Below are 72,089 nucleotides of genomic sequence, written 5' to 3'. Positions count from 1 at the left end.
TTGAGTCGGACCGATCGGTCCTTGAGGACTTGTTGTCGCTTCCATAAACTACAATTACAGAAATTACTGTGTTACTCAATAAACATATGTGGGAATGTAGAACACAAACAATTAGAACCGATCTTACCGACGGGTCATTTCCACTGTGCATTTGAGGAGGATAGGTGGGTGGTTCTAGAGTTACTGGCACATGGTCCAACTGTAAACACATAAATGTTATTCGATAATCACATATGGAATTGGAGAACACAAAACTATTACAATTGCCCTTACCGGCTATTCATTGCCTTGACCATGGTCGTCCCCTTCGTCCATTAACTCAAGGCCCAACAGCTCATCAACTAAACCAGAGCGGTGCGCATCCACTTCGTGCCACCAAAGGCTCTTTTATCCTTCAATGTTCTCCCTTTTTGCCTCGCATCTATGCCCCAATCCGACCGATCCTCCATATGCCCTATTAGCACGTACTCGTGGTCCTCCGATAACGGGACATCAAGGTTGATAAAATACTCTCAGAGGGCCTCATCCGCAGTGGGTTCCAACATCTCTAGTGCCCACAACTACAAATAAACAAATAAAATGTTGTCATTATCGAATAGGAAAAATTATTATACAAATATAATGCAAAAATTAGCAATTGTTCACTCACATCGTCAGATGCTTTAACTTCTGAATTGCCTTGTAGAAGTCTTTAGGCTTCTGATTGCAATCCCATTTGCACATTCATGGGTACACGTTGTCCTTTGGACCAGAAGGGGCAACTATTTTTCAGAAGGTAGGAATTGCCTCCATTGCCCAAAACTTCATGTCAAATGTAACCATTATCAGACCGTAAATCATAAACGAGTATACCCATTAATTTTTTTGCCAAACGGAAACTGAAAAATGCTACTTGATGGTACCTGTATCACCCATGTGAATCCGTATATGTTGTAGCGTTACCAAGTTTCCTTTGTCACGCTTGACTTAAGCACTTCGAACCCCTTCAAAAAGTAGTGCAAGGTCAACTTCCAAACATAGTGGCCCCATGGGAAGACATTCCAAGCGTCGATGTCCTCCACTAATGACAGCAACCAAGGCGTCACCCATAGATGATAGTCTTGACCAAATAAAATGTTGTTCGCGATCAAGACGAGTGCCATCTTCGTGGCGTCTCCTGGTTGCTGGAAGTTGCCCCCGCAGAACGTATCAAGCAAAGCTTGCAACTTGACGTTGTCCTGCTCGTTCCAGTATCTATCATGAATTCCCCTTGCAGCAACCTCGTACGGTCGTCTGAAGACATCAAGCATTGGACCAAACTTTAGCCCAATGATGAGGCAGAACTCATGCTTTAATAGCTGCGCCTTGCTCTTACCAATGGCAGACCATAGCTCGTGGTCTATTGATTGGCTCTCACTGATCCACCGAATCATGATGCTATGCAAGAGACTGACGTAAAAGTACCCCTATGGATAGACGTCCAGGATCATTCCGAAGCAGGAATACTTAACTGCATCATACTCCCCCTTTTGTAGAAGAGTCTTTGTTATGTAATGCAGCTGCGACCACTTATAATGGGTGTTAATTGCGACGTTCAATGCCCACTTCTCCCTTGGCACGATCAGCAAACTGTCAAGATCCTCATACTGTCTACGCTGGATCTGCAAAACATGGCACACATGCACTAGTGAGTTAAGCCGTCATGTGCAACAAGGTATACCAAAGACATAAATAAGGAATAAATGTTGTAATGCGCCATTCATAGCAAGCAAAATGTTGTGACACGCCATGCATAATAAGTTAAATGTTGTGACACGCCATGTATAACAACTTAAATGTTGTGACACACCATGCATAACAAGTTAAACGTTGTGACATGCCATGCATAACAAGTCAAATGTTGTGACACGCCATGCATATCAAGTGAAATGCTATCACACGCCATGCATAGCAAGTAAATTGTTGTGACACGTCATGCATATCAAGTAAAATGCTATCACACGCCATGCATAACAAGTAAAATGTTGTGACACGCCATGCATATCAAGTAAAATGCTGTCACACGCCATGCAAAACAAGTAAAATGTTGTGACACGCCATGCATATCAAGTAAAATGCTGTCACACACGATGCATATCAAGTCAACTGTTCTCACACGCCATGCATATCAAATCAAACCATATAAAGCTGACACGCCAATAACTAACTATAATAACAAGAATAACAATGGTGTCACCCTGTAAACACCCAAAACCCCTAAAACCACTATGACTTAACCCTAATAACCATCCAACCAAACCCTAAACACAGTCTAAATATTTGTAAAACAAAACAAAAAACCCGAACATATCAAACAAACCCAGGAAAAAACCTAAAAAATTAACAAACACAAGAATGTTTTAATTTGAGACTCACTGTCCTCTTCATTCAAGGCCGACTTGTTGCTGGTGCTCTAGTGTCCTTATGCTTGCAAAGAGCCTTCTCAAACACTTCAGTACCAGCGGGAATGAGAAATGAATCACACAGACGTTACGAATTCTGAATAATAACTGTTTAAAATGAAATGAAAAATGGCCTTATAATATTCTTATTTATTCTGAACAAGAGGAAGGGGAATTAATTGAGTGGAAGTCCAAACGGTTACCACGTTAACTGCCCACTTTGTTTTTCCTCTCTTTATTTCAAACCATGACGTGTCAGCTGCTCAAGCATTGGTGTGTCACACACTATAAGCCATGACCATGGCATGTTAGCTTTTTAGGCAATGCCGTGTCACACATATTAAACCATGACCATGTCGTGTCACCAACTCTGAACTCTAGCGTGTAACAGCTTCATTCCATGGCATGTCACCAATTCTTAACTCTAGTGTCTCACAAATTCCCTCCATGGCGTCTTACCAACTCTGAACACTGATGTGTCACAGATTCCCTGCATGCCGTATCACCAACTACTAACTCTAACGTGTCACAGATTCCTTCCATGGCATCTCACCAACTCTGAACACTAGCGTGTCACAAGATTCCCTCCATGGCGTGTCGCCAACTCTGAACTCTGGCGTGTCACAGCTTTCTTCCATGGCATGTCACCAACTCTTAACTCTTAGCGTGTCACATATTCCCTCCATGTTGTCTCACCAACTTTGAATGCTGGCATGCCACAGATTCCCTCCATGCCGTGTCACCAACTCTTAACTCAGGTGTCTCACAGATTCCCTCCATGGCGTCTCACCAACTTTGAACATTAGCGTGTCACAGATTCCCTCAATGCTGTATCACCAACTCCTAACTCTAGCGTGTCACAAATTCCCTCCATGGTGTCTCACTAACTCTGAATGCTAGCATGTCACAGATTCCCTCCATCGCGTGTCACCAACTCTTAACTCTAGCGTCTCACAGATTCCCTCCATGGCGTCTCACCAACTCTGAACACTAGCGTGTCACAGATTCCCTCAATGCTGTATCACCAACTCCTAACTCTAGCGTGTCACAAATTCCCTCCATGGTGTCTCACTAACTCTGAATGCTAGCATGTCACAGATTCCCTCCATCGCGTGTCACCAACTCTTAACTCTAGCGTCTCACAGATTCCCTCCATGGCGTCTCACCAACTCTGACCGGTGCGGTGTCACAACCGTCTCACACATTCCCAACATGGCATATCACAAACTCTAAACCCTACCCTGCGATAGCCGTCTCACATATGGCCTGCTATAGCAAGACCATTTCCTACTTTGGATTCACATCTTTCTCCTTTCAATTTACCACCGTATCAAGGATTTCTGGTTTCACATCATTAGCCAAGCTTTTGATTCATGACGACCGGTTCCTCGTTCGATTTAATATTTTTCTTCTCCTATTATCTGAATGTTGTGTCCTAAATCTCTGAGAACCCATCTCATGCAACATTATTTTGTTTTGCACAACCTTCGTAAAAAAAAAAAATTATGGGTATTTTGCACAAACAATCTTCGCATATTTTTTTTCTCCCATTTTTTGCCTTTTTGAGAGTGCACGCTAATAAAGATGGCTCATTAAGGGCATTTTTATCCCAAAATCATTCTGATGGCAAAAAACAGTTAAAATTATCTTGAGGGTTATTTACAAAAACACGTTATTTTTAAGGGTTAAAAAAAAATTTCCCTTTTTGTTATTCCTGGAAACTGCCCACTGTGCGTGGCGTTCGCTGTGTCCCTCACATTCAGAATATTAAATCGATCTCTATCCAGCAGGTTCGATTAAACCCAAACCCCCTACTAGTGCCGTCACTCCATATCTCTTGTTCCTCTCACTGTCCAATTAGGACTCCCGCTCTTTCCTCTTTCCCGCTTCAACCTATATCGTCACTTTCTCACCAATCTTTCTCATCAGCCGGCACCCTCAAGGAAAATTGATTTCCAGCTTGTGCATTGTTCCCGCACTCTATTGTACCCTGTTTTCCATGTTCATTTTCCTGCAGCTCTTTCATTGTGCCAAAATGGTTTAAAACCTGTACCAACACCTCATCCCCGACCTACGACATGATTTTCACCCCCTAGCAGCCTTTACTCCACCCTTGGCAATTTTCGTTACTTCTCTCTATTCCATACTTTGTTTTTTATCCCTTAAACCGATCAAGTCCTTCTCATTCTCATTCTCGGTAGGCCATTCTCGTCCCTCATCTCTTTCTCTCCTTGTATTTGTCATGTTTCCTTCTTTGGCTATCAGATTCGCTTCTGATTGTGTGACTTTCCCACTCTCCTAAAAAATCATCTTATTCTTTTCTGCCAGATGCTTAGATCTTTTCGGTCCTTACTGTCCCTACTTGTTACCCATCACAATGCATGTCAAAACACTATGCCCCACATGACAACAGTGTACACAGTATTCTAGCAGTCTCTCAAACCTACCTTCTACATGAAACCTTCAATAATCTCTCCTATTCTCATGTCCCTCATCACAATCCACACTTGGTCAAGAGGGGGGCTTTAGGCTGTCATATTCAATGCATACCCTCGCAACGCTCGGCCGTGTACCATCTGTTGTGGCTTCATCTACGAATAGTGGTCGCCTTACGGTCTTGGCAATAAGGAGTAATGTCGACTTCTCATACAGATGCATTCTAAGGTTTGGAAATGAGATCCAGATCGGCACGAGTGAGGACTCCTTCTTTGGTTGGAAATTCAAGGTCCATTTAAACACCTTCATTTTTTGGTTGGAGATGAACCATACTTGTTTTAACCAAATTCTGTTCAAATCGTGTTCATTGGAGAGCCGAATGAGAATATGTTTATAGTCTAGCCATCGAATATCATAAGCACTGGCTAAGCCGATACCTTTGAATGCATTTTGAATCTCCTGTAGCCTCAACATTCTTGACAACTTCCCCACCATGGAGTATTGGAATGGCTGCGCAAGGGTAAGTATTTCATCTTCATAAAAGCAAACTGTAGGCCGATCTTTGTACAAAAAGGGTTCAAGGGTTAGAGGGATTATGGCTGACTTTCCTCCGACTGCTACACTTAGGAAAGATTTCTTTTGTGTGCGGGGGGAGATAGAGGGTTGCGTTTGCGTATTCAAGTCTTTTTGCACGCCATGAACAGACTGTAAAGAGGGTTTTTTATGGCTGGTGGGTTATGGAAGGCCACCGGTGGCTAGGGCTGAGATGAAGCAGGTGGAGGCAAAGGAGGGGGAAGGTCTGGCGATCGGCCAGCCGCCAAGCCATGAGTGTTTGGGAAGGGGGGAAGGCAAGGGAGTTCAGAGCATTTTCCATTGTGTCAAATTTAGTTTTAATTAATTGCCTACAAAATCAGTTACTTGAATAAGATTAATTTGTCATAATTTTAGTACTTAGTGAAGAATTGGAGCAAATCCTTGTGGGATACGATTTTGGACTTACTGCCTATATTACTTGTTCAATACGTATACTTGCGTGTGCAAAATTGACGACAAGTTTTTGGCACCATTTTGGGGATTTGTTTTTCCTATTTAATTTACTAATATTAAAATTCAACAGATTAGCCATAATTTGAGTTTTTCTTTCTTTTTTTCAAGTTTCATCTATCATTGTATGAGAAAAGTACTGAATCTTATGATCTAGAGATCAAGAGAACATTTCGAAGACTTATCAATAAGGTGAGTAGCAAATCCAAGAACATTTCGAAGAGAATCATTACTTAAGAGATTATGTTGTTCTTTAGTACAAGGGATTCCCTCAAGCCTTAGAAGGCCAACTATTCAAGCCAACAATTTTGAGTTTAAGCCGACCATCATCACCATGATCCAAACTTTAATCCAATTTAGGGGTATTCCAAATGATGATTCAAATGGCCACATTTCAAACTTCTTAGAGATATGTAACACCTTTAAACACAATGAAGTCATAGATGATGCAATCTGTTTAGGGCTTTTCCCTTTTTCATTGAGGGACGAAGCTAAAATGTGGCTAAATGCACTCTTTACTAGATCTATCACAACATGAGATGACCTTTGCTCAAAAGTTTCTTACTAAGTTTTTTCCTTCAGCTAAGACAATGAAAATTTGGAATGATATCACATCATTCATGTAGTTAGATTCTGAATTGTTGTACAATGCTTAGGAAAGATAGAAGGACCTGCTTAGGCACTATTTTCATCATGGTATTCCAAAGTAGCTTCAAGTGCAAACGTTCTACAATGGATTGAGTGGTCATGCTTAAACCACCATTGTCGCTACTGTAAAAGAAGCTCTAATGGCAAAGTCAATTGATGAGGCATATGACCTATTGGAGGAGATGGCATCAAACAACTATTAGTGGTTGGAGTTCATGAAATGGATGCCATTACGACATTATTAGCACATGTAGTAGTTTTAATTAAGAAACTTGATTCTTTTGGTGATAACTCAAGTCAAAGTCCTTTTCTAGTTTGTGAATATTATGGAGATAGGTATGCTAGTAATTAGTGTCTAAGCAATACAGAGATAGTTCAATTTATGGGGAACAGACAATAGAATAACCCTTATTCCAACACCTATAACCCAAAGTGGAGGAACCATCCAAACTTCTCTTTGGGTAACAATCAAGGATCATCTTCACCTTCAAGGTCTAACATGCCTTTTAGATTCTAATAGTAGGCAAGATCTCGAATTCCAAAAATGAAACCATTTATGGAGGAATTGTTGATGGAATACATGGCCAAGATTGATTCCCTCATACATAGTTAAATGCTTTGATAAAGAAATTTAAGACCCAAGTTAGTCAACTAGACAACTCATTAAACAACAAACCTCAAGGGACCCTACCTAGTGGTACTGAGGCAAATCTGAGAAGGAAGGGTAAGGAACATGTCAAAGCTATTACCTTGAAAAGTGGTAAAAAGGTTGACAGTAACCCAAAACAAATTGAGAGTGAGACATAGATTGTAATTTCTAATGAGCAATGTCAAGAGAAGGAAACTAAGGCAACTTTACCACCACCACCTTTTCCTCAGAGTTTCAAGAAACATCAAGAAAATAGCCAATTATGAAAATTTATGATGGTGTTTAAAAAGCCTCACATCAACATTTCCTTTGCTGAGGCTTTATAGCAAATGCCTTTATATGTGAACTTTCTGAAGATTATCTTGTCCAAGTAGAGGTGGTTGGGTGAATTTGAGACAATGGGACTCACTGAGGAATTTAGTGCAATCATATAGAATTGCTTTTTCAAAAGCTTGAAGACCTTGGCAACTTTACTATTCCTTGCACAATTGGTGCATTATTTTTTGCCAAGGCTTTGATTGATTTGAGGGCAAGTATTGATTTGATACCTTTGTCTATCCATAACAAGTTAGGTTTGGGGGAAATTAAGCCCACTATTGTGACTCTATAACTGGTAGATAAAACCCTCACATATCCATGAGGTATAGTGGAAGATGTGCTAGTAAAAGTGGATAAATTCATCTTCCCAGCAGATTTCATAGTATTCAATATGGAGGACAATAAAAAGGCTTCTATTATCCTTAGGAGACCTTTCTTGCACACTACTAGAGCACTCATTGATGTGGAGCAGAAGAAGCTTACCTTGAGAGTGCAAGATCAAAAGATAACCTTGAACATTTTTAAACCTTTAAACTTTACTAACAATCATGATGAGTGTTTTACAATCAGTTTAGTGGACAGAGTCATAAATGAAGTTTTCAAAGAAAGTCATTCTACTAACCCACTTGAAGCATCATTGTTTGTTGAGTTTGAGACAAGTAATGAAGTTGTCATAGAATGTGTGAATGTGTTGAATGCTCTATCCTCAAGTCTTGGGGATAGAATTTAAGACATTAGACCTTTCATCTTTTTCATCCTCATCAGTGAAGCCTTTTATTAAAGAACCTCTTAAGTTAAATCTTGAACCATTGCTAAATCATCTTAGGTATGCATATCTTGGTGACTTGTCTACTTTTCTTTTTATTATTACGTCTGATTTTACAAACAAACAAGAAGATAAGCTGTCAAAAGTTCTTAAAGAGTACAAGAAGGCATTAGGGTGGACAATTGTAGACATAAAAGGGATAAGTCCTTTGATATACATGCATAAAATTTTGTTGGAAGATAATCATAAAGCCACTATAAAGTATCAAAGAAGATTGAATCCAATCATGAAGGAGTTGGTGAAAAAGGAGATCCTTAAGTGGCTAGATGCTAGCATTATCTATCATATTTTGGATAGTGTGTGGGTAAGTTTGATGCAATGCGCACTAAAAAAAAGTGGGATAACAGTATTTGTAAATGAAAACAATGAGCTCATTCCCACAAGGATAGTAATTGGATGGAAAGTTTGCTTAGACTATCAGAAGCTCAACAAGGCCACAAGAAAAGATCACTTTCCTGTACCATTTATTGACCAAATGTTTGATACGCTAGCTAGAAAAGAGTACTATTGTTTCTTGGATGGGTATTTAGGATATAATCAGATAGCAATAACTCTAGAGGATCAAGATAAGACAACATTCACCAGTCCGTATGGCACTTTCACCTTTAGGAGGATGCCATTTGGACTTTGTAATACTCCAGCCACATTCCTATGATGCATGATGGCTATTTTTTCAAATATAGTGGAGAAAATACTAAAGGTATTTATGGATGACTTCTCTATTTTTGGAAGTAATTTTGATGAATGTTTGTTGAATCTTGATAAGGTTTTAAAAAGATGTGAAGAAACAAACCTGGTGCTAAATTGGTAGAAGTGCCATTTTATTCTACAAAAAGGCATCATTCCTAGTCACAAGGTTTTAAGCAAAAGATTGGAAGTGGACAAAGCAAAGATAGAGGCAATCGAGAAGCTTCCACCACTAACCTCTGTAATAGGTATTAAGAGTTTCCTTGGACATAATGATTTTTATCGGTGATTCTTCAACGATTTTTCTAAAATTGCTAAACCTTTGTATAATCTCTTAGAAAAAGATGTCCCATTTAAATTTGATGATGCATGTCATGCTGCATTTATAGAATTGAAAAAGAAATTGACATCTAAACCTCTTATTGTAGTTCTTGATTGGTCACTCCCATTTAAGCTTAAGAATGATGCTAGTGACTATGTTGTAGGTGCAGTGTTAGGACAAAGAAAAGATAAAGGTTTTCATTTTATATATTATGTTAGCAAAACCTTGATTGAAACTTAGATCCATTATACTACTACTGGAAAAGAATTATTAGTTGTTGTATATGCATTTGACAAGTTTCATTCAGACTTGATTTGCACAAAAGTTACTGTTTATACTGACCACTCTATAATTAAGTATTTGATTGCTAAGAAAGATGCGAAGCCAAGATTGATAAGGTGGATTTTGTTGCTACAAGAATTTGATTTGGAAATTAGAGACAGAAAAGGCTCGGAGAATCAAGTAGTAGACCATTGTCGAGGTTAGAGAATGACAATCATGGTAAAGACTTAACTTTGATCAACGAGACCTTCCCCAATGAGCAATTATTATATGTTGGTCAAAAGAATTTACCATGGCATGCTAACCATGTCAATGATATTGTAAGTAAGCTTCTTCCTCCAAATTTAAGTTTTCATCAAAGAAAGAAATTTCTTCATGATATTAAATTTTCTATGTGGGATGAACCATTTTTGTTTAAGCAATGCACTGATAGAATGTTAAAAATGTGCATTCTGAAGGAGGAAGTTGAAAGCATATTAAGGCATTGTCATTCTTCAGAGAATAGCGGTCACTTTGGAAGAGATAAAACGACAACCAAAGTTCTTTAATCAAGTTTGTATTGGCCAACTCTTTTTAAGGATGCTCACAATTTTGTTGTGCATTCTGATAGGTGTCAAAGAGTGGGGAACATTTCAAGAAGACATGAGATGTCGCTTAGTGGCATTCTTGAAGTGGAGATTTTCGATGTATGGAGAATTGATTCGTGGGACCATTCATTTCTTCTTTCAACAATCGCTACATCTTGGTGGTCGTTGATTATGCGTCGAGGTAGGTGGAAGACTCATTTTGTCTACAAATGATGCTAAAGTTGTGTTGAAATTTTTGAAGAACATTTTCACGAAATTTGGAACACTAAGAGCTATAATGAGTGATGAAGGTAGCCACTTTTGTAATAAATATTTTACTGCTTTGCTTGCAAGTATATAGTAACACACAAGGTGTCATAACCCTAACCCAAGGGTCCGTGACTGTTGCACGAGCCCAATAAGCAAGCACACTAGATCTAAGCAAGCCTTAAAGTTCAAATCACATAACACATAGCTGAGGGAATTAATAGTCAAATAATTGTAATAAAATTCAAATACATTACATCATCCCTAGCTTATAATCCATACAAATATTCATAAGGCCATACATTGGCCATCAAATCGGGTTCGTACATAACAACCCTTATACAATTGAAATGGCACATTGTGCCTAACATATTTTTACAACTAACCAAATTGGAAGGTTGAAGGCCCACATAGACTCAATAGAGTGACACATTGGGAGGGAGACCTACTAGATGCCAATTATGTGTCCATCTAATCGACGACACTTGCCACATAACCCTATAGCTTCTTTATCTACAGATGGTACAACAGAGGGGTAAGCCATATAATACTCAATAAGGGGACACTATCACAGCATAATATTTTACATATAAAATATATTGAGGCCCATCTAGCCATAAGACTTTCATATTCAATCATCTCCAATTCAAAGATGCAATGATGATCCAAATATCTTACACGCACAACTCATCATATAAGCCTTGCCAGATCACATCTCCTTGGAGTATCATATTCACAATTCCCAAGTTCTATGCCCTCACATCAAACCATATTGTAACACCCCATATCCTCGTATAGTAGTCAAGGTAAACATCTCGATAGGACGAAGGGTCAATGATGTAAATTTAAGTGTCGAAGGGCGGTTACGGGAGAAGAAAATATCTTAGAATTAAATAAAATTTTATGAATAAAATAATATTAAAATATTGATATTTAATTGGATGTTGGAATTAGTCCGGAAGAAGGATTATATGGTTAATCCAAGTGGGGGAGAAAAAGTACGAATGAATTTCGGAGATAAATAACGTAAGTAAGACTCGCTCGTTTTTATTAAATCGAGATAGCACGGGAAAGTAAATATTTAAATATTATGGTGATACCGTGTCGAATTACAACTTCGATATTTTGGTGGTACACCTGTGAAGGAAGAAAGATAGAAGGAAATTGAAATTTAATAAATGTTGAAAGGACTAAAATTATAAGGATGAAAGTTATGGTAAATAAAGAATAAAAATTAAAACTAGTTGTATGAACTTTGATTGGTGTAATGGTGATTGAATGTGGAAATAATAAAGTGGAGTGGATGTGATTTGGATGGGACCATGAAATAATAAGTAAAACATAATGTAGAAATGGTGTAAGGGATAGTAGAATAAAAGAATAAATAAATGAGAAAGATAAAGAAGAAGAAATGAACGGCAAAATGAGGAAAAAGGCAATTTAAGACTTGTTTTGAAGAGTTAGGGGTTCGGCCAAGTAAGGAGAGAGCAAGAGAAAATGGAAAACTAAGAAGTAAAATAAAAAAAATGGATGGATAGAGGATTAAGCCGGCCAAAGTGGACAAAGAGAAGAAAAATAAATGATGGTGGGGCCGGTTGAATACAATCAATTAAGGTAGAAAAGAAACCAAAATAGTTGACAAGTAGATTGACTTGTCAAGATGGGGATAAGGTCGATTGAATAAGGACCAAGAACAATAGAGAAAGGAAGAAAGAAAGATAAGAAAAACTTGATAGCAAGGAAGAAAAGGGAGAAAGAGTGTTTGTGAGAGAGTCGAAAAATGGCAGCAAAAAATTGAGAAAGAGAGGTTGTGTTACTGCCTGTTTGTACAGGAAAAATGGAGGCTGTTTGCTACCGAATTGTGAAAGACAAGGGGGCTTTGTGCTGCTAGTTTGTACAGGAAAAATGGAGGCTGTGTGTTGCCACTTAGAAGAGTAAAAAAAGGAGAGTTTTGTTACAAATTTTAAGGGGAAAATTAAGCTGAGTTGCTACTAGATTTTGAGGAAAGAAAAGGGAGAAAATTGAGTTTTGGGGTGCTACTGATGGTGAGAGAGAGAGAGAGAGCGAGAGAGAGAGAGGAAGAAAGTGTAGTGGGTTGGTGAGTGAAATGAGGTAGAATGAATGAAAAGAAAAAAAAAATGAGCGGATGAGAGAGAGAAAGAAAAGGGAAAAGAAAGAAAGAAAAAAAAAAGAGTGGGCATGGCCCAATAGGGAAAAATGGGAAGAGCCCATGGAAAGGGCCCAATGGCAATGAGAAAAGAAAAGTCCAAAAGAGAAAAGGAAGGTGGAGACTTGGGCCACTTAGCCCAATTTGGAAGTGCTTAGGTGAAGATAGTGCACTATAGTGGCGTGCCAGAGGAAATGACTAGTGACCGGCAGGTAGAAATAGCGATGTAATATCCTGCTATTGTAAAGTGAGTACGGGGTGTCAATTTTGAAATTTTTGTAAATATATACCTATACGTATGATTTATTTTAAACGTGAAATTATGGATAGCATGTACTAGTAGAAATCTTAGGAAACTGTGGTTGCAAATTATGTTTAGAAATTGTTTTGAATATATATATGTATAAATTATATGTAAAGGGTTTTAAAAATCGAAAAACAAGCCCTTCGCACTATTTTGCCTCAAAATTTGTGCCTTATATTTGTGTAGTGTGCATCCACGGTTATATTGCTTATCCACCATGCAAATTATTGTTTTGAAATTCATGCATAAATTCATTTTGAGAAAATGATAGATTTTATCATACCCTATGTTGAATGCTTTGGAAATAATTTTGAAACGAGATTTCAAGGATATAAAAGTGATTTCTAAAATGGTTTTACATACCGAGAGATTCGAGAGTAGGCCGGCTGTCACTTCGGTTAAGTGTGACCCTCGTGCACTAGTGAGCTCTAGCTAGAGAACCTTCGGGTCATCAACGGGTGGTTAGGCGTGGCAGGGGCCACGACCTGTGATATATGTGTCCGTGGCTAGGCCACTAGTGTTTTATACTGTTGCGAGCGCTTGATATCTCCGATGTCGGCCAACATCGTTGAGATTGCCATGGCATATGGGAATCCGGTGGAATTGATGCTCCCGAATGTTATTACATGGTAGCGGGACGACGAGTTTATTTTCATTCCCTACTCGAGAGTGGAATCTCTGGGTTTTCAAACTCATATTTCTTTGCATGGTGAAAGCGAAATTGAACAGTTTTTTTGTAGCTCCCCTATTTTTACGATGAAATGAATTTTAACTACTCTCGTCCGAGGTGATTTGTGATTTTGTATGAATTTGATTAACATTCAATTGCATGAGAGCTTGCCGAATATATTGACTTGATTTGAGTAAAATGTCAATTGATCTAGACGGTAAAATTTTCTTTATGTAAAATTGTTTTAATTCAATATTTCAAATGATTGTCTTAAATAAGGTTATTGATCTATTTTTGAGCAAAAATTTTTATCTGCCTTGGTTGATTTACCAATTGAAGTGTTTATAATGCATAAGAAATCCTCAGTTTTTCATATAAAGCACAAACTCTAGTTTGAAATAAATTGTTTTTGTAATCCTATATTTTTATATTCAACTGATTTGTTGTTTGCTTGTTTCCCATCTACACCCTACTCACGGAGCCGATGATCACTGAGTCTGTGAGACTCGCACCCCTCTTTTCCCTTTTTGCAGATAGGGATCAGCATAGCAAGTAATCATCGGCGTGTACGGTCTATCACAAATAGGTAAAGGCATCTCATAGCATTTTATTTCGAGTCGCTTCGCTGTTAGAGGTTGAACCGTAACACTTTGTTTATTAAGTCGTAAACGGATATTGATGTTGATATAAGTAAATAATTGAAGATTATGGATTTCAATGTATATACTTGTGAATAAATGGTTTAAAGATTGAATTGATTATTATGTTTATAGTTCAAGTCATGATATGATAGAATAATGTTTTAAGTATCAATATGGAATAGTGATTGTATATAGTCAACTAACGGGCATTTCTAGTTAGGCTTGTTCGGGACTTGACGGGTCTTTCCCGAAGGTCTCGAACGCCGGGAGGCGTCGTTACAAAGTTAGTATCAGAGCCCTAAGTTTAGTCACGTCCTAGGATATTCTGGTGTCAAACAGTGGAGTAGTGGGGTCGACATAGAGTCTTGTTTATAGTCAGTGACCGCAGCACCGATTATAGGCAGGAGGCTACGTAGACTCTTTATCTTAAAGAACCACCTTGTGAAATTATAAATGATGATTTAATAGCAAGAATTTATTGCCGATGTTAGGGTTTGAGATGCCACCCGAGACACGAGCTGTTGTTGGAAAGATTTTAAGCAAATGCTTCTGAGGAAAGGTTGATGTAATGATATACCTTTCGACTAAGAGTGGAGGAAAGTGGACTTAAAAATTTGAGCCATGATTGTCAATGGGAAGAAATTTGATGACTATGGATGGTATTTGAGTTTAATATAAAGGAGAACATACGATAATGGTAATAAGAGGCATATTTTAACTAGAATAAATAGTGATTGTTGAGATTCACTTGAGGTTTATACATCTAAGTATTAAGAGAGGTGTAAACTGATATTCGCGTGCACGGAGGTAAGTGCACTAGGTTGATTAAGCTTACCCTGCCCATATATAAATGGCGTTGGACTTCCAAAATATTTTATATGCGGATATGTGCTGAATATGTGTATAGCAACTTAGATAAAGCTAGTTTTGAATTTAATTAAGTGACGATGAGATCCCAAGGTTTTATTTGGACTATTCTTGGTTATAGTTATAAGTGCATGAATTGGCTCAATAGTGAAATGTGGGATAGATATGTGGAAATTGAGGAAAGTAAAAAAGGATTCTTACTTGTGGTAATGGATGTTGACATTTAAATAGATGTATTTATGCATATGTGGAGTTACTCATGTCATCAGTGGGAATAAAGAATTATTCTTAGCGATTTGAGTTTGGACCACAATGTGCTTAATGGGTTGCATAGATGGTACTATAAGATACTAATTGATATAATATACATTATTGGAAATAATTATGAAAATGGGGGAAAAATAAATTCTAGAATTTCGAAGTAATAATGTGAACATAAGTAGGATGATCAAGATAGACAAAATTCATGATGATACTAAGTTGGAGTGGTTAAACTATTTGGGTTATAAGATAAGAAAGATAATTAGTTGTGAAAGCTAAGGAATTGTGGAACACCAAAAACAATGAATAATTATGAGTGTGGTGTTATATGTATATGGTGAAGTCACTATACAATATAGAAATAATGTTCTAAGGTGGTATTTATTGATGGTTGACAAGTGTTAAAGATTGAGATGAATTTGAAAATATTAACTTAGTCTATTATATGTGATAAGCACAAGAGAATATAATGGTTATGGAAATTACGATGTAAGCTTGGAGGAAAACCAAGTGGTTGAGGATGATTAATGTAGTAACCTTAAATTTAGATGAATAGCGTTGATTAAATAAACTCTAGCAGCCACTATATCATAGTGCTAGGAACACCTCATGTCTAAGATGCATGAATAAAATGTGAAAGACGTGAAGTTGAACTTATGAGCTGAATTAAGGTCATTGGACTTGATGTTAAGCTTCGTTAATTAGAGTTTTAAGCTTTTGGAAGGTATTGATATGAATGAATTGGGAAGTTTCTTTGTCGACTTATATATTGGCATGTAGGTAAATGAGAAGTGGGAGAGTCTTGAGATAAATTACCATGCCAATATGAAGATAAAATTATGCTGACTAAAGTCAAACCTTAAGGAATAAAAGAGACAAGAGATTAAGACTTGTTAAAGGCTAAGGAAAGAGTAAATAAGTAACTAAGTGTTCGGCAATGTATAAGAGTTTTGAAACGAATATACCAAACTACAAGTGTCAAGAATAATGGTTAATAGTACTTCAAATATTTTATATACATGATAAAGAAATGTGGAACTTGGAATTGTCAAGGAGCTTAATGGTTAAAGCATAAGTTATGAGCTCATGCAATGTGAGATTGAAATTGGATATTGATGATGATGTCGAAGTATACTTAAGTAAAATCTATATTATGTTTTTATAAATATCAACGTTGACTATGTAAACGCTAAAGGGGAAGTAATGGAAGATTGGTGCAAAGGAATAGTACAAGATGATTAAAGGCAATCTCGATAATGAAGTTAGTTAATGAAATTCCTTAATGTGGAAATTGTACTTAAAAAATGTAAGAGGTGCACATGACTCCAATGAATCTAAATCTTAAGTGGCTAACTAATATCGAAATGAATAAGGACATATATGATGGAAGTATAAAAGGTAAATGACAAACGAGGATGACTCTTAGGAATTATGATATTGCTTAAGATGTAGTGATGAATTAAAGAAGACCTCTGAAGGATCAATAATATCGTAAAGTTTATGTAGACACTGGATTGTAATTGGATGAAAATGATATTTAACGATTGAAATGCGGTTAATGACATTGTGATACTAGGATGCGTGGTGTAATGAAACTTATGTATATGGTTAGAAATAGTAAGAGAAAAGCTTAAGTTTGTAAGTACGTAAAGTGGTGCATCGACATAATGTGAATTCATATGGAATATATGAAGGATAAAGTATGGTAGAATGTTAAATGATAACTTAAATGTTCAAAGAGTGAATTAGAGATTGATTATATTCTGATGTTCGCAGACTAACAATGATCTAAGGAAGTGAAAAGAAGGATAAATTCGAAATGTCGGAAATGAGAAAAGTAAAGTAAAAGGGGAGTTCGATTCAAATATATTGGACAGGAGTCCCTACATGATGATGAATGTTGATGTTTAAAATAAATATGTATGTATATGTGGAGTCATGTATGTAAGCGATGGAAGTGATGAACTATTTTTAGTAATTTGAGTTTTGAGCACAATATGTCTAAAAAATGGCGTAAATGGTACAATGATAAGAGATATCATTAGATAAAAAAAATTTGAACTATGTGGTTATGAAAAGAATTATGGAACAATAGTCAAGATGGGATCATATGGTCAAAATGTAAGAATAAATGAAGTATTTGACAATGATGCGACAATGATGCGATGGATGAAAAATAGATGGTCATAATATTATCATGTGAATATTTGACGAGATCGAGTAAGGAAGATAAAATCTAATATTGTCAAGGATGGTCAAAAAGTTTTAAAACATAATAAGGACAATATATTTTCAAGCATGAAGGACGGGGACTACTGAAAAGAATGCAATGGTGAATGATAGAATTACAATTAAAGATAAAGATTGACAAGTGAATTGCTTTTCCATATAATTTGAACCGCATTAAATCAATAATGATGTAGAAGTGTGATATTCTAAATGTGTGATTAACGTAAAGGTGGAGAAGATTGGAGTTGTATGAATGCAAGATAAATATGAAGCATGTGGGAATAATCGAAAGTAAGAATTTTTTTTCCAAAGTTAAGAATACGTATAGGAATGAATATGGCATGTTTATGATGCTGTAAGCTACCTAATATGGAATAAGGAAAAGATGAATGGATGTCGAGAAGTTCGACAAGAAACGAAGTAATAAGATGGTGAATAGGTACACATAAATGTAATACATGATGAAAATTAAGATGATTAAGATGAAATTATGGTTCAAAGCTAATGATGGAGATAAAAGCATACTCAACATTTTAATAATAAATGATAATGATTGCAAAGGATACCACCAATTTGATTCTAGAAGATGATAATAAACATAAACGAAGTGTTCTAATTGAATTGAAGGTGAATGAGATGGATATAAAAATCAAGATCCCTTATAGAGGAAAGAATGAAAGAAGATCCTAGAATGGGAATAGTGATCAACGCTGACATGAATTCGGGGACGAATTCTATTTAAGAGGGAGAGATTGTAACACCCCATATCCTCATATAGTAGTCAAGGTAAACATCTCGATTGGACGAAGGGTCACTGATGTAAATTTAAGTGTCGAAGAGCAGTTACGGGCGAAGAATATATCTTAGAATAAAATATAATTTTATGAATAAAATAATATTAAAATATTGATATTTAATTGGATGTTGGAATTAGTCCGGAAGAAGGATTATATGGTTAATCCAAGTGGGGGAGAAAAAGTATAAATGAATTTCGGAGATAAATAATGTAAGTAAGACTCGCGCGTTTTTATTAAATTGAGATAACACGAGTAAGTAAATATTTAAATATTATGGTGATACCGTGTCGAATTACAACTTCGATATTTTGGTGGTACACGTGTGAAGGAAGAAAGATAGAAGGAAATTGAAATTTAATACATGTTGAAAGGACTAAAATTATAAGGATGAAAGTTATGGTAAAGAAAGAATAAAAATTAAAACTAGTTGTATGAACTTTGATTGGTGTAATGGTGATTAAATGTGGAAATAATAAAGTGGAGTGGATGTGATTTGGATGGGACCATGAAATAATAAGTAAAACATAATGTAGAAATGGTGTAAAGGATAGAAGAATAAAAGAATAAATAAATGAGAAAGATAAAAAAGAAGAAATGAGCAACAAAATGAGGAAAAAGGTAATTTAAGACTTGTTTTGAAGAGGTAGAGGTTCGGCCAAGTAAGGAGAGAGCAAGAAAAAATGGAAACTAAGAAGTAAAATAAAATAAAAATGGATGGATAGAGGATCAAGCCAACCAAAGTGGACAAAGAGAAGAAAAAGAAATGATGGTTGGGTTAGTTGAATACAATCAATTAAGGTAAAAAAGAAACCAAAATATTTGACAAGTAGATTGACTTGTCAAGATGGGGAAATGGTCGACTGGAGAAGAACCAAGAAAAATAGCAAAATGAGGAAAGAAAGAAAAGGAAAAGCCTCTGGCCAGGGAAGAAAAGGGAGAAAGAGTGCTGGTGAGAGAGTAAAAAAATGGCAGCAAGAGGGTGAGAAAGAGAGGTTGTGTTGCTGCCGGTTTATGCAGGAAAAATGGAGGCTGCTTGCTACCGAATTGTGAAAGACAAAGGGGGCTTTGTGTTACTGGTTTGTGGAGGAAAAATGGAGTTTTTGTGCTACCACTTAGAGGAGTAAAAAGAGGAGAGTTTTGTTGCAAAATTGAAGGGGAAACGTAAGCTGAGTTGCTATTGAATTTTGAGGAAAGAAAAGATAGGAAGCTGAGTTTTAGGGTGTTGCCAGTGGTGAGAGAGAGAGAGGAAGAAAGTGCAGCTGGTTGGTGAGTGAGAGGAGGGAGAAGGAAGGAAAAGACAAACAAAAATTAGCAGAAGACAGAGATAAAGAAATGGGAAAAGAAAAAAAGAAATAAAAAAGTGGGCATGGCCTAATAAGGAGAAATGGGAAGAGCCCATCGAAATGGCCCAATGGTAATAAGAAAAGAAAAGTCCAAAAGAGAAAAGAAAGGTGGAGACTTGGGCCACCTAGCCTAATTTGGAAGTGCTTAGCTAAAGATAGTGCACTATAGTGGCGTGCCGGAGGAAATGACGAGCGACTGGTAAGTAGAAATAGGGATGTAATGTCCTGCTATTGTAAGGTGAGTAGGGGGTGTCAATTTTGAAATTTTTGTAAATATATACCTATAGGTATGATTTATTTTAAATGTGAAAATTGTGGATAGCATGTGCTGGTAGCAATCTTAGGAAATTGTGGTTGCAAATTATGTTTAGAAATTGTTTTGAATATATATATGTATAAATTATATGTAAAGAGTTTTAAAAATTGGGAAACAAGCCCTTCACATTGTTTTGCCTCAAAATCTGTGCCTTATATTTGTGCAGTGTGCATCCATGGTTATATTGCTTATCCACCATGCAAATTATTGTTTTGAAATTCATGCATAAATTCATTTTGAGAAAATGATAGATTTTATCATACCCTATGTTGAATGCTCTGAAAATAATTTTGAAACGAGATTTCAAGGATATAAAGTGATTTCTAAAATGGTTTTACATACCGAGAGATTCGAGAGTAGGTCGACTGTCACTTCGGTTAAGTGTGACCCTCGTGCACAAGTGAGCTCTAGCTAGAGAACCTTCGAGTCACTGACAGGAGGTTAGGCATGGTAGGGGCAACGGCCTGTGATATATGTGTGCGTGGCTAGGCCACCAGTGATTTATGTGGTTGCGACCGCTTTATATCTCCGATGTCGACCAACATCGTTGAGATCGCCATGGCATATGGCAATCCAGTGGAAGTGATGCTCCCAGATGTTATTACGTGGTAGCGAGACCACGAGTTTATTTTCATTCCCTACTCGAGAGTGGTATCTTTGGGTTTTGAAACTCATATTTCTTTGCATGGTGAAACTAGAATTTAACAGTTTTTCTGCAACTCCCCTATTTTTAAGGTGAAATGAATTTTAACTCCTCGAGTGTGAGGTGATTTGTGATTTAAGTATGAGTTTGATTAACATTCGATTTCGTGGGAGCTTGCTGAATATATTGATTTGATTTGAGTAAAACATCAATTGATCTTGACGGCAGAATTTCTTTATGTAAAATTGTTTTAATTCAATATTTCAAATGATTATCTTGAATAAGGTTATTGATCTATTTTGAAGTGAAAATTTTTATCTACCTTGAATGATTTACCAATTGAAGTGTTTATAATGCGTAAGAAATCCTCGATTTTTCATATAAGGCACAAACTCCCGTTTGAAATAAATTATTTTTGTAATCCTGCATTTTTATATTCACTGATCTGCTATTTGCTTGTTTCCCATCTACGCCCTACTTATGGAGCCGATGATCACTGAGTCTGTGAGACTCGTACCTCTCTTTTTCCCTTTTGCAGATAAGGATTAGCATAGCGTGTAATCATTGGCTTGTACGGTCCACTGCAAATAGGTAAAGGCATCTCATAGCATTTTATTCCAAGTTGCTCCGCTGTTAGAGGTCGAACCGTAGCACTTTGTTTATTAAGTTGTAAACGGATATTGATGTTGATATAAGTAAATAATTGGAGATTATGGATTTCAATGTATATACTTGTGAATAAATGGTTTAAAGATTGAATTGATTATTATGTTTATAGTTCAAGTCATGATATGATAGAATAATGTTTTAAGTATCAATATGGAATGGTGATTGTATATAGTGAACTAACGAACATTTCTAGTCAGGCTTGTTCGGGACTTGACGGGTCTTTCTTGAAGGTCTCTGATGCTAGTAATGACCGGGAGGGGTCGTTACACATATCAATTCAAGGCTTATCTTTAAAGTAGCTATCATTAAATTTGGCTTCATAGGCACACCTTAGTTGCTGAGCACAAGCTCAAATCTAATTTCTTTTATAATTGCTTATTTTGAAGCATCTCACCAAATATCATTTATAGTGGTCACCACATATTCATATTTCAAATCAAATCATGCCATCCTTGATGCATGTTATAATAGTCAAACGAATCAAATGACTGTCTTGCCTTAGGCGTTACCAAATCATGCTCCGTGGCCAACTGACGGAGAATCAAATCACTTTTAAGGCAAAGCCACTGACGGAGAATCAAATCATGTGCGTGACAAAGCAAGGGCAGAGAACAAATCACATACGTGCCAAAACAGTTGGAGAATAATCATATCATCGACTAGAGTCACCTCCTGATGGTCCGCATCTCCCAATGTAATCTCAACGGATGGCATCAAAGCACTATAGGTGGGAATCATATAAGGGATTAATGCCATCGTCCCTATTTACCACCATCCTTGCAAGCACATAAAGCACAGGGCGTGGGACTCCACTTAACCTCAAGTCAAATCAATGTTCAGAATTCATCCTTCGAATGGAGCACATATCCACAAATCAGGCCATCGCGCTTGTGACATTCCATAAGTCCATATCAAATCATATTCAAATTCAACCAGCTTCAGTCATCTCTAAGCTTGGTATAATTCTAAGTGTCTTCATATCTCTAAGGCATCATCAAACAAAACATCATCAATTTATAGGCCCTAATGCCCTTAACCCTTTATGGGTATTCATCATATTCAATCCTATCAATCATGGCTTCACAACCTTAAGCATATCCTCAAATTAACTACAAATACGTGGGCATACATGCATATATCATGTCCATAAGTAATCATGGCCCTTCGACCTCATATATTTAATATCACCCAATTGTTGTGCCATTAACCCAAATACATATCGTGCCATATACCTACTTGGTAGCCCGTTCATCATAATTCAGCACAATCCTTAATCCATAATTCATATCAAACCATGTGGACGCCTCTTGCTCTAGGTCCTACATACCATGGGTTCCAACACAAGCCACCTAGTGACCCACCACAAATCACACAAACACCAATTTCCTATCTCAGATAAGTAATTACACTAGGCATCCTCATTTAGGCACACAATCATATTCATTCTCCAACCTAGGCACATGCCTTTAAGCAAACATACATATTCACACAAACATATATATATACATATCAATTTCATTAGCTTAGACATCTTCATCTAGGCATACACACAACATTTAAGTTGTCAAGGCAATGCATACATTATGCGAGTTGCATCATATGCATTTAGTTAAATCCCACTCACCTTGACAATCAGAGGTGCTCCTATAGTTGAGCTTTAATTCTCAACCTCTAGCCATCTTATGGCTCATGAACGCATTTGTGTTGGTTCCATTAGTTTTTGATGATAATAAAACATTCCCATTCATTTGTGTCTAATATCTTCACTTGAGTGTACAGGACAAATATTATATACAATAACTAATCAATCAATCAAATGCATATATCAAAGTGCATAGGAATAAGGAAGTCACAATTGATCAACAAGACAGAAGCCCTTTAGTCGATTAATGAAGAGTTAGTCAGCTAAGATTTAAATCAAAAGTTGGCGGGCTGAAGAGTATTGAGAAACAAAACCAACTTAGTAGACCAAGGAATGAGTTAGTCGACTAAGTGCACACTGCCAAAAACTGGGATCAGAAGACAGAAACAACTTAGTCGACTAAAATATCTGTTAGTCGACTAAAAGTATTCTGTCAGAAATTTTGAATTATGCACTAAAAGATAGATTAACGGCTAGAATTACTACCAAACTATTCCTAACGATCAAAAATTGTCGAACTCACATCAAAGCTGATTTTCCAAGTATAAAAGAGTGTTCCAACGGCTAGAAATATAAGAAAGGCTTCCAAGAACACAAAAAAGAGCTGAAAAACCTACAAATACTCTCTGCACATTTACGGCACTCAACTCTCATCTTTGTAATTATGATCTGCTCTTCATTTGTATCACTTAGATCAACCTTGTGATCATAGGTACACTCTTTTTACTTCTCTTCTTGTATTCTTAGAGTGAACGAGTCACTCTAAGGGATTGATTCAAGCTAGGATTACTTGATTGGATTTAGGTTCTAACTTAACCTTGAAAAGTTAGGTGTTGGGTTTTAGTTCATCTCGGTAAAAACTATTGTGAAAGGTTTTGGCTAAGCTTGGTAAAAGCCATTGTAAAGCTTTATGAAAGCTTGTGAATTTCACTAGGTCATAGTGGATTAGTTTAGAAAATCCTTGGTTGGATAATCAAGGTAGTGGATGTAGGTCTTGGATCGAACTACTTTAAATTTATATGCACTGTCTACTTTGTTTTTATTGTCATCGCTTTGTCAATTATTTCTTCTCTTGCCAAGAGCCAAAAAGTGCTATTCATCCCCCCTCAAGCACATTTACTTAGGACCAACAAGTGGTATAAGAGCCTAACCCCTGTTATTATGGTCTAACACCCTTAGGAAGATCCAAATGGCTCTCTAAAAATCCATAGTTGCTGAGGGACAATCAACAAACAAACCACCTTTGTTTGATGGCTTTAACTATCCTTATTGGAGCACTAGGATGTCAATATACATTAGAGCAATTGATTATGAAATGTGGGACGTCATAACTAATGGACCCTTCATTCCCTCAACCTTAAATGTAGTAACCAATGAGATGATGCCTAAGCCATGGTCTGAATGGACCGAAGTTGAAACTAAGAAAGTCTAAATAAATTTTAAGGCTATCAATACATTGCATTGTGCCTTGACTCCCACCGAATTCAACAAAGTATCAAGCTGTACAACAGTTAAACAAGTGTGGGATAAGCTTAGGATTATCCATGAAGGGACTTCTCAAGTCAAGGAGTCCAAGATAGCCCCCTTGACCCATATTTATGAAATGTTTAAGATGGAGCCTAGTGAAGATATCACTAGCATGTTAGATAGATTCACAAACATAACAAACAAACTTAGTCAACTAGGCAAACCAATACCCGACAATGAAATTGTTAAAAGACTTCTTAGAAGCCTACCAAAAAATTAGAAATCTAAAGTGACTGCAATCCGAGAAGCCAAAGATCTAAATGTTATTACTCTAGATGAGATTTGTGGTTCTCTCCTAACTCATGAGCTAGAACTCAAGGAAGAGGAAGAAGAAAATAGGAGGGAAGCAAAAGAAAAGAAAAAGAGCATTGCACTAAATGTCACCTGTGAGACCTCAACCCATACAGGCTCATAACTATGCATAGACGCAACAACACGGGCCAAGGGTAGTTTCGTCATTTCTTTTAAAAAGCTCCCATAATAAGGTTTTCTGATATTTTAAGGTCTAAATAGGTGAAAGACTTAATAAAGAATGTGTAATGATGAAAACACGAAGAAAACTAGAAGTTTCAATAATTTCCACCATAGGGGCAAAATGGTCATTTTTCACCTTGGGTCAAAATTTTTAAGTTTCGTAAACCTGAGCATGTCTAGACCATTATGGACTTGTTTTAGTATCAAAAGAGTAAAATGATTGCACCAAGGATTGAAGGAGAACAAGTTAATGTGCTAAGGGCATTTTTGTAATTTCAAATGGAATGGATAAGCTTGAGCTATAAATTTTTTTTTTCTTCTAGCAGCTTCTTCATTCTCCAGTAGCTTCTTCTCCTTTTTCTTCTTCCATTTCACGTTGCTTCCATCCTCCATGGAAGCTTGATATGAAACTTTCACAACTTTCTTTCTCTAGCTCTAATTTTCATACCCTTGTGCCCTTTTGACTAAAACCCTTGTGCTCTTTCACTCTCTCACTTTAAAACCCTCAAAAAGTCCTTGTTCAGTACTTTCTCTCTCTAGTTGGAGGTTTTAAAGAGAGATAGAGAGATTTTTCACATTTGTTTGGAAGCTATTGGAAGAGAATTCAACTACAAAGAAACCCTAAAGTGAGTGATGAACTAGGCTTGGTTTTAAGTTGTTGATAATGGCTAGTAATTGGGATTATGAGTAGTTTTATTGTTGAGTTGTTTACCCATTTTTAGTGTGATTAGAGTAGTGCAAACAATAGCCATTTAATGGTGGTTGGAAACTAGTTAGGAATTACTAGTAGAACCCAATTCAGAAAAGAGTTTTGGAATGGCATTAATGCCAATTTGGGTTGGTTGTGATGTTTTGTGTGTATAGGTTCCAACAAGGCCTCACATGTCCATTTGGAGCATTAGTTGAGGTTAGAGTCAAGTGAAAGATCAACAAGACCGGTGAGTGAACTGCCTTCAAAACTTGTTTTGGGGAATATAATGTATTTGCCACACATTTGATTGAATTATCAAGTTTTTCATATAAATAAGTGCCTTGGGAACAAGCTTTTGCTAAATGGTTTTATGTTGTGATATGTGATTGCTATGGATTCATGCACTATTGCATTATGATGATAAATACATATGTGTGTTGTGCATGATGATTGATATTGTGTATGATTTTGATGAAGTGCCTTCACTTTGATGAAGATTTTGACCACCTTCCCCTTAGAACTAGGAAAAGTGGTAAAAATAAACGTTTTAGCCTTGCCTCTTAGCTTTTAATGGTCCAAAAATCAGGTCAATTGAACTTCTGTAATGGAAGATATAATAGAAAAATTGAAACACATGTAAATCGATACTATTTCTCACTACAGCGAGAATGAACTTCGTTGTAGCGAGAAACATTCTGTCCTACATGCTACCCTATTTGGTTTTTGACATATTTTTCACCCATTTAACTTCATGGATTGATCATGGGTTATTGCAACACTATGAGTTATTAATCAAAGTTTGAAATGAGGGGGTTTTTGTAAGAAATTAAATCAATTGCATTGTTTTTTAAACAAGTGCGTCATGATTTCCAAATTCTTCCTATTGATTGCTTGTTCCCTTCTTATGTTCACTCATTGAGTTTCGTACTCACGTTTTTAAAATTCATGTTTTCAGATTTTGAGGCAGTTGGGACCTAGATTGAGTTGTACACATATACTCGTTTTCTTGGTAGGCACTACGGCATCTCAGTAGCCGCATCTTCACTGTGTTCACTCCGCTGGAAGTCAAGAGTCATTTTGTTTTATGAGTACATTCATGTGATGTAAAATAGTAAGATACGTGTCTTAGATGAAATATGTATATTTTAATTGTTAATGCCACCATTTGTTGGAATGATAACACCATTTTGGGTTTATATTAATGAAATTCTTGATTGCTATAGCCCATTATTAAAGTGATTATAAGTTGGAATTATGAAAGGTGACTTGAGAATAGTTGATGGGATGTTAACCAATATTACATAATAGGCTTGCTTGGGCTTGGTGGGATATGCCCATTGCGCCTATGTGCCTGTCATGGCTTGAGAATTTGGGCTGTAAAAATGTTGGTATCAAAGCTCTAGGTTTAGTTAAGTCCTAGGGATTCTCATGTCAGTCAGCAGAGTTGTCGGAGTTAATGTAGAGTCTTGTTTATGGCTTGTGACTGCAGCACAATTCATAAACAGGAGGCTATATAAACTCTTATTTCTAGTAACCTACCCTTTTGCTATCGTCATGTAAGGGCATAAATGGTATCGCTGCTAGGGTTTGAGATGCCACCCGAGACATAAACCATTATTGAAAAGATTTTTTAAGCAAATGCTCCTAATGAAAGGCCAATATAATGATATATTCCTCCGACTAAGGATGGAGGAAGGTGGAGCTAGACTGTTAAGTCCATAATAGTTTATTCATTTGGTGGAATTATGATTTGAACCCATGGTTAAAAAAAATTAAATTAGAATTAAAATTTTAGAGATTATGGATTGTATTTGAGGTCAATATATGGAGGACGTACGATAATGGTAATAAGAGCTATATTTTGACTGGAATGAATAGTGATTGTTATGACTCACTTGATGTTTATAAATTTAAGTATCGAGGAAAAATGTAAACCAATGTTTATGTGCACGAAGGTAAGTGCACTATGTTAATTGAGCTTGACATGCCCCTATAGAAATGGTGTGGGCATTTGAAATATTTTATAAAAGTATAAGTGTTGAATATGTGTATAGTAGCTTAAATGGAGTTGGTTTTGATTTCAACTAAGTGATTGTGAGGTTTCAAGGCTTGGATTGAATTATCGTGGTTTATGGTTATAATTGCATGAATTAGCTCAAGGGTGAAAATCATGGATTATTATAATTGATGTGTGGTCATGAAGTAAAAGGCTAGTAAATGATCTACTCTAAGGATGAGCTTGAATTTTGCTATGCTTAGTGTGGAGCTAAAGGATTAAAGGACTAAATATGGATTTAGTAGTTTGAAATTAAATGACATGGAAATGACAAAGTTAGTCTAAGTGCCATACGGAGTTCTATATGAAGATTGATATATGAATTGCTTTAAATGTCAATTTAAAAATATGTTGGTTCAATATGCAACCTATGATGTAAATGATTAGTCTTGAATGTGACTTCCCCAAGGGTAAAGGACTTAAAACATGTGGATTTTCGAATATTCTCTAAGAGGAAGCTTCTACATCCTAAGCTTAAAAAATTTTGATCTTATGACTGCAAAAGCAAGATACCAAAATTTAGTGAATTATCTATCTTATGGATGTAATTGGTTAAGAATTGATGAGTAAAGTCAATATCTTAACACTAAGTGGTGTACAATTTGATACATGTGTACCTAAAAGTAAATTTGGAGATCATTGCTTAATCAATTTGCACTGAATGTTGTGGTAAAGGTATATGAATGTTGGTAGTGAAGTATGTCCAAAGCGAGATATGTGGAGACTAATGTTCTGATCACAAACTTGTGATAGAAAGCTAGTTTTTCAAATTATGGCTTTCATGATCATAAAATATATGGAAGTTATCAATATGTAGGCATACACTTGGAGTTGTACATCTTGTGATCCCCATGCATCATATGGAAGGAGATATCCCATATAGGAGTTTACCCTGATTTATGGTTACATGCCTATAGGCTTGGCGTGAGATTCAAAATGCCCTGGCATAAATGTGGAATGTATTGTGAAAGGTTGAAAAGCCACATATACCTTAACAAGGTCAACAACATGAATGAGGGGGAAATATGAATGTTGATATGCTGAGCATAAAGAGCTTAAGGATAATTAATGCAATTACACCAAGTTAGATGGTATGATCAGAACTAAGAACACGGGCATCTTGAAAAATCTTAAAATAATGTCCAGTGGGGTTAGTGAGCTAAAGTGTTATTGAGCATACAATGAACGATTAAAGTTATGAGTGGCTTTGAAGATAAGCCTTTGATTGATTAAGTTCTCAATGGAACCCTATTAAAGGAAGTGTTTAAGTGTTTTGGAAGTGTATGGAAAAGCATAAAAGAATATATTAGCTTGACTTGCTATAAGAGGTCGAAATTGGATGGCCATGAGTGGCTTGTGAACAATCAAACAATGTAAAGTATGTGCTCATAAAGGGAGCTATGATTGGTAGAGAAAGGTGGAACTTTAGAATTTCATTGTCATAGTTATTAGATTATATTTTGTATTATATGATATAACGTAGAACATCAATGATGAGGTTGTGTTCAATGCTTTAAGCCTTAAACTATAAGATATGGACATGTATCCACCTTGTGGATACCCTGATGAGATAAATTCGAAAGATTTTTCACAATGATAAAACATTAAAGCTCAAAGAGCAAATGGCTATATAGTCAAGTTGGGCTCGTGACTGATATGTCACATAAGTATAAAGATATGATAGAAGCATAAGTATACTTGAAAATGTTTGTTTGAGGCAATGATTATCCTACCATTTTGTAGACCTGATGAGGTTCTGATCTTGACATAATCGTAGACTCAAAGCATAAATTGTGAAATGTGTTTCCCCAAAAGTTCCAATTTATTTTGAGTAACTATCAAGGTAAAGTGCTTGGTAAGGATAGTGGAAGGTCAAATTATGCTTCAAATGTTTAGAAAAGGAGGGTGACATGGTTTGATAAAATGATACTACCCTTGGTAAGGGAATAGAAATACGTTACGGGAATTACGGACTTAAAAAAAAAAAAAGATGATGATTTGAGAATTCAAGTACTCATATACAAATAAAGATTTGGTAATGAGACATGACCTAGAGATGGAATACTACAATATAAATTTTGACTAAGAAAATCGACTTATAAAACACGTGGTGTTTGGAAATGGTGCCAATTAGTGGTTGACTCTTGTATGAGAATGGAATATTGAAATCAACTTTGTGTATTCACCATAAATAATGAGCATGATCTAACCAACCAAGAGAAGAAATGATTCTAAACTTGATTGTTGGTTATTTTTGTTTTACATATGGCTTATTGAGCTTGATATGCCTAAGGCTATTCGAAGTTAAAATTTTTGGAAATATATCTGTATGGATATATATGTTATATATTGGTATAAAAGCTCATGCAGAGTTAGTTATAATTTGATTCGATGATGATAATCTATCAATGGTTATAATGCTAGACAATGATTAAGATAATTTATCGCTGATTTTGGCAGTGAACAAGTGGATTATAATGTTGTTAGCTTAAAAGTAAGTGTTTATACTTTAGGTATGAGTTCATTAAATTCTATTATATCATGATCAAAATTGGTGTTTTGTTATAGCCTGAAAGGCTTGGCATATGAACTAGCTTAACTATGAGCTAGAAATTGTTAGGCTATTATGAAGTACGCAAATAAAAAAGTATGACATGAATTTAATATCCTAAGGGGCAATGGAAAATGATGTATCGGTTTTGGTGTAACTTCAATATATATAGTTTTGATATATAAAGATGTGGGGAAAAGTTTACAACTTATGAGTAAAGGTGTGCATTTGAATTCATGTAATTAAAAGTGTAAAATCTGCCTTGATTGGCATAAAGCCCATGATTCATAATGAAGGATTCAGGATTTAATTTTCTAAGGTAAAAGGGCTAAAGAAATTGATTTTGAAAAGGTCTTAGTAAATGATTCCTTGATTTTAAAGTACACTTAAGGAGAGGTAAGTGTCAAATTTCATCTTCGGATTGATAAACTAATAAGGTTACAAGATTTAGCATTTGGAGTAAATTTGAAGAATTTCAAGTTAGATATGTTGTATGTGATTGCTGATGAATAAATTAACTACGACATTGGAAATATAGAAATGATCAATAATCAGGATGAGACTTGGAAAGGAACCTTAAAGGAAAATTTTGAGCAACTTTAACTTTGAGAAATTGAGTTATTGATTAAAGAGATTGGCTAAGACCAGAAGAGGTATGTGAACGTCATGACTTATTGAAATGCTTCATGGTATAAGTTATGATTTATCCAATAAGCACTTTATCATGAAAGTACGGAAGTTTTGTTTTTGGGAATATGGTTACTAATGGTTACCGGATTTGAATCGTCCATGATGTTCAATATATATGAATAAATAAAGAGTGTTGGATCCTTATGTATTCTGAAATTCTTGAATGGAATTTGTATGGAGGTATGTAAAACGGAATAGAGGTTGGTTGACCATTTAGACCCATAGTCAATGGTGGAATAAATGCTTGAATGTTGGAAGGTTTGATAAAAGATCAAAGTAAAGGAATTGTGGATGGTTAAGTAAACATGCATGATTGATGATTTAAGGATGATTTGATTGAGGTGTGACCGAAATTAATAGCATATTTGAATTCTCTTCATAAGATAAAGAATGATATTGTTTTGATCCAACAAGAGTAGTACACATAATTATATATTATGACATCGTTGACTTTTCTATAAAGATTGGAAGTTGATATAATGCATAAACCAAGATTCTATGTTAAGAATGCCCGACAAGAGTGATGTGACAGAACTTGAGAACTTTGATTATTCACCTTACATCGATTTAAATTCGATGAGGTAACATGGGAGGCCGAGGAGGAGATGCAGACAAAGTATCCCCACCTCTTTGATGCTTAGAGGTACGTTACCTTATAGTTAAATTTAAATTTGGGGATCGAATTTTTATAAGTGGGGGAGAATGTGAGACCTCAACCCCTATAGGCTCATAACTACGCATAGGCGCAATAACACGGGCTAGGGGTAGTTTCATCATTTCCTTTAAAAAGCTCTCAAAAAAAGGTTTTATGATATTTTAAGGTCTAAATAGGCGTAAGACCGAATAAATAATGTGTAATGATGAAAACACGAAGAAAACTAGAAGTTTCAATAATTTCCACCACAAGGGCAAAATGGTCATTTTTCACCTCGGGTCAAAAATTTTAAGTTTTGTAAACCCGAGTATGTCTAGACCATTATGGACTTGTTTTAGTATCAAAAGAATAAAAAGATTGCACCAAGGATTGAAAGAGAACAAGTTAATGTGCTAAAGGCATTTTCGTAATTTCAAGTGGAATGGATAAGCTCGAGCTATAAATATATTTTTTTTCTTCCAGCAGCTTCTTCTCCTTCTTCTTCTTTCATCTCACACTACTTCTATCCTCCATGGAAGCTTGATATGAAACTTTCACAACTTTCTCTCTCTAACTCTAATTTTCATACCCTTGTGCCCTTTTGACTAAAACCCTTGTGCTCTTTCACTCTCTCACTTTAAAACCCTCAAAAAGTCCTTGTTCAGCACTTTCTCTCAATAGTTGGAGGTTTTAAATAGAGAAAGAGAGATTTTTCACATTTGTTTAAAAGCTATTGGGAGAGAATTCAAGTACAAAGAAACCCTAAGGTGAGTGATGAACTAGGCTTGGTTTTAAGTTGTTGATAATGGCTAGTAATTGAGATTATGAGCTGTTTTATTGTTGAGTTGTTTACTCATTTTTAGTGTGATTATAGTAGTGCAAACAATAGCCATTTAATGGTGGTTGGAAACTAGTTAGGAATGACTAGTAGAACCCAATTTAGAAAATAGTTTTGGAATGGTATTAATGCCAATTTGGGTTGGTTGTGATGTTGTGTGTGTATAGGTTCCAATAAGGCCTCACATGTCCATTTGTAGCATTAGTTGAGGTTAGAGTCAAGCAAAAGAATCAACAAGTCCGATAAGTGAATTCCCTTTAAAACTTGCTTTGGGGAATATAATGTATTTGCCACATATTTGAATGAATTATCAAGGTTTTCATATGAACAAGTGCCTTGGGAACAAGCTTTTGCTAAATGGTTTTATGTTGTGATATGTGATTGCTATGGATTCTTGCACTATTGCATTATGATGATAAATATATATGTGTGTTATGCATGATGATTGATATTGTGTATGATCATTGTAACCGTGTGTGTGCACGATGTGGGGGATGCACATGCCGGTGATGATGGTGGTGTGGGAGATTGATGATGATAATGCCCGTGTGCACAATGTGGGGGGATGTACACGATGGCACTGATTGTACACGATGTAGGGGGCTGCACACAATGGCACCGCTTATGTGCACGATGTGGGGGGATGCACATGAGTCGGGTGTGATTATGATGATATTGATGTTTATCTATGTATTTATGCATATCTATGCTTATGAAATGAAAGTTCATGAATATGATATATGATTGAAATGCATGTGAAATTTGGCATGANAAATGCATGTGAAACTTGGGATGATGAATCTTGAGAAATTCCCATTTTCTTGCAAATTAATCTTTATTGCAACACCAAATGGATTTTTTGTGCAAATGAGGCCCTTTTTTTACTTAGGTGCCCTGCTTCTCGCTGCAGAGAGAAACATTCTGTTTTGGCAGCAGAAAACTCGCTGCAGCTAAAATAAATCTCACTGCAGCGAGAAACTCTCGGGTTCTAATGCAATGCCTTCATTTTGATGAAGATTTTGACCACCTTCCCGTCCGAACTGGGAAAAGTAGTAAACCTAAAAGTTTTATCCCTGCCTCTTCGATTTTTAATGGTTCAAAACTCAGGTCAATTGGACTTCTATAGCGGAAGATATGATAGAAAAACTGAAACACATGCAAACTGATACTGTTTCTCGCTGCAGCGAGAAACATTCTGTCCTACATGCTACCCTATTTGGTTTTCGACATATTTTTTCACCCATTTAACTTCATGGAATTATCATGGGTTGTTGCAACACTATGAGGTTATTAATCAAAGTTTGAAATGAGGGGTTTTTTGTAAGAAATTAAATCAATTGCATTATTTTTTAAACAAGTGCATCATGATTTCCAAATTCTTCCTATTGATTGCTTGTTCCCTTCTTATGTTCACTCACTAAGTTTCGTACTCATGTTTTAAATTTTATGTTTTCAGATTTAGAGGCAGTTCGGACCTAGATTGAGTTGTACACATATGCTCACTTTCTTGGTAGGTACTACGGCATCTCAGTAGCCTCATCTTCACTATGGTCACTCCGCTGGAAGTCAAGAGTCATTTTGTTTTATGAGTACATTCATGTGATGTAAAATACTAAGATATGTGTCTTAGATGAAATATGTATATTTTAACTGTTAATGCCGCCATGAGTTGGAATGTTAACATCATTTTGGGTTTATATTAATGAAATTCTTGATTGCTATAGCCCATTGTTAAAGTGATTATAAGTTGGAATTATGAAAGGTGACTTGAGAATAGTTGATGGGATGTTAAGCAATATTACATAATAGGCTTGCTTAGGTTTGGTGGGCTATGCCCATTGGGCCCATGCGCTGGCCATGGCTCGAGAATTTGGGCTGTGACACCAACAATCTTGAAGAAGAACTGAAAGAGCTATCCTGTGATGACGACGAAGAGTTGGCACTTGTTGTAAGAAAATTTAGAAAGCTTATCGGTAAAAGAAACCAGAGATTGGCTAGAAGAGGGTTTAAAAAAGATCAAGGTTCTCCATGGAGAACTAGAAACAAAAATGACTCAAACAAAAAGGATAAGCTAACCTACTTCGAATGCAAGAAGCCTGGACATTTCAAGTCCGTATGCCCATTGCTAAAAGATGAGACTCCAAAGAAAAACAAGAAATCAAATAAGGCAATGGTGGCAGCTGCTTGGTCAGACAATGACACATCAAGTTCTAAAAGTGAGGAAGAAAAAGCTGAGGAGAGAGCAAACCTATGTTTGATGGCACAGGATAATGAATCCGAGGTATCCTCATCCCCCTATGATATTTCTATTGATGATTTACAACATGAGTATGAGTGCCTTTATGATGAATTTGAAAAACTCTTTTCAAAATACAAGACTTTAAAGAAAAAGACTACATCTCTTGAAAATGATTTGGAAAAGATAAGAGAAGAGTTCAATTCTATTTTTGAGCAAAGAAATTTTCTACAAGTTGAGTTAGAACATTCAAAAATAGATTTTGAAGTTTTAAAATTAGAGTTGAATAATAAATCTGAAGCTTTGCAAAAAACGCTTGATGAAAACACAGCTCTTAAAAGTTTGAAAAATGAAACTTCAAAAAGAAATGTCTACTACAAGAAAAATTCGACTAATGCATTATCTAAGTGCTATACATGTAATAAAATTGGTCATTTATCATACGATTATTTTAAGAAAAGAAGCACGTAGAAAATAAGAAAAATATGGGTTCCAAAAGGATCCTATATTGCAACTAACAATCAAGGACCCATCAAGGTATGGGTACCTATAAAGAAAAACTGAATCTGTCTTGTAGGTTAAGCTGCACTTAAAGGAGACATGTTCAAAAGCTCAACTCAAGAAGAAGCAGCCTTGGTATATGGACAGTGGTTGCTCAAGGCATATGATAGGAGATGAAATGCTATTTGCTAAACTGGACAAAGGAAAGGGAGGAACCGTATCCTTTGGTGATGATTCAAAAGGTAGAATGCATGGTATAGGAACGATTGGTAAGAACTCCCAAACTCAAATCAGTCATGTGTTATTGGTTAAAGGCTTGAACCATAATTTATTGAGCATTAGTCAATTGTGTGATAAAGGATTTAAAATATGCTTTGATTCAAATAAGTGTGGAGTGATAGATATAAGTACTAATAAGGTCTCATTTATAGGAAGAAAATTAAAGAATATGTATGTTGTATTTCTTGAAGATCTTGAAATGAATTGTGAAATGTGTTTAATGGTAAATGCTGAAAATGATAGCTGGCTATGGCATAGGAGACTAGGACATGTGAGCATGCTTACTATGTCAAAATTAATTAAGAAAAATCTAGCTGTTGGACTACTAGATATAAAATTTGAAAATGATAAAATATGGGATGCTTGCCAACTAGGAAAACAAGTTAGAACATCCTTTAAGACTAAGAAGATTGTGTCAACAACTAGACCTCTTGAATTGCTGCACATTGATCTATTTGGTCCAATAAGTATAACTAGTCTAGGGGAAAATCTTATGGCTTTGTAATAGTTGATGACAGGTACACTTGGGTTTATTTTCTTGCTCATAAGAATGATGCTCTACCAACATTTATAAGTCATTATAGGAAAGTTGAGAATGAAAAAGGACTAGCCATAGTTAGTATTAGGAGTGATCATGGAGGAGAGTTTGGAAGTGATGAATTTGAGAAATTTTGCAATGAAAAGAAGTTACATCATAATTTTTCTGCACCTAGAACACCCCAGCAAAATGGAGTTGTAGAGAGCAAAAACCAAACCTTAAAAGAAATGGCTAGACCTATGCTACGTGAGAATAACCTACCAAAGTATTTTTGGGTTGAGGTAGTGAACACAACAGTTTATATACTTAATAGAGTCTCAATTAGAGCCATTATATCAAAGACTCCGTATAAACTTTATAAGGGTAGGAAACCAAATATTTCACACCTTAAGAGTTTTTGTTGTAAATGTTTTGTGTTAAACAATGGAAAATAGTCCTTAGGTAAGTTTCATGCAAAGAGTGATGAGGCAATATTTTTAGGATATGCATTAAACTGAAAGGCTTATAGAATTTTCAAGAAAAGAACTTTAACTATTGAAGAATCAATCCATGTAGTTTTTTATGAGTCTAATGCCTTACAAAAAGGAATTCATGCTGATGACGATGATGTAGAGATCCTAGAAAAGCAAATGGAAGAAATGAGCTTAGAGAACAATAAGAATAATGAAGAAAGCTCACCTAGAAGAGAAAATGAAACTCCACCTCTAGAAAATTTGCAAAGAACAAAAATTCAGCATAGTGATCTTCCAAGGAGTTAGAGATATGCAAAAGACCATCCACAAGAACAAATCATAGGTGACATTTCTCAAGGAGTTAAGACTAGGACAGCAACAAGAGAGACTTGTGAGTTTTCAGCTTTCATACCTCAAATTGAGCCTAAGACATTTGAGGAAGCAAAAAAAGAGGAAAGGTGGATATTGGCCATGCAAGAGGAACTTGATCAATTTAAAAGAAATCGTGTGTGGTCATTAGTCTCTAGGCCTTTAAACCACCCTATTGTTGGAACAAAATGGGTGTTTAGAAATAAGGTAAATGAGCAAGGAAATGTAGTTAGAAATAAAGATAAGTTAGTAGCCCAAGGATGCAACCAAGAGGAAGGAATTGACTATGATGAAACCTTTGCACCAATTGCTAGGATTGAAGCCATAAGGTTGTTGCTTGCTTTTGCATGCTTTATGAATTTTAAATTGTATCAAATGGATATAAAGAGTGCATTTTTAAATGGATTCATTCAAGAGGAAGTGTATGTTGAACAACCACTAGTATTTGAAGACTTTGAAAAACAAGATCATGTTTTCAAACTTCATAAAGCCTTGTATGGATTGAAACAAGCTCCTAGAGCTTGGTATGAGAGGCTTTCAAAATTTCTAATTGAAACAAGCTCCTACATTGTTTATTAAAAGATACTTAAAGGATTTAATTGTTGTTCAAATTTATGTGGATGACATTGCATTTAGTGCAACTAATGAGGCTTTATGCAAGAACTTTGCTAAAGAGATGGAGGGTGAATTTGGGGTGAGCATGATGGGAGAGTTGAAGTATTTTCTTGGGCTTCAAATCAAACAAACTGAGAAAGGAATCTCCATCAACCAAGAAAGATACACTTAAGACAAGCTCTAAAGGTTTGATATGCTAAAGCTGAAATCCATTTGTACACCAATGAGTCCATCCACTAGACTTGATTTAGATGAAAAAGGAAAGGATGTTGATCAAAAGCTCTATAGAGGTATGATCGGATCACTTCTTTATTTAACAACCAACAGGCCTGATATACAATTCAGTGTGTGTTTATGTGCTCATTTTCAATCTTAACCCAAAGAATCACACATGACTGCTGTTAAAAGAATTTTTAGATACCTCATAGACACACAAACTTTAGGCATATTGTACCCTAGAGAATCATCTTTTAGCTTAGTTGGATATTCAGATGCTGATTTTACTGGCAGCAAAACAGATAGAAAGGGAACTAGTGGAACCTGTCAGTTTCTAGGTAGTATGCTTGTGTCATGGTCAAGAAAAAAGTAAAATTCAGTAGCTCTGTTTGCAACTGAAGCTGAATATGTGTCTCTAGACAGCTATTGTGCCCAAATCTTGTGGATTAAACTACAACTAAAAGATTATGGAATGTCAATGAATAACATACCGATATATTGTGATAATAGAAGTGTAATCAACATTTCAAAAAATCATGTGTAGTGTTCTAGGACTAAGCATATTGAGATCAGACACCATTTTGTTAGGGACCATGTAGTGAAGGGTGATATTAAAATTGAGTTTGTGAATACTTTGGATCAATTAGCTGACATCTTTACCAAACCTCTAAACGAAGATAGATTTTATGAGATTAGAAGGAATTTAGGGATGATTAATATGCAGGAGTTGTAGGTAACTTTTTGACTCATACACATAAAACATAAGGCACTTAGTCGACTAAAGAGAATCTTAGTCAACTAAAAGTGTTCTGTCACCTTAAATAATAAGACTTAGTCAGTTAATTGATGAAGGAATAAAATAATGAAAAGAATATGTTTACCGGGTAATAAAGAAAAAAAAATGCCCAAGAAAATAACCAAGTTTAGAGGGAATTTTTCAAAATTTGAACAGTAGAAAAACTGATAGCATTTAAGGGGAAGTCAAATAGTTTTTGGAGAGATTAAACTACCTATTAACCCATTTCCTCTACATTTTCTCCTCTAAAATCGACTCACACAAAAACGAAACCCTCGCCACTTAGAATCTCAAAACCCTCAGTAAAAAATTTCTTAAATCAAAAATGGCACAAACCTTTCAGAGTAAAGAGATTATTGAGAAGAAGAAAGGTAAACGGCCACTGGAAGAAGGCATGGAAGTAGAAATATAGAAAAAGAAACAAAAAATTGGGTCTAGTTCAATAAGTGAAAAATCTAAGAAATCGTAAAAAGAAAAGGAGCAGAAAACAGATAAGAAGAAAGAAAAGGGAAAATCATCAAAGAAAGGTAAATCTCCATCCTCCAAATTTAGAAACAAAATCCATGAGGATAGGTTCCAGAAAATTGAAAATGCACCAATCACTTGTGGGAAGTTTATAGATTGGAATAGTTTTAATGAAGTGCCTGAATTCAAAGTAGTTTTATCATATTATTTTGAGGAGATGAAACTGAAATATTTTAGTACTTTTAAGATTGAGCTTATAGTGCCAGTTTGGCTAAAGAATTTTATTCTAGTATAGTAGTTGAGAAGGATGAATTAGAGGAGTTGGATGATTATCTTGAAGATGGCCTGAATGTATTTTTAAATGAGAAAGAATTTACTGTGATTGTTATTGATTTGGGCAGTTTGCTTAAAATTGAATGTAAATAGGGTGAGTTTGAATTTTCAGAAAACTATGATCCTTCATCCCTGTGGGAAACGATTATAGGAAAGAAAAAGAAATATTCTTCTAAAAGTAATGTTGGTTTGATCACTAGTCCACAAATCAGAATATTGCATTATTTCATTGCAGCTAATGTTCATGGAAGAAAAGGAAGTTTTAGTTATATCAGTCTTAAGGATCTTTGGATAATGGAACATGCCTTCAATGGCAGTCCACTAAACCTAGGAAGATTTATGATTGAGAGAATGAAAGGAGCCTGTAGACTGGAAAAGATTAATCTACCATATGGGAATATCATTACTTCACTGGTTCAAAAAAAGAGGATTTGGAGTTCAAGATATGCATTGGATCAGGTAAAGAGCAAGGATCAATCGATCTACCTCGGGAGTTTACCTAAGATGGGATACAAACTTGAAGGAGAAAAATATGTTAAAACTCCCAAAGTAACTCCTGAATAAGAGTCTTCACTTCTGGCTCAACTAGAGGCAGCACCATCTCAATTCTTAAATGAAGTGATCTTCAACCTGTTTATGAGAATTGAAGGAAAGCTCACAAACCAAGGAGCAAGAATACAAAAAATTGAGGAAAAAGTGGTTGAACTGGAAAATGTACTAAAGGAAAAAGGAAAAATGCCATCTGAACCTACTGCTGCATATACCTCTACAACTCCAAGCCCAGCACTAGCAAGGGAAATTGCTGAAGGCCCTACCTTTCAAGCTGAAAGTTCTGGATGCCCTGCTCCTCGGGATAAAGATGTTTAACCAATGATGGACCCTCAAGCTGCGCTTGAAAAGGAAAATGGATCAGATAAAGGAACTGAAGTTCTTGGATCTCTTGATGGCACCTCTCCACCCATTCAAGATCCACAACTAGAACCTTAACCATCTCCTCCACATTCTGAAGAGGTTTCAATCATGGATCATTTTCATCAAATGGTTCATGAGGAGCAAGCAGAGAAAGAAGTAGCTCAAGCAAAAACACAGCAAGCCACATCTGCACTAGCACAGATAGTAGAGAAATAGACTGAGAAAGGAGAAGAGAAAACTATTACAGCCCCACAAACTAAACCAAAACCACCTGGTAAAGGCATCAAGAGAATGGCAACAAAGACAAAATTCCTTAAAAGAATAAAATCCTCCAAAATTGCTGAAAAGTCTAAACTAGCAACTATCTCTTCTCCTCAATAACCTTTGGAAGTTTCTGACAAATCCTCACCTGAACCTCCACCAAACAAATCACCACTAAAACCTTCTCCTGAACCCCTCAATGTAAAATATTTCATTGATGATGAATCCTCTCCCTCAGCCTCTTCAGAAGATGATTAAACATCCTTGAGTTTTGATGATGACAAAAAGTGGGGAAAAGTGGAAAGCTAAAAGGAAAGGGAAAATAAATTAAAAAAATTAAAAAAATGTTAGGGTAAAGGTACCAAGAACATATGTGAAATTTAGGATGCTAAATCTGACTAAGTTGTCCATGGTAGTTTATTGAAAATTGGATACTGATCACTGTGCTGAGACACTGTTTATTTATTTTGTTTTGTAATGTGTTGAAAACTTCTGTTGTAAATCACTAATGCTGAAAATGTGTTGAAAACTTATTCTCATGATATTTTGGTTGGATTTAGAATGAATGCAATGCTGATAAGCTGATGACTGAATATCTAAAGTTGCTATTAAGTTTCTACTGTTGTTTAAAGATTTGATGCTGATATTGAGTTTTTATGCTGACAATTAATTGTTGATATGATATTGTGAGTAAGATTTGGATGAAAATAAATATGAATGCAAAAATTTTTGACTGGATGATTTATGGCATTTAGCTTTGGAATGAATTAAGTCCGGAAACAATATGACAAACAACAAAGTGAAATAGTAATAATGTTCTGTCATTCTGTCACGTACTGCTTATTATTTCATAAGCCTGTATAAATACATTCTGTCAAAATTTTGAACCCTTACATGTCATTTCCGTATGACAAGAATAAAAACATGCTAAGATGAATTATAAAACTATGCACACACTAAGGGGGAGCACATACTTAGGGGGAGGAAAACCACCATTTTGTGCAGAGCTGAAAAGAATAAAATGACACTATGCTGTCAATCAAGGATATTTTGTCATCATCAAAATGGAGAAATTGTTGGCTCCATTAGTTTTTGATGATAATAAAACATTCCCATTCATTTGTGTCTAATATCTCCACTTGAGTGTGCAGAACAAATATTGTATGCAATAACTTATTAATCATTCAAATGGACATATCAAAGAGTATAGGAATAAGGAAGTCACAATTGATCAATAAGACAGAAGCCCCTTAGTCGATTAATGAAGAGTTAGTCAGCTAAGATTTAAATCAAAAGTTGGCAGGCTGAAAAGTATTGAGAAACAAAACCAACTTAGTCGACCAAGGAATGAGTTAGTCAATTAAGTGCACATTGCCAGAAACTGGGATTAGAAGACAGAAACAACTTAGTCGACTAAGATATCGATTAGTCGACTAAGAGCATTCTGTAAGAAATTTTGAATTGTGCACTAGAAGACAAATTAATGGCCATAATTGCTACCAAACTGTTCCCAATGATCAAAAACTGTCTAACTCACATCAAAGCTGATTTTCCAAGTATAAAAGAGGGTTCCAACGGCTATAAATGTAAGAGAGGCTTCGAAGAACACAAAAAAGAGCTATAAAACTTGCAAATACTCTCTGCTCATTTACGGCACTCAACTCCCATCTTTGTAATTGTGATCTGCTCTTCATTTATACCACTTAGATCAACCTTGTGATTATAGGTACACTTCTTTTACTTCTCTTCTTGTATTCTTAGAGTGAACGAGTCACTTTAAGGGATTGATTCAAGCTAGGATTGCTTGATTGGATTTAGGTTCTAACTTAGCCTTGAAAAGTTAGGTGTTGTGTTTTAGTTGATCTCGGTAAAAACTATTGTGAAAGGTTTTGGCTAAGCCTAGTAAAAGCCATTGTAAAGCTTCATGAAAGCTTGTGAATTTCACCGGTTCATAGTGGGTTACTTTAGAAAATCCTTGGTTGGATAATCAAGGTAATGGATGTTGGTCTTGGACTGAACCACTCTAAATTCCTGCTCACTGTCTACTCTATTTTTATTTTCATTGCTTTTTAAATTAGTTCCTTATCTTGCCAAGAGCCAAAAAGTGCTATTCACCCCCCCTTAGCACATTTACATGGGACCAACAATTTGGTTGCTTTAACTCCCCTTTAAACACATCAAAACATCAGAAAAATATTTATTTCCCAACTTTCAAAAAATTCCCAACTTTTAAAAAATAACCAAATTCCATAAACAAGCTCAAATCCTTCAATGATGAGCTAAATCCTTACCTTAGAGGTTGGGTTGCCCAAATCTAGGCTCCAAATCTCTAATGTACTCAAGGGGAGAGAGTTTGACCAAATTCCAAAATTCTTAGACCTAAGGTTTATAATTGATTAAATCGATACATGACCCTAAACCCTAAACCTTAAACTAATTAAATAAAAAATCAATTGGCAAAATCATGTAATCTTACCTCCAAATTGATTTCCCAAGCTTGGATCTATCTCCAATAGGCTTCAAATGCCATTTCGATGCTTAGGGTTTCATATGGGGTAGAGAGAGAAAGAGAGAAAATGGGTTTATCTTAAAATGGGCAGAATGCTTGAAACCCCTTTCTTATTTTTGCCTTTCCTCAGTGATGTATAGATGCATTTGGCAATGCATCGATACATTTTCCCATATTTCGACTAAATGTATCGATACATTACCCCTATGTATCGATATATTTTAGGTATAATGATCCTGGGTGCTCAATGTATCGATACATGTTCATCAAATTTCCAAATCTATCGATACATACTTAAATGTTTCAATAGCATTCCTCTAAAACACCTCATATTGTTCTTCTTGCCAAGAATGTATCGATAAATTTTCCCCTACAAGAAGTTTTAAGTCTTTTCTAACTTCCAAAAATGCAACTTAAAACCCAAATTCATTCTCTATTAATCTCATACCTTAAATAACTCATATAATTCAAATCTTCATACATATATTCTCAAATATACATCAAATTAAATCAAATCCTCAAGCTATAGGATTAATTCATCATTTTTATCGATATTTGCCTTAATGTCGTATTTGGGTGTCAAAGTGCTAAACATATGCACAATTCCATTAAAAACTCTTCTTTATACCAATATTCATAGTCATACACCTATAACTGTAGTCATATTCCCTAAAGTTCAATTTAGCTCATTAATTGGCTTAGCTATTTCATCGTATAATTAGAATATTCAATGTAAACTGAATTTCAAAGTCTTTCTCTATAGACCACAATAGCTTATGTGCATGCTTCACAAGCATATACATTAGGTTTTCAAGTTTACTCATCAAATCACCTAGCCAACATCACATTTAGGTCATATAAAAAATCAAAGGTGTTACATTCTACCCTCCTTATAAACATTCATCCTCGAATTTAGTTCAACTAGAGTATCTACTTTTAACTTATCTGCATGCATTTCCAATGCTGAATAGTTCAAGCATTATATAAATTCAAGCTTAACACGAGCTTACTAGATCATCCCAAGAATGTGCATTATCAACAAGAACCTTAAGTTCCAATTCATGTTCACTGGTATACATTGGATCATATCAATGGTCCATAAGTTTTCATAACAAATATAACCATAATTCAAAATGAAATCTGATGTCTAAGCATCTCCAAATCAAATAAAAATTTATTTAGGGCCATGTCATCACCTTTTTTGCTCAAAATCATCACCAATTCACTAAGCATGGTTCATGCGTCAAACATATCTCACTTTATGATCACAAAGCATTAATCTCCATCCTTAAATTTTATACCTCAAAACACATTAATGCTCCATTAAACTTCAAGACTTAAAATCATCAGTTTAGTCAGAATTTTGTCAGATCCAAATATCAATCTCCATGATATTCCACAATCTAACACATCGGTCCTTAACAATCCTTCGAGTATCACCACTTAAGCTCTTACCGACCATCTACTTATGGATGTTGTACCATTTGTAGTACTTTGATCAAGCATTTAAAGTGCTCCTTCCAACCTTTCCAAAACCAATTAATAATTGTTGTCCCCTTTTTGAGTCTGCACATAGACAGGGGATGCATGCAAGTGGAGTTTCAATCAAATCATCAATGTAGTAAGCCAGCCCCTCAAATAATTCATATGTCTCGCTTACTATCATGTGCCTTGGCCATTTCTCCACTATTTCCATTTACTAGGATCTACTTGTACATTACCTTTAGACATCACATATTTCAAAAGCCATTACTACTCATCAACTCATATCAACGACTTAACACACAATCAGTGCTTTTGCTTTTTAAGCGCAAAATGTCAGCCATAAGCATGACTACAAACTTATTTAGTTATCCTTTTGACACACAAATCAGAGCACCAAATGCTATGGATCATAATCCAACTTTTGCCTTATCATTATCAGGCAATCGTTCATCTTTGTGTGCCCTAGATTCATAGGCACATTAAGACCAGAACATCATCAGGTCTACATAATGGCAAAAATCATTGCCTTAAAACAACATTTTTGTGTATTCTTATCCTTGTGGCAATTCTATATACTACATGGCATATCAATCACGATTGCGCATAAGCTATTCATGACCATTTAAATTCATTTTCTTGATTAGGTTCATTATTATCTTATCAAATATATCTTTGACCCTAGTAATCATCCTCCTTATCTAGGCTCATATCTGATATCTCAATCAGATTCGCTGATCAACCAAATCTCGAGAAGCTCATTAAAAACAAAGTTGCCTATCAAACACGTGCAAAAAAGCGATCCTCCTTGGATAGCATCAAATATTTGCTTTTTCATAACAAACATGTCCAATGATAAAATCACTGACGGCTTATCAGAATCATCATCTAGTGCCAAAGCCACTGACGAAATATCAAAGTCACAGGGCAAGAGTCTCTGTTCCACTAAACTAGTGTCATACACGCTATCATTCTTCCCACAAAAGCCAACACTTTACTCACTGCAATGAGGTCAAAACTTTAAGCATAAGGTCACACTTATAGCCGCAACCGCCAATACTTTACCTAAGATATGCTCATCTCAACCACAGTCACTAAACCAGGGGATTTTTAAACATATTTCAAATTTGAGCCATAAACTTTAAAATCATAATCTCCTAAAATTCGAAAACTTCTTCAAGTATTCTAATCATTGACAATAGCAAATACAATTCAAACTTTAATCAAACCATTTAGTTTGAGTGTAACTTTCCATCAAATTGCCACTTCATGTCTCACATCTTTAATAGATATCCATTCAAGGATTAGAAATCAAAAGCTTGTTCTCAAAGCCACTCATAACTTCAGCAATTCCACTCATGCTCAAGAGCATTTCTGCTCATTGGTCCCAATGGACATTCTTATCAAATTTTCCAAAAGATCTTTGTCCTTAAGCCAAACCATACAGGACTAGCTTAGCATATTTGTAATTGATTGCCCTTAAACTCTTCATAATCATCTTAACAGCATCCATATTTTTCTCCAACAGTTCGAGAACTCAAATCATTGTTAATAGCAATCTAACTCATTTATCCCAATAATTAATATCATCAAATCCATATAGATGTTCTGGTCTTCCACCCAGATCGTACAAGACTTATGTACATATTCCATCAATTAAAACAAATCCCTCTATAGGATGTTTTCTTCCATGTCATACACACACAAATTCAAGACTTTTAAAACTCCACAAATACACTCACATATTTAGTAAGCTTTCAGTAGTCTATTCATGTCATCCACAATTTAAAAAACTTGATTTCCCTTACAAGAACATACTCCAAATATGTATCATCCATAAACATCAAATTGTACATCCTTTAGCACCAGATATCACAATCACTTGTCTATCTCCATCTATTCACTACCCTAGTAATTTAAAAAGGCATTCGATGACAGGTCCTTTTATGACCCACATCATAACCTCTCTCTTTCACTTTGCCTTCATGCATTATCTAATGCAGTCAATCATAGCAACAAGGCAGATGTTTCACTTTTCTACTGCTTTGCCCACCTTCACAGTTGCTAGGTTAAACACAAAGTCCCATTTAGGTAACTCACCATATTACCTTTGATGATCAAGTCTCGCATCTAGAAAATCGCACTTTATCAATTGGTATACCTTTGAATTATTACCTTCCTCACCTCAACCATGTTCCCTTGTGCCATTTTGGCAATCCAACAAACTAGAATTATTTCAAGTGTAACATCAACACAAAACACCCCTCACAACATAACTCTACACATCCAATTCACTACCAGAGGTCAAAGCCACATCTTACCCAACCATCTGGTTCTAATGGACTTAATAGTCTCATATCACCCATCACGATCAAAAGTCATCGGAGCACATTTTTGTTAACACCTTTTTAAGAGCATCTTGGCCAAAAATCCTTTAAAGGTGGCTTGTCCCTTAGGCTAGCATCTTCACCCTAACTAGAGCATCACCATGTCCAACATTCATATCCCAATGTTCAAAGTGTAGGCTTTACTAAGGAATTGGGAGTTCATGCAGCCTCTTGCTCATAATTCATGCTGTAGTCACAAACCATGAACAAGACTTTACACTATTCTCGACACTCCGTTAATAGACATAGAAAAACCTAGGAACTTTGATACCAACTTAGTCGTGACCCAAACTCCAAGATCTGTGATCGATGCATGAGCCCAATAAGCAAACCCACTAGACTTGAGGAAGCTTCAGAGTTTAAATCATATAACACACAACTGAAGGAATTAATTGTCAAATATTTGTTATAAAATTCAAATACGTTACATCATCCCTGGCTTACAACCCATACAAATATTCATAAGGCCATACATTGGCCATCAAATTGAGTTTATGCATAACAACCTTTATACAATTCAAATGGCACATCGTGCCTGACATATTTGTACTAACCAAATTGGAAGGTGAAAAGCCCATATAGACTCAACAGAGTGACTCATTGAGAGAGAGACCTATCAGTTGCCAATTATGTATCCATCTAATCAACAACACTTGCATGTAACCCCATAGCTTCTCTTATCCACACATGGTATAATAGAGGGGTGAGTCATCTAATACTCAATGAGGGGATATTATCACAACATAATTTTTGCATATAAAATGTATTGAGGCCTATGTAGCCATAAGACTTTCATATTCAAACATCTCTAATTCAATGGTGCAAGGATCATCCTAATATCCTACATGCACAACTCATCATACAAGCCCTGCTAGATCACATCTCAACAGCATATTGTATCCATAATTCCAAAGTTCTACGTCCCTACATCAAATCATATCAATTCAAGGCTTATCTTTAAAGTCACCATCATTGAACTTGGCTTCATAGGCACACCTTAGTTACTGAGCACAAGCTTAAATCTCGTTTACAAATAATTGCTTATTCCAGAGCGTCTCATCAAATATCATTTACAATGGTCACCACATAGTCATATTTCAAATCAAATCATGCCATCCTCAATGCATGTTGTCATAGTCAAAGGTATAAAATGACTAGTTTTGCCCTGGACATAGTCAAATCACACTCGGTGCCCAATTGACTCAGAATCAAATCACACTCAGGGCAACACCACTAGTGAAGATTCAAATCACGCACAACGTCAAGCAACTAGTGGAGAATCATATCATCAACTAGAGTAATCTTCTGATGGTCAGCATCACCTGGAGTAATCTCAACGGAGGTCCTCAAAGCACAAAGTCATAAGGTGTGGGACTCCACTCAATGTCTAGTCAAATCAACGATCGAAATTCATCCCTCAAACGAAACACATATCCACAAATTAGGCCATCATGCCTATGACGTTCTGTAATGCCCTGTACTTTGATATGGTGACTAATAAAGCTTATCGGATGCCAATTAAGGTTAATTATAATGTTTAGAAGTGATTAAAATGAAAGGAATAGTTTGGGATAAAATATTTCGCAAGCGAAAAAATAATAATAAAATAATAATATTTTTATCGAGGAAGAATTTATGAGATAGAAAGTGATTCGAAAGTGAATTGAGTCATAATAAGGTATTTTGGGTGCCAAGGAGACAAGAGAAAATTTTTGGAATAAAATAATATTTTTTAATAAAATAATATTAAAATATTAATATTTTATTAAGTGTCGAAATTTTCCATGAAGGAGAAGTATATGGTTAATCTAAGTGGGGGAGAAGAAGAATGATAAAAATTTTGGAGAAAAATGACGTTAATGGGGCCGCGTGACTTTATTAAGTAAAGATAACGCAGATAAAAAAAAATTTTAAATATTATGGGGACACCGCGTTGGAGTACAAACTTTATACTTTGTTTGTCCATGTGTAGAAGAAGATAATAGAAGGAAATTAGAGTTAAATCTTGGGAGGACTAAGTTAAAAAGGGAAGAAACTTGGAGGGTAAAATGGTAATTTTACATAAAGTTTAGTATTTTCAGCCCAAAACCGTCCTTATCTCCTCTAGCAAGATATTTTCTTCTGTTTCTTGAAGCCTCCAATGCCATTTTCATGTCAAGTTCATGAAAATCAATTTTTTTCCATGTGATTTTCCTTGTTTCTTCTCATTTCCTTTCTATTCTTAATTCTTTCTTCTCTAAACTTCTTCGACACTAAACTTGAAGCTTTTAACCCCAATTTCCAGCAAATCTAAACCCTAGGAGAAGAAGAAAGAAAAAGAGAGAAAGGAAGGAAAAGCTTGGTTTGTAATTCAAGCAAGCTAAGGTAAGGATTTTGTGTTTTAAGTTCATGGTTGATTAAATCCTTGGAAAAATAATGAGTGAATCATTTTATGGCAGCTATGGTGGCCATGGGTGTGAGGGAATTATGAATTTTGTTAGGTGAAATCCAAGCTAAAACCAAGTGGAAGTGCAAAGGTAAAGTTAGAGTATTGTGGTGGTGTGTCGAGGGAAATAACTAGCGACCGGTAAGTAGGAATAGCTAGATACACCTCCGAACAAATAGGGATGTAATGTCCCGCTATCGTAATGTGAGTGAACTTGCATTAAAATGTTTTGGGATATACACATTTGTGTTTGATTGAATCCCCTAAAATGTTTTATTGGTTTTTCTTCAAAAACTCGCATGGGAACAAGCCCTTATGAAAATTTTTTATGTTATGAAATGGATAGTGTGATGAATCCATGTGTTTCTGTATAATATTGATATATATATATATGTCATAAATGGTACATTGTGTAACAAAATGCAACCGTGCATGTGCAGGGTGAGTTTTCACCTACCGGTGATAACGGTGGTGAAGGAGATGGATGGTGATATTGCCCGTGTGCACAATGTGGGGGGATGCACACAATGGCATTAGTTGTGCACGATGTGGGGGGATGCACACGATGATGACATCGCTTGTGCACGATGTAGGGGGATGCATACAGTGGTGATATTACTTCTGCACGATGTGGGGGGATGCACAAGATGACTCCGGCTATGTGCACGATGTGGGGGGATGCACATGAGCTGAATGAGACAAGGTGTTCGGCTATGTGCATGATGTGGGGGGATGCACATAAACTGGGTGAGATGGTGGTGTATGTGCTTATATATATACATATTTACTATATAGAGATGTTTAGATTTAATATGTGATTGCATTGACTGTTGAAAACTTGAGTATCGTCAATGTGTTCAATTTAATGTGCAATGTGGCATGAGTGGATTTTTCTAGTGGCAGTGAAAGCCCTTTGGATTTCATCTGGCCAGAATTTCGTTGCAACGAGAATGCCTTTTCACTGCTATGAGAGTCAATCTATTATTCTTGATTTGCTTGAATTCTACTAAAGTTTTCACTTTTCAACTTATTTGTTGTTCATGGGTCTTTCGTCATCAAGTGACTAAACAACAAGGATTTGAATGAGGGTTTTTTGATAAGAAATAAGCTAAATTGCATTGTTTTTGGAACTTAAGTGCATCATGATTTCTAAACCTTCCTTAACATTTGCTTGTTCCCTTCCTATGTTCACTCACTGAGTTTGTACTCACGTTTTTAAAATTCATGTTTTAGGTTTCCTGAGTTAAAGGTGATTGGATCCTAGGATGAGGTGCTCCTCCCTATCCATTGCTCAGTAGGTTTAACATGACACTAAACGTTAGCAACCGTGCCCAGAGTTAGTCCACTGATGGTCAAGGTCTAATTATGTGTAAATGAATACTTGATGTGAAATATTAAGATTCATTTGTTAATCTGTGTATGTATATAATGGTTGATGATGCCATTATGAATGCATGATTAGGTTTTATGAATTGTTTTCAAAGGAACTATATTTGAACACTATGAATTGTGGATTTTAAAGAAATGTGGATTAATGTATAAGATTATATAAATACGCTTGCTTGGGCTTAGTGGGCTAAGCCCATTGGGTCCTTGCTCCCATCATGGCCCGAAAATTGGGTTGTGACACATTTCGTATGTCTATATCAAATCATATTCAAATTCAACAAGCTTCAGTCATCTCTAAGCTCGGGTATAATTCTAAGTGCCTTTAAATCTCAAAGGAAACCTCAAACAAAACATCATCAATTTATAGGCTCTCACACCATTAACCCCACATGGGTATTCATCATATTCAATCCTATCAATCATGTCTTAACAGCATTATGCATATCCTTAAATCAACCATAAATACGTCAGCATTCATGCATATATCATGTCCATAAGTAATCGTGGCCTTTCAGCCTCACATATTAAATATCACCCAATCTTTATGCCATTAACCCAAATACATATCAAGCCATATACCTAGTTGGCAAGTTGTTCATCATAATTCAACATAGTCTTTAATCCATAATTCATATCGTACCATGTGTAGGCCTCTTGTTCTAGGTCTTACATACCATGCATTCCAACAAAATGCCACCTAGTGGCCTACCACAAATCACATAAACACCAATTTCCTATCTCAATTAAATAATTAGCCTAGGTATCCTCATCTATGCACACAATCATATTTATTCTCTAGCCTATGCACATACCTCTTGTTGGTCCCGTTAATATGTGCTAGAGGGGGGTGAATAGCATAATTTGGCTCTTGACAAGATGTGGAACTAATTTCCAGAACTTAAAAAAGTAACAATAGAGTATAAGGTGCACAACAATTTAGAGTGATTCGATCCAAGACCTATATCCACTACCTTGATTATCCAACCAAGGATTTTCCCAATGATTCACTAAGAATCTGGTGAAATTCACAAGCTTTCACCAAGCTTTTACAATGGTTTTTTGCAGGCTCAGCCAAAACCTTTACACTAGTTTTTCACGGGCTCAACTAAAACCTAAACTGGTTTTCCAAGGCTCAACCACAACCTATAACATTCAAGCTTTCCCAAGCTTGAACAACCCCTTAGAGTGACTCCCTCACTCTACGTATACAATAAGAAAAGTTAAAGAAAGTACCTATGATCACAAGTTGATCTAATTGGTACAATATTCAGTGCTAAATACAATGACAAAGAGTAGGCGTTTAAGTGCAGACAAATGCAGTGAAACTTTTCTTGTTTTTCTTCTTTCTAAATCTCAAATTTCATTCAAGGTTTCAAAAAACTAGTTTCTCATTGTTGGAAGACCCTTTTATACTTGGAGATGCGACTCTGATGGTAGTTTGGTAGTTTATATCCGTTGAAAATAGTTAAGAATGAGTTCTAGTCGTTAGTTTGTCTTATAGTGCTTTGGTTCAAATTGCAGACAGAGAGCTCTTAGTCGACTAACTTGGTTGACTAAGTTGATTTTATTTCTGGTTTGCAAATTCTGACAGAGGGCACTTATTCGACTGACTTGGTTGACTAAGTTGGTTTTGTTTTTCAAACTCTTCAGCTCGCCATTGCTCCAATTTGAATTTTTGGTCAACCAATGTTCTTCCTTGTTTAACCAATAAGCTTCCTCCTTGTTATTCAGTTACATCCTGTTGATTTTATCCCTCTTTTTCTTTCAAAATACTCTTTGAAGATTTAAGAAATTAAATTCATATATTAATTTTCTACACACGCAAATAAAGGAATTAGACACAAATAAATGGGAATGTTTTATTATCATCAGAAACTAATGGAGCCAACAATCTCTCCCTTTTGATGATGACAAAACACTCCTTGATTAACAACATAGTGTCATTTTAAATTCTTTTTAGTTTTCTGCAGGAATTGAGGATTGCTCCCCCTAAGTATAAGCTCCCCCTTAGTGTGTGCATATTTTGCTTATTTTATTTTAGCCAGTTTTATTCTCATCATATATAAAATGATATTGTATATTTAGAGAATATATATGTGCAGCAATATAAAGTGATTTGCATCCAAAATTTTTCAGCTGCAAGTTTTGACAGATTTTTATCTATGTTCCAGTAGCTGTCAACAGTCAATTGATTTCAGATTATGTCTACATCATCCACATTTCAATTGAAATGCTATATGCTTCATCTATAACTTATTCTCATCAGACATTATATAAACATCATCTATTTAACATATAAATTCATATCAGCATATTAGCAGCAGATTTTGTTTATGGTAGTCAAAATATCAAAACATCAGCAGACTTTAGTTTACAGCAGTTAAATATCATAAACATATCAACATTCATGTTTCACATACATCCACATAGATAACAAAATTAGAGTTGAGTGTTTAAGTGCCACCAAGGCACAAATAATAGTTGAATAAAAAGTATTCTGAAAATGCCCCTGGACTAGTTTTGCTTCTTATCTCCTATTTTTCTAATTTTATGCTCTCCTGGTTCTTCTTTCTTTCCTTTCCTAGGTTCTTGGTTCCTCTAGCCTAACATTTTTTATTTTTTAAACATTATTCTCTGGTTCCTACTCCCCTGGTACCATATTACTCCCCATTTTTGTCAACATCAAAAGAGGGGGATTCTACTCATCGGATGAAGCGTAAGGTGAGGATTCACTTCCATAGAAAGGGTTAAAAGGAAACGGAGAGGAGATGACTTTCTAGGAGAGGATTCTGGAGAAAATTTGTTTGAAACATGAATTGGACTGTGATGAGAAGAGGTTGAAACTGGTTTGGACTTCTCTGCCAATCTGGAAGACTTTCTTCTTTTGAGAAAGGTTGTCTTGGTTGCCATAGTCTTCCTTCCTTTGGTTGGTTGTTTTGCCTTAGTTGGTGGTCCTGTGGTGGTTCTGGTTTCCCTGTTTTTGCCTTTAATTTGGGAGTTGAAGTAGGTTTCTTTCCTTTTCTTACATTTGCACCATCCTTCTAAGTTGTTATCTTGACAGTGTCTTTTTCAGCTTGTTCCTCTCTGACCATTTGATGAAAAATGTCCATAATGGAAACTTCCTCTGAATTTGGAGAAGAAGCTTGATGTTTCTTAGTTTTTGCACTAGCTACTTTAGTCCCTTATTCTGAGTCATTTCTGCTTTGAGGTTCAAGGAAGGGTGATTTGACTGGTTGTTCAACTCCTTGTGGGGAGTCCTTAGTTTATAGAACAGGACTGGCAGACTTGTAGATAGAGCCTTCAGCTTGAGTGCCAGAACTTGCAAACTTCTCTGCTGGCTCTGCTTAACCTTTAGCACCTTGCTGTGCAGGTGCATTACTGGATGTGGAAGAATTATATGCAGCCACAAGTTTAGAAGCCATGTTTTCTTTCTCGTTTAGCTTGTTTTCCAACTCAGTGATTTTATCTTCCATCTTCTATAGCTTCACTATTTGGTCAGTCAGCTTACCATCAATCCTCATAAGCATATTAAAAACATCTCATTCAAAAATCTGGAAGGAGCTTCTTTAGGTTGAGCAAGCAGACTGTGATCTTTTCTTGGGCTAGTTTTAGAGGTTTTAATGAACTTCTCTCCATCGAGCACATACCCTATCTTAACTAAGCTGCCATAATAAATGGCTTGGTCTATAGTTTTCACCAGGTCCATATCATACCTTTTAGCCCATATCTCTTTCTTCTGCACAAAGGATGTAATCACATTCTCATGTGGCAGATTTACCCTATCAAGTCTGCAAGTACTTCTCATTTTCTCAATCATAAATCTCCCCAGATTTAGAGACACTCCATTAAAAGCATCCTCCATCAGCCAGAGATCTTGGAGGCTGATGTAGCTAAGACTTCTACTCCTCCCTTGAATATTTGCTGTAATGAAGTAATGCAGTATCTTAATCTATGGATTGATTAGTATACCTGAATTACTTTTAAAGGAGTTCTTTTCTTTCTTTCCAATTATGATCTCCAACAGTGAGGATGGATCGTATTTTTCTGGAAGTTCAAATTCACCTAGTTCACCCTCTAATCTCAGCAGGTTCCCTAAATCTCCAGCAGTCACAACAAACTCTTTTCCATTCAAATAGACATTCAAGCCATCTTTTACATAGTCATCAGAATCTATGAATTCCTTTTCTTTTAGAGCAATGCCAGAGTAAAATTCTTTAACTAGACTTGGACTATATGACCTATTCTTAAAGGTGCTATAACCTTTAAGTTTCAGCTCATCAAAGTACTCAGATAGACTGGTATGGATTTCTACATTTTCCTTAAAACTTTTCCAATCAATAAACTTTTCGCAAGAGATTGGTGCATTTTCTATATTCTTGAATCTATATTCATGCAGCTTATTTCTAAATTTCGAAGAAGAAGAGGAATTGATACCTTTATGGAGTGAAGGTACTGTATCTTTCTTCTTGTGTATTTTTTACTTGTTTTCTCATAGTTTCTCGACTATTTCCTTCACTGAGGTAGGCACAATTTTCTATTTCTTTTTTTGACTTTATGTTCCAGTTTCTTCCTTTATTGGCTTTTTTCCTTTCTTCTTCTCTGATACATCTTTACTTGGAGATGTTCTAGCCATTTTGGTTCTAGAAATTTATGAAGATCTGAGTTGGTTTTAGAGGCAACTAAGAAGATTTAGGTTTTGTTTTTAGAGCAACGGGTTACGAAGGAGAGGGAAGAAGAGGTTGGCAGCAGTTATTGCTCAAAAAACTTCTCATCTTCCTTTAAGAACCGCCCTACTTTTATTTCTTTATATTTTCAAATCTCCCCCTAAAATTTTGATTATTTACCTTCGGCAACTCTGCTCTATTCCACTTCTCACCTGGTAAATCAAATTTTTACCACAATTTACTCTTATTTCATTAAACTCACTAAGTCTTATTATTTAAGGATGTCAAGCCACTCTTAGTTGACTAAGAATTCCTTAGTCGACTGAATGCATTCTGTTTTCAATATGATAGTCAAAGATTTTCTTATAATTCCTTCACATAACCATCCCCAAATTTCTTCTAATCTCACAAAATCTATCTTCACTCAGTGGTTTGGTAAAAATGTCTGCTAATTGATGTAGAGTATTCACAAAATCTATTTTAATATCATTTTTCACTACATGATCTCTAATAAAATGGTGTCTAATTTAAATGTACTTTGTCCTAGAATGTTGTACTGGATTTTTTGATATGTTGATTGCACTTGTATTATCACGCATAGTTATTCCATAGTCTTTTAATTGTTGCTTGATCCAAAGGATTTGTGCACAGTAGCTACCTAATGATACATATTCAGCTTCTGCTGTAGATAGTGCTACTGAGTTTTGCTTCTTGCTGGACCAAGACACAAGCATCCTTCCTAGAAATTGGCATGTTCCACTAGTGCTTTTCCTATCACTTTTGCTCCCAGCAAAGTCAACATCTGAACATCTAACTAAGCTAAGAGTTGAGTTTCTAGAGTACCATATTCCTAGTTCTTGAGTGTCTATGAGGTATCTAAAAATTCTCTTAACAGTTGTTAGAAGTGATTCTTTAGGCTGTGACTGAAATCTAGCACATAAGCACACACAAAACTAAATGTCCGGTTTACTTGTTGTTAAGTAAAGAAGAGAGCCAATCATACCTTTATAGAGCTTTTGATCTACATCTTTACCTTTTTCATCTAAATCAAGTTTGGTGGATGTACTCATTGGTGTGGAAATTGATTTCATCTTTAGCATATCGAACTTCTTAGGCATTTCATGAGTATATCTTTCTTGGTTGATGAAGATTCCTTCCTCACTTTGTTTGATTTGAAGACCAAGGAAGTACTTCAACTCTCCCATCATGCTCATCTCAATTCACCCTGCATTTCCTTTGCAAAGTTCTTGCATAAAGCTTCATTAGTAGCACCAAATACAAATCGTCCACATATATTTGCACAACAATTAAATCATTTAGATATTTTTTTATGAACAATGTAGTATCGATGCTGCCTTTATCATATCCTTTCTCAACTAGAAATTTTGAAAGCCTTTCATACCAAGCTCTAGGAGCTTGTTTTAATTCATACAATGCTTTGTGAAGCTTAAAGACATGATCAGATTTTTCAAAATCTTCAAAACCAGGTGGTTGTTCTACAAAAACTTCTTCCTGAAATAATCCATTTAAGAATGCACTTTTTACATCCATTTGGTACAACTTAAAATTCATGAAGCATGCAAAGGCTAGCAATAACCTTATGGCTTCAATCCTAGCTACGGGAGCAAAGGTTTCATCATAATCTATTCCTTTTTCTTGGTTATAACCTTTTACTACTAGCCTAGCTTTGTTTCTAACTACATTTCCTTGCTCATCTACTTTATTTCTAAATACCAATTTAGTACCAACAATAGGATGATTTGAGGGTCTAGGTACCAATGACCATACATGATTCCTAGTGAATTGATCATGTTCTTCTTGCGTGGCCATTATCCAACTTTCCTCTTTTTCAGCTTTTTCAAAGTTTTTAGGTTCAGTTTGAGATATAAAAGCTGAAAACTCACAAGTTTCTCTAGTTGCTTTCCTAGTTCTAACCCCTTGTGAAATGTCACCTATTATTTGGTCTTAAGGGTGATCTCTTACAAATCTCCAACTCCTTGGTAGATCATCATGCTGATTTTTTGCTCTTTGCAGATTTCCTAGAAATGGAGTTTCATTTTCTCTTCTAGATGAGCTTTCTTCATTATTTTTATTGTTCTCTAAGCTCATTTCCTCCATTTGTTTTTCTAGGATTTTTTATCATCATCATCATGAACTTCTTTTTGTAATGCATTTGACTCATCAAAAACTACATGGACTGATTCTTCAACGGTAAGGGTCCTTTTGTTAAAAGCTCTATAGGCCTTTGAGTTTAATGCATATCCTAAAAATATTGCTTTATCACTCTTTGCATCAAACTTCCCTAGGGGTTGTTTTCCATTGTTCCATACAAAGCATTTACAGCCAAAACTCCTAAGGTGAGAAATATTTGGTTTCCTACCTTTGTAAAGTTCATATGGAGTCTTTGAAATCAAGGGTCTTATTGAGACTCTATTAAGGATATAAGCTGCTGTATTTACTACCTCAGCCCAAAGATATTTAGGTAGGTTGTTCTCACATAACATGGTCCTAGCCATTTCTTTTAATGTTCTGTTTTTCCTCTCAACAACTCCATTTTGCTAGGGTGTTCTAGGTGTAGAAAAATTGTGATCCAACCCCTTTTCATTGTAAAATTTTTCAAACTCATCATTCTCAAATTCTCCTCCATGGTCACTCCTTATGCTAACTATGGCTAGTCCTTTTTCATTTTCTACTTTCTTACAATAACTTAAGAATGCTTGTAGAGCATCATTCTTATGAGCAAGGAAGTATACCCAAGTATATCTAGAATAGTCATCAACTATTACAAAGCCATAAGATTTACCTCTTAAGCTAGTTGTGCTTATTGAACCAAATAGATCAATGTGCAACAATTCAAGAGGTCTCGATGTTGACCTTATTTTCTTAGTCTTAAAGGATGTTCTAACTTGTTTTCCTAGTTGGCAAGCATCACATATCCTATCTTTTTCAAATTTCAATTCCAACAGTCCAGCAACAAGATTTTTCTTTATTAATTTAAACATAATATGCATACTCACATGTCCTAATCTCCTATGCCATAACCAGCTATCATTCTTAGCATTTGCAACAAGACATACTTCACTATTCACATCAAGGTCTTCAAGAAAGATTACATACATGTTCTTCAACCTTTTTCCTATAAAAGAGATTTTATTTGCACTCATATCAATCACTTCACACTTAGTTGAATCAAAACATACTTTAAATCCTTTATCACATAATTGACTAATACTTAGTAGATTATGCTTTAAGCCTTTAACTAGCAACACATGACTAATTTGAGTTTGGGAACTCTTACCAACTGTACTTATACCATGTATTCTGCCTTTTGAATCATCTCCAAAGGATACGGTTCCTCCCTTTCTCTTATCCAACTGAGCAAACAGCATTTCATGTCCTGTCATGTTCCGTGAACAGCCACTATCCAAGTACCAAGGCTGTTTCTTTTTGAGTTGAGCTCTTGAACATGTCTCTTTTAAGTCCAACTCAACCTACAAAATAGAATTTCAATTTTTCTTTATAGGTACCCATACTTTGATGGGTCCTTGAGTGTTAGTTGCAACAAAGGATCCCTTAGGAACCCAAATTTTCTCAACTTTCTGTACTTTTCTTTTCTTAAAGCAGTCATATGATAAATGACCATGTTTACCACAATTATAACATCTAGGTAATGCTTTAGCTGAATATTTATTGTGGTATGCTTCTCTTTTTGAAGATTCATTTTTCAAACATTTAAGAATTGTGTTTTCATTAAGAGTTATTTGCAAGGCTTCAGACTTGTTTTCCAGCTCTTGTTTTAAAAACTCAAAGTCTGTTTTTGAGTGCTCTAACTCAGCTTGCAAAATATTTCTTTGCTCAAAAACAGAGGTGAACTCTTGTTTGATTTGTTCCAAATCATTTTCAAGTAACGCAGCCATTTTCTTCAATGATTTGTATTTTGAAAAAAGTTTTTCAAATTCATCATAAAGGCATTCATATTCATCTTATAAATCATCATAAGAATTAATGCAGGGGGATGAGGATACCTCTGATTCATCCTCTTGTGCCATTAAACAGATATTTTCTCTTTCCTCAGATTTTTCATCATCAATTTTAGAGCTTGAAGTGTCACTGTCCATCCATGCAGCAGCCACCATTGCTTTCTTGGATTTCTTAATTTTCTTTGGTTTTCATCTTTCAGCAATGGACACTCGGACTTAAAGTTACTAGGTTTCTTGCATTCGTAGCAAATCATTTCCTCCTTTTTGTTTCTTATTTTCCATGAAGCAGCTTGGTTTTTCCTGAAACCTCTTCTAGTTAGCTTTTGATTTCTTCTGATCATTAGTTTTCTGAATTTTCTTGCAACTAGAGCTAAATCTTCATCACGATCACAAGAAAGCTCTTCTAGCTCTTTTTCAAGAATGTTGGCTTTAAGTGCAACGCTCTTTTTCTTTTCCTTTGCTTCCCTTCGGTCTTCTTCTTCTTCTTCCTTAAGCTTAAACTCATGAGTGAGAAGAGAACCACATATCTCATCAAGAGTGATGATGTTTAGATTTTTAGCCTCTCTAAAGGCAGTCACTTTTGGTTTTTAGGATTTTGGTAGGCATCAAAGCAGTTTCTTAACTAATTCATGTTCAGGGATAGGCTTGCCTAGCCGACTTAATTTATTTGTAATGTTTGTAAACCTATCAAACATGCTGGTGATGTCTTCACCAGGCCCCATTTTGAACATTTCATAACTGTGTTAAGAGAGCAATTTTGGACTAATTTACTTGAGAAGTCCCTTCATGGATTATTCTAAGTTTTTCCCACACTTGTTTAGCTGTTGTACAGCTTTAGACTTTGTTAAATTCAGTGGGGGTCCAGGCACAATGTAATGTGTTGATGGCCTTAAAGTTTATTTAAACTTTCTTAGTTTCAGCCTCAGTCCATTCAGACCTGGCTTGGGCATCAACTCATTTGTAACTACATTCATGGTTGAGGGCATAAATGGTTCATCAGTTATGACATCCCACATTTCATAATCTATAGCTCTAATATAAATTAACATTCTAGTGCTCCAATAAAGGTAATTAGAGCCAATGTTCAAAATGAAACACATTTCATAATCTATAATTTTATGATGATAGTAAAAAAAATGGTCATAAAATGAAACACTCCATTCTAGGTGCCTTTCTTATTTACATTTTCTGTTTTCATGGTTATTTTAGTATATGGGCTCAATGTAATAGTAGGGAATATCTATTTTATTGTAGCATCAAAAGTTATGTACATAAAATAGATTTCCTTGCTCTAGGTGCTTTTATGAATCTTTCTTATGTTCATGTAACTTGGAGGTACGGTTTATGTCCCCCTCCTTTGTACTTTTATTTCGTTATTAATGAAATTTAACAAGGTAGCTGGGCCCTGTGTGAATTTCCAGCATTAAAAAAAAAAGGTAATTAGAGCCATCAAACAGAGGTGGTCTGTTTGTTAATTGTCCCTCAGTAACTATGGTTTTTTGTTGAGCCATTTAGATCCTCCCAAAGGATGTTAAGCCTTAAAAATAGGAAACTAGCTCTGATACTAATTGTTGGTCCCGTTAATATGTGCTAAAGGGGGGTGAATAGCACAATTTGGCTTCTGACAAGATGTGTAACTAATTTCCAGAACTTAAGAAAGTAAAAATAGAGTATAAGGTGCACAACAGTTTAGAGTGGTTTAGTCCAAGACCTACATCCACTACCTTGATTATCCAACTAAGGATTTCCCAACGATTCACTAAAATTCGGTGAAATTCACAAGCTTTCACCAAGCTTTTACAATGACTTTTCGCAGGCTCAGCCAAAACCTTTACACTAGCTTTTCACGGGCTTAACTAAAATCCAAAGTGGTTTTCCAAGGCTCAACCACAACCTATAACATTCAAGCTTTCCCAAGCTTGAACAACCCCTTAGAGTGACTCCCTCACTCTAAGTATACAAGAAGAGAAGTTAAAGAAAGTACCTATGGTCACAAGTTGATCTGATTGGTACAAGATTGAGTGCTAAATACAATGACAAAGAGTAGGCGTTAAAGTGCAGACAAATGCAGTGAAGCTTTTCTAGTTTTTCTTCATTCTAAAGCTCAAATCTCATTCAAGGTTTTCAAAAACTAGTTTCTCATTGTTGGAAAACCCTTTTATACTTGCAAATGCAACTCTGATGGCAGTTTGGCAGTTTATATTCGTTGGAAACAGTTGAGGATGAGTTCTAGCCGTTAATCTATCTTGTAGTGCTCTAGTTCAAATTGCAGAAAAAGAGCTCTTTGTCACGACCCAAATTTCGGACCATGACCGATGCATGGGCCCAATGGACGTAGCCCACTAAGCCCAAGCAAGCCTACTGATATGACATGTTTATCATTCCATCAAAATTTCTAAAGTCATATTTCATAATTTAAAATCAAGATCATGCTATTCATTGCCAACTCATAATTGCATTAACAATCTAATATACATATGTTGTCTAAACATATGTATTAATAATTTACATCGGGTCTGTCTATACACAACAGAATAGTACTCGACTTCTAGCGGAGAGAATCAGACGAATGTACAGCTACTGAATGCCACGACACCTACCAAGGGTCGAATATACGAAGACACCTTGACCTAGTTACCAGTTGCCTCGTGATCTGAAAACATGAAGTTGAAAATGATGAGTATAAACCCAGTGAGTTAATAAGGAAGGGAACAAGCAACAATAAGGAAGAATTTGAAAATCATGATGCACTTATTTCAAAACAATGCAATTTAGTAAAACCTCTCATTAAACCCTTAAAATAGTTATTCACTCGATAATGATGAATCCATACGTAACAAAGAATTCGAAGAATGAGAGCTTTAGTAATACACAAGCAAGTCCAATCAAACCTCCTCATTTTAAACTTAATTCATTTATTCCTTAATGTTGGAAGTTCATGCTTAACTATGGTACCAAAAAAATGGAAAATAGGGTAGCAACTGAACCAAATGAGGAGCAAAATAGAAATCAGAAAACAAAAAGTTTCTCGCTGCAACGAGGAGCTTTAGTAACTTTCTTGCTGCAACGAGATTTCGGCCAGTACCACCCCTCCAAACCCGAGAGTTTCTCACTGCAGCGAGAAACAGGGCACCAGCAAAAATTCCCCATTCCCTCAAGCAAAGGCCACCCTGTTCACATGACCTACACAACATGAAACTCATATAATTTCCCAAAGTTTAACATGTCAAATTTCACATGCATTTCAACCATATACATATTCATGATCTTTCTATAACCCACATATCTATACAAGTATATATATATATATATATATATATTCATCATCATGCACACTCTCCCATCAGCATCAGCTCATGTGCACTCCCCACTAGCACATGGTTGGGTCATCATCGGCTTATGCACACTCCCACTCGCACATAGCTGAGTCATCATCGACTTATGCACACTACTACTCACACTTTACCAGATCCACATCGACATACAAAGAAGCACCCAATGCATATCATACATATTATCATATTGTGATAACACATAAACCATTGTATAGTACATTTTCACAATATAAAATCACTTCACTGAAGGCTTGTTCCCAAGTTACATTTTTAAAGGAAAACTAGATAAAATCTTTCAAATGTTTGTACAATTGCATTCACATTTCCAAAATAAATTTTGAAATGCAAGTCCACTTACCGGTATGTTGTTGGACCTTTAATCAGCTATACTTCTCTAATTGTCCAAATGGGGCGATGGGGCTTCGTTAGAACCTATCATCACATTAGCATCACCATTATGTTAATTCACATACTATAAACCCTAAAAGCTATCTCTTAGCTAGCTTTCAATTGCCATTTAAATGGCTATCTCTTTTCACTACCCTAATCACTCTAAAATGAGTGGATAACCTCAACTACAAAACATTCACAAGTCTACTTACTAAACATTCTCAACACTAAAAATCAACTTTAGTTTACTACTCACCTTGATAGATTTGTAACCTTAAAATTCTTTCCAACAATTCCCAAGCTATTATAGGGGTTTTCTTTCTCTAAACACCTAGCTAGTGAGAGAAAGTATGGAAGTGGGATTTTTTTTTCAAGGGTTTTAAAGTGAGAAAGTGAAAAAGCACAAGGGTTCTAGTCAAAATGGCGCAAAGGTATGAAAATTAGAGCTAGAGAGAGAAAGTTATGAAAGTTTCATATCAAGCTTCCATGGAGGATGGAAGCAACGTGAGATGGAAGAAGAAGAAGAAGAAGAAGAAACTATTGGAAGAAAAAGATATTTATAGCTCAAGCTTATCCATTCCACTTGAAATTACGAAAATGCCCTCGACTAGTTAGCTTGTTCTCTTCCAATTCTTCATGCAATCTTTTTGCTCTTCTAACACTGGGACCAGGTCCATAATAATATAGAAATACTCGGGTTCATGAAAAATTAGAAATTTTGACTCGAGGTGAAAAATGACCATTTTGCCCCTGTTGTGAAAATTATTAAAACTTCTAGTTTTCTTCGTGTTTTCATCATTACACATCATTTATGTTGTCTTATGCTTATTTAGACCTTAGAATATAATAAAAATTTCTTATGCGAGCTTATTAGAGAAAATGACGAAACTACCCCTAGCCCATGATATGACGTCTATGCCTAGTAACAAGCCTATAGAGGTTTAGGTCTCACACTCTTAGTTGACTAACTTGGTTGACTAAGTTGATTCTGTTTCTGGTTTGCAAATTCTGATAGAGGACACTTAGTCGACTAACTTGGTTGACTAAGTTGGTTCTATTTCTCAAACTCTTTAGCCCGCCATTGCTCCAATTTGAATTTTTGGTCAACCAGTGTTCTTCTTTGTTTAACAAATAAGCTTCCTCCTTGTTATTCAGTAACATCCTATTGATTTTTTCCCTCTTTTTCTTTCAAAAATACTCTTTGAAGATTTAAGAAATCAAATTCATATATTAATTTCCTGCACACTCAAATAAAGGAATTAGATACAAATAAATAATAATGTTTTATTATCATCAAAAACTAATGAAGCCAACACCTCTAGGCAAACATACATATTCACACACACACACACACACATAGATATCAATTTCATTAGCCTAGGCATTTTCATATAGTCATACATATAACATTTAAGTTGTCATGGTAGTGCATACATTATGCGAGATTCATCATATGCATTTAATTAAATCCCACTCACCTTGACAATCGAAGGCGCTCACATAGTTGAGCTCCAATCCTTGACCTCTAGCAGTCTTATAGCTCACCAACACGTTTGGTAGCTTCAACTCCTCTTTAAACACATCAAAACATCATAAAAATATGTATTTCCTAGCTTTCAAAAATATCCCAACTTTTCAAAAATAGCCAAATGCCATAAACAAACTTAAATCCTTCAATGAAGAGCTAAATCCTTACCTTAAAAGCTGGATTACCCAAATTTAGGCTCTAAATTTCCAATGAACTCAAAGGGAGAAAGTTTTAACCAAATTTGAAAATTTCTAGATTCGAGATTATTAACTAATTAAATTAAAAATCAATAGGCAAAAACATGTAATCTTACCTCCAGATCAATTTCCAAGCTTAGATCTAGCTCTAATAGGCACTAAATGCCATTTAGGGGCTTAGGGTTTTGTAAGGAGTAGAGAGAGAAAGAAAGAAAATGGGTTTTCTCTTAAAATGGGTGGAATGCCCGAAACCCCCTTTTTATTTTTTCCTTTCCTCAATGATGTTTCGATACATTTGGCAATGTATCAGTACATTTGCCCATATTTTGACTAAATGTATCGATACATTAGGGCAATGTATCGATACATTTCATGTAGAATGGTCTTGGGTGCTCTTTGCTTCAAATGTATCGATACATTGGGACAATGTATCGATACCTGTTTATCAAATTTTTAAATCTATCGATACATCTTTAAATGTATCAATGGAATTCCTCTATAACACCTCTTATTGTTCTTCTTGCTAATAAGGTATCAATACATGAGGGGATATATCAATACATTTTCCCTCGTAGGCAGTTTTAAGTCTTTTCTAACTTTTAAAAAAATCCAACTTAACACCCCAAATCCATTCCCTGTTAATCTCATACTTTAAATAACTCATATAATTCAAACCCTTATACATATATTCTCAAATATACATCAAATTAAATCAAATCCTCAAGCTATAAGATTATTTCATCATTTTTATCGATATTTACCTTAATGTCGTATTTAGGTGTCAAAGTGCCAAACCTATGCACAATTTCATGAAAAACTCGCTTTTATAGCAATATTCAAAGTCATACACCTATAAGTGTAGCCATATTCCCCAAAGGTCAATTTAATTCATCAATTGGCTAAGCTATTTCATCATATAATTAGAATCCTCAATGTACACTGAATTTCAAAGTCTTTCTCTATAGATCACAATAGCTCATATGCATGCCCCACAAGCATATACATCAAGTTTTCAAGTTTACTCATCAAATCACTTGGCCAACATCACATTTAGGCCATATAAAAAATCAGGGTTGTTACATAAGGTGGGTGTCACAGCCCAATTTCTAGGCCATGACCGGTGCATGGGCCCAATGGGCATAGCCCACTAAGCCCAAGCAAGCCTTATTGTATGATCCTATTCATCATTTTATCAATCTCAATTCTTAATTCTCAATTATAAGTGTTCCCATAATATATCATAATAACCAAATACTTATATTTGCATTATCCCAAAAATAGTGTCATCTACTGCCAACTCATAGTGGCACCATCAATCCAAATTTACATATATTGTTTATAACCTAAACCTTAGTAATTTACATCAGGTGGAAATATACACATGCAGAAGACCTTGACTACCAGCGAAGTGACTCTAGGTACGGGTACAACTACTAAATGACATGGTACTTACTAAAAGGTGAATACAAGCAGACGCCTTATTCTAGGTTCCAACTGGCTCCAAATCTGAAAACATGAAGTTTAAAAAAGTGAGTATAAACTTAGTGAGTGAACATAAGAAGGGAACAAGCAAACGATACGAACAGATTTTGAAAACATGATTCACTTTAGTTACAAACAATGCAATTTAGTTTAATTTCTTGTAAAGCCTCTTAATTCAACCCTTGATTATTTAATTCTTTAGCATTGAAAATCCATGATAACCCACGAAGTTGAAAAGAATGAAAATTTTAAGCAAATATCTACGTAAGGCAAGCAAAACAGAGGGTTTTTTTTAGCAGCAAAAAAACATTTTTGCTGTAGCAAAATTCGGACCAAAGTCTCGAACCACCTAAGAGTTTCTCACTGTAGCGAGAATGCATTCCCGCTGCAGCGAAAGCAACCAAGAGTTTCTCGTTGCAACGAGAATGCATTCTCGTTGCAGTGGAAACAGAGCCAATGCACACCTTCCCCTAACCTAAGACTTTCTCACTGCAACGAGATTCATTTTCATTATAGCGAGAATCTGGCTAGATGAAGTTAGGGGAAATTTTCACTTCTATATAAATCCAATCTTGTTGCAACGAAAATCAGCTTAAACACATTTGACAATAATCAAGTTTCAATAGTTAATGCAATCACATATTAATTCCAAACCTCTCTATATAGTAAATATATATAAGCATATACACCACCACCTCCTCACCCAGCTCATGTGCACTCCCACACCACACATAACCAGAGTCACAGTGTGCATCCCCCATATCGTGCACAGCTAATACCATCGTGTGCATCCCCCACATCGCGCACAGGTAATATCATCATCCACACTCCCGCACCCGTCATCACCGGCATGTGCTCCCCCGCATTGCGCACATGCACGACTATATTTATTACACAATATCACCTTTCAGTATAAAACACATATGTGTTTATATCAACATAATAAAGGAGTACATGGATTATCCATTTACACTGAATCTGTTCAATTTGTTGGAAATAAGCAGTAGAACAATAATCCCTATTCTAACACATATAATCCTACCTAGAGGAATTATCCTAATTTCTCGTGGAACAACAATGAAGGATCTTCATCAATATCTAAGCCAAACTTGACTCCTAGATTTCCACCTAGAGTTCTTATGCTAGAGAAAAAGCTTTCAATGGAGGAGATGTTCATAGAATTAATGGCAAAGACTAATGGCAACAATGCAAAGAATGATGCCATCATTCAAAGTCAAGCAACATCAATTAGAAATCTTTAGAGACAAGTGGGCCAACTTTCCAATGCTCTCAATAACAGACCTCATGATATCTTACCTAGTGACACTGAGCCCAACCCAAGAAGAGAAGGTAAGGAACATTATGGCAATCACTCTCCACAGTGGAAAAGAGGTAAGTGGTAAATAGTCAAATTCTAAGATTTCAATTAATTATAATGAAAAGAAATTGAAAAAGATGCTAGAAAAGAAATTGTAGTTGAAAAATCTATTGAAAATTTAAAGGAAGAAAAATCACAGTTAAAAACTACTCAAACACCTTTTCCTCAACGTTTTCAGAAACAGAAACTTGAGAAACAATTCCAAAGATTTCTTAAGGTATTTAGAAAGTTACATATTAATATTTCTTTTGCTAAAACTTTGGAACAAATGCCAAGTTATGTTATATTCTTGAAAGATATCTTGACTAAGAAGAGGAAATTTCAAGATTTTGAGATAGTTGCACTTATTGAGGAGTGTAGTGCTATAATCCTAAATAAACTTCTACCGAAGCTTAAGGATCTAAGGAGTTTTTCTATTCCTTGTACTATTGATAATTTTAAAATTTCTAAAGTTGTGTGTGATTTTGGTGCTAATTTTTCTATAATGCCTTTGTCTATTGCTATGACACTTGGATTTCACGAGATACAACCCACTACAATTACCTTGCAATTTGCAAACAAAACAATCAGGTACCCAATTGGGATTATAAAGGATGTTTTGCTTACAGTTGGACATTTGTACAAACTAATAGATTTCATCGTGCTTGAGATTGAAGATGATGTTGAAATTCCTTTTATTTTAGGACTACCATTCTTAGCTACAATTGTAACAACCATTCTTAACTACAACTTTTAAAGTTGGAAAAGAGGAAGTAGAGCTTAATTTGTTCAACACAACTAAGTATCCCTACACAAATAGTTGCTATAAAGTGGATTTAGTCAATAATGGTAAAGGTAAGCTTATTCCAACACCTTTAACGAAGCAAGTGCCAAATCTTAAGTCAGAACCACCACCACCTATCAAAATTGAGTAGTGTCATGAACAATATAATCCAAAACCTTTCAGTCATCTTGATTTTGTGGTTGGGCATAGACTATAATTTTCTAGTTCATAACTCCATTTTTGCCACAAAATCTTAAAACATATTAATGGAAAACCTTCAAGGTGGTAAAGATTCATCCTCATGAAGTTATAAAGATTTATAGTGGGCTTACTAATGCATTCAAGGTCAATAAACAAAGCCTCAAGCCTTATAAAGTAATCCAAAAAAGGGTGCCACAGTCAAGCTAATGATTACAAAGAAACACTTCTTGGGAGGTAATCCAAGCATTCTAACTTAATTAACTTACTTTAAGTTATTTTTTTATTTATTTTCCATTACTAAAAATTTCCTAATTAATTTTATTTATTTTGCAGGAACATTTAAGATTCAAAAAAAGGAGAAAAAGTATAATAAAGTGTTAAACAAAAGAGAAGTTAAAAGAGAAGAAAAAAGAATTACTTGGAGAATGAAAATAGAGCTCTATATATGCCTTAAAATGATTATGTCCTAAGGGCGAATTGAGCCAAATTATTATCCTTTATCCTCTTTTGACACTAGCCTTACATTACAAGCTTAATAAGATCCTTAACTTAGTATTAGTCTACATTAGTGGAAAGAGAGATGAAAAGTAAACCTATGGAGTTCTATTACTAATTTGAAATTTTGGATCATCATAAACTCATGTGGATGGCATGATATTCTTGGTAAAAGATTTCACACACATACGAAAATTTATCCGAGAATGTGCTTGCATTAGAATTGAAACATGAATTTGAATGATGCCGATATTTTCCTTAAATTAGAAATTAATCGACATACTTTTGAGTAAATTATGGGAAATCATTGAGTTGGTGCACTTTATCTCTAATAGTTGTTTTATTTATTTTGCTTTTATCATTTAAATTGTTTTGCTTAAGTTAGTTTCTTTTCTATGTTTTGTTTGAGGACTCTCAAAATCTTAAGTTGAGGGGTGTGATAACTCTATGATATGGAGTTATTTGGACTTAATTTTGATAGTAATTTAGCTAAGTTCTTGTAGTAATGCATAAAAATTATTAGGTTTTGTTTAATTATTTTAAGTTAGTTAATTAGGTAAGTCAACCTAATATTAGTTAAATTTATGCTTAAATTACTGTTATTGTGCCTAAGATATGTTATTATTGATTAATTTGCTGATTCTGTAGATGTGTAATTAAAAAGGTGAAAAGTTCTCAATTGTTCATGAGATGCAGACCTTCACTGCACATATATCGGTATTTCAATCATAACTTTCTCTAAAGAACTCCAAATTAGTTGAGTCTTGGACCATTAGAAAGATAAGAGAAAAAGATACAACTTTCATTGTTTGCTAGTTTGCCTAGTTCTACTTGGAATATGGTCACAAACCTTGTCATATTTAAAGCATTGCAATAGTCGAAGTTAGAGGAAGCGAGACAGCATCCTTGGAGTAGGTAGGCCGCGATGCCCCGACATCAATTCCACATTTTGTTCACCTTTAAATGGTTAAGGTTGTGGCCTTAAAAGAGGTAGGCAGCGATGCAACTATTGCTGATTGGAAATCCTTATCAATTCGAACTTCTTTCTTGACATGAACTCAAACCCTATTTATGCAACCTTTCAAAGGACTTTTAGAAAGACAAAAAACACAAAATTTAGAGCTAAGATTCAGCCACAAAATTATTGAAGAAAAGTTTCATTAGAGCTGAGAAGAAATTGACAGATTTGAGAAGATTTGGAGATCAAGATTTCAACTCTTGGAGTTTCTTTATTCTTTATTTTTCTTGGTTTGGTTTCAATGTTTAAAATTTATTTGATAATGACTTGTAACATTATGGGGAATTAATTTAGTCATCTAAGATTATGATCGAACTCAATATGTAGTTTAAATTACTTTTCTCTCTTTTCTATGAGTTTGATAGTTTTAAGTTGTTTATTCTATTTTTTTCTTAATGCTTTTAATTGCCTGATCACCAATTATATTGAATTGGAAACCTAAGTTAAACCTTGACAAAGGAGATTTAGAGTAAACCATGAATAAAGAAGCGTATGATCGAATGCACTTAGTTGATTAGGTGGTTTGATTTGCATATAAGGTAGACTTACACCTATAAGCCATACGTAGCCAAGATTAGAGTATGAACTTAATGAATATTTCTTCAATTTAATTTGCTTAGACATATAGTAAGTTAATTGAGAGATATATTTTTATGAGAAACTTGACAGAGACTTGTATAATTTTGTCACGACCCAAATTGCAGGCCATGACCGGTGCATGGGCCTAATGGACATAGTCCACTAAGCCCAAGTAAACCTATTAATCTGACATGTTCATCATTCCATCATAAACTGCTAAGTCACATTTCATAACTTAGGATCAAAATAATATTAATCATTTGCCACCTCATATTGGCATACCAAACAAGTGTTTATACAATGTCTACAACATGTATCTTAATAATTTACATTAGGTTTGTCTATACACAACAAAAGAATACTCAACTTCCAACGGAGAGACTCAGACAAATGTACAGCTACTGAATGCCGAGACACCTACCAAGGGTCGAATATACGAAGACACTTCAACCTAGTTACCAGCTACCTCGTGATTTGAAAACATGAATTTGAAAACGGTGAGTATAAACCCAGTGAGTTAACAAGAAGGGAACAAACATACCATAAGGAATGTTTAACGAAATCATAATGCATTCATTTTTCAAAACAATGCAATTTATTTGAGTTCTTATTAAACCCCTCGTGCAAACCCCACATGAGAAAAAATCACTTATTAAAAAGAGTCCATGCTCAACAAAGGATTTGGAGAGTGAAAACTTTAATAGCATTCATGCGAATCAAGTCAAATAAACAACGGGTGCTCGCTGCAGCGAGAATGAATTTTTGCGGCAGTGACACTTGACTTAAATTATCATCTAGCTGAGGGTTTCTTAACTGGCCGAGGGTTTCTCACCAAACCTCCTCATTTTAAACTTAATTCATTTATTCCTTAATGTTGGAAGTCCATGCTCAACTAAGGTACTAAAAAAATGGAAAGTAGGGTAGCAACCGAACCAAATGAGGAGAAAAAAATAGAAAGTTTTTCGCTGCAGCAAGATTGAATCTCGCTACAGCAAAATTTTAGGTTTCAAAACAAAAAGTTTCTCGCTGCAGCGAGAAGCTATAGTACCTTTCTCGTTGCAGCGAGTTTTTGGCCAGCCAACCCCTTCAAAACCCGAGAGTTTCTCACTGTAGCGAGAATCAGAACATCAAGAAAAAAGTTTCCTTTTCCCTTAAATCAAAGCCATCTTGCTAAAATAGCAAAAGTAACGTGTAACACGTACAAACTCCCAAATTTCAACAATTCAAATGCTCACATTTTTGCATTTCAACCATATACCATATATGTATATATATATATATATCAATCATCATGCACACCCTCCCATCATCATCGTCTCATATGCAACGGCTTATGCGCACTCCCACTCGCACATAGCTAGGTCAACAATGGCTTATGTGCACTCCCACTCGCACATAGCCAGGTTAGCAATTGCTTATGTGCACTCCTACTCGCACAT

This window comes from Theobroma cacao, chromosome 9, assembly GCF_000208745.1.
Source record: "Theobroma cacao cultivar B97-61/B2 chromosome 9, Criollo_cocoa_genome_V2, whole genome shotgun sequence".
NCBI classification, from domain to species: Eukaryota; Viridiplantae; Streptophyta; class Magnoliopsida; order Malvales; family Malvaceae; genus Theobroma; species Theobroma cacao.
Note: the sequence above shows the minus strand (reverse complement) of the source record.